The sequence below is a fragment of the Panthera onca genome, chromosome C2 (genome assembly GCF_046562875.1).
Source record: "Panthera onca isolate mPanOnc1 chromosome C2, mPanOnc1 haplotype 2, whole genome shotgun sequence".
NCBI classification, from domain to species: Eukaryota; Metazoa; Chordata; class Mammalia; order Carnivora; family Felidae; genus Panthera; species Panthera onca.
The window spans coordinates 59,339,818-59,411,906 of NC_138347.1; the positions used below are offsets into that span (position 1 = coordinate 59,339,818).

At 38.8% G+C, this 72,089-nt stretch overlaps 2 protein-coding genes across 7 annotated transcripts; one reads left to right on the forward strand and one right to left on the reverse strand.

Annotated features, from left to right (window-relative positions):
- The first annotated feature begins 15,144 nt into the window (after nt 1–15,144).
- On the forward strand, nt 15,145–33,161 carry GTPBP8 (GTP binding protein 8). Of its 2 annotated transcripts, XM_078453006.1 has the most exons (6): nt 15,145–15,584; nt 17,423–17,521; nt 20,582–20,712; nt 21,690–21,789; nt 23,959–24,077; nt 28,889–33,161. In XM_078453006.1, exons 1-6 carry the CDS (start codon nt 15,147–15,149, stop codon nt 28,968–28,970), a joined length of 969 nt encoding a protein of 322 aa, XP_078309132.1. In that variant the 5' UTR covers nt 15,145–15,146; the 3' UTR covers nt 28,971–33,161. The 2 variants fall into 2 exon arrangements, with proteins under 2 accessions (XP_078309132.1, XP_078309133.1); XM_078453007.1 differs by lacking the exon at nt 17,423–17,521.
- RMP64 (ribonuclease MRP subunit p64) lies at nt 32,817–48,396 on the reverse strand. 5 transcript variants are annotated; one of them, XM_078453002.2, is made up of 10 exons: nt 47,939–48,171; nt 47,411–47,495; nt 45,718–45,872; nt 42,103–42,182; nt 41,587–41,718; nt 40,848–40,925; nt 39,818–40,179; nt 39,612–39,673; nt 37,068–37,321; nt 32,817–34,548 (listed from the first exon to the last, which is right to left on the reverse strand). In XM_078453002.2, the coding sequence occupies exons 3-10, from the start codon at nt 45,751–45,753 to the stop codon at nt 34,086–34,088; spliced, it is 1,467 nt and encodes a 488-aa protein (XP_078309128.1). In that variant the 5' UTR covers nt 45,754–45,872; nt 47,411–47,495; nt 47,939–48,171; the 3' UTR covers nt 32,817–34,085. The 5 variants fall into 5 exon arrangements, with proteins under 5 accessions (XP_078309128.1, XP_078309126.1, XP_078309131.1 ...); XM_078453000.2 differs by lacking the exons at nt 47,411–47,495; nt 47,939–48,171 and adding an exon at nt 48,182–48,396; XM_078453005.2 differs by lacking the exon at nt 47,411–47,495.
- Between the last annotated feature and the right edge of the window lie 23,693 nt (nt 48,397–72,089).

A 72,089-nucleotide genomic window follows, 5' to 3' on the forward strand; every position in this document is an offset into this window, starting at 1 on the left:
TTCTCTCTCTCTTTGCCCCTCATGGAAATCCCTCTCTCTCTGTCCCTCACTCACTTGTGCTTTCTCTCTCTCTCAAAACAAATCATCATTTTTTAATACAAATTCACAGATTATATAAAAAGCAAAATTTGGAAATGTTCAAAAATAAAATGTATGCAACATCAGCAAATAAAACCAGACCAGAGAAATCAGTAACCGCATTTTATATTTTTCTAAATATTAACTCTAGACTTCACTTATTATATCCATAGTAAACAACATATGTGCAACCTCTGGCTTAGCATCTAAGCCCTAGTTCTAAACACTTCATAAATATGTCCTCACTTAATCCTCTTACAACCTTGTGAAGTACATATTATTATCCCCTTATTATCCCCATTTTACAGTTGAGGAAACTGAACCCAGAGGGGTTAAGTAAATTGTCCAGTCACACAGCTAATGAGTGATTGAGACAGGATTCAGCCCAGGAAATTTCGCTCCGAAGTCTACCCCTTAGGTATGTAACTAATTTATTTACTACCTTTTTTTTTTTTCTTTTAACTCTCTGCCTTGTCTCCAATACATCTCCTACACTTCTCACCTCTCCTAAATCTATTCATCTATTCACTCATTCCTTTTCCCAGTTGGACACTCTTATAACTTCATAGTTGTCTATTTTGAAGAGAGAGAGAGAGGGAGAGAGAGAGAGAGAAAGAGAAGAGTGGGGAAAAATGGGGAGAGAGAAGGAGGAAAAGAAGCAGCAAGGAAGGGAGCAAGAAAAGAGAAAAAAGAAACTGCTCAATCTATAATCTTTTATTTGCATATAGATTACTCTGCTGCCCCCTGGAGATAATTTGGTGCTGATGTTTTCATAAACTTCATAAATTGAGTAACAGCAGCACTTTGAGATTTTGGTAATGTTTTGATGTGATTTTGATTGCATACCTCACACTGCATATTTATTTACATATTTTGGAAGCTAGTTAAACATAACAAATGACTATTTGATGAGTAGTAGAGATATTATGACCTAAAGAAATATTATTGAAAAGAATAATAATCTTCTGAGATGTCAGGATGGCTTAATAAAAACAGTAGTGTAAAGAAATGGATGGATTAGTGAATAGATGGATGGTTAGGTGGATGGATGCATGGATGGATGGGTGGATGGAATATAGATTCCATGCCTCATTCTACGAAAATTTGAAGTAAAATTGTCATAGGTTGAGTATCCTGGAAAACAAGCTCTAAAACAGAGTTTAGTGTGAAAGATGTTTATTAAGGAATAACCTTAAACTCATCACTTGTGAAATTGAAGGAACAGAAATTGGGGTGGGCAGAGCCAGAAATAAAACTATAAGGTAGGCCCACAACAAGTTCAGCTAACCCCATGGGGAGCTTTGGAGCTTGAACTGCCCTTTAGAGTTGCCCTCTGTTATGCTAAAATGGACCTATTTTTATACTACCACATTTATCAGTCACTAGATATAGCTCTAAGAAAGAGCATGGCCTTGGCTGAGGCAATCCATGAAGGGGCTGACTTTAACTGACAATACTACCGACACTGGAGCAAAAAATCCTTCACTGAAGGAATTGGGTGGTACCTCACAACATCTGCCATGTGGATAAATGTTGGAAAATAATGTAATCTAACTCTGGTCTCAAGTACAGTAGTATGCCACTCAACAAATTGTCTTTCACTCCCAAGAAGCCAAATTACTAAATAGAAATCTTCTTGAAAATGTAAGCTTGGAGAACTCTGCATTAAGATGCAGAGGAAAAAGTGATCCCACCCTGATCCCAGGACCCTCCCCTTCCCAGGGGCTACTCACACTACACCTTCTTCCCATGTCCCCACATTCCACCTCCCCAAAGAGAAACTAGACATGTGGGATGGGGAGGGGAGTTGGCCAGAGGAGGACTTGCCCATGGCATTAGAAGGAAGGATAGCTGGGAGTCCCTCCACCATTACCCCTTTCTAAACATTCCCAGCCAGCCCCTCAATCAAGTGTTTGAGACTCTTCATTCCCTTTGGGCACCCTTGGGTGAATCTTCAGTGATGATTTTGGCAACTTCAGGAACAGATGGCAATTCTCACAGTGGGGGATGAAGGTGGACTTTAGAGGCAGTTATGCTATTTTCATCTATGAGTGACAACTGGGAAGGGGAAGTCCAGAAGAATACAAAAATGAACTGAAAAGAATGAAAAGCTAAGTCATATACCTTAGCTAAAAACTGACATTCAGGCAAATTATTCTAAAAAAAGAGAGGTATCATCTGATCTCTAAAATGCCCCAATTACTAGAGTCAAGAAGGGACAGTAAATTTGAAAAAGAAATACTCCAGAATGAGTCAAATGGGATCACCTTAAATATCTCAGACAGTATTAAGTTAATAATAAATGATTTTTGTCTTTCTAGTAAAATAATGTGAAACATGAAAAGCTGATACCTGTCTGTGATTTCACTTAATTTATAATGGACCTTTTTCAGGAGAATAACAAATGTTTTGTTGAACTGTCATGTTTTTACTATATCAGCAACCTAAAATTTTTGTTTCCAAATTACATTTTTACCATGCTGCCTATCTTTTATAAGATGATGTCATGTTTTCAATGAATAACTAGAAAGCAGTCTAAGTCGGTTGAACTTTAAGGAGTTAAATTTGGAAGTTTAAAAAATGTTAGAAATTTTTTCCTAGTTTTGAAAGTAGCTGTTAAGATATGGCCCCTGAAGTTGAACTCCAATTCACACTTCAGTTTTGCCACTTAGTTTTTGGTTACTATTATTCTTTTTTTCCTGTTCTATCTATGTTTATTTGATTCCTTTTTTTTTTTTTTTTTTCAAATCTGCTGTCATTGTTATAATTTCTAGTTCTCCACCAAAACTTTTAATTTTACTTTTTGTCTCTTTGAACACTAAAAGGATATTTTAAAGTTGCTGATAATTCCAATATTGAGAGTGGCTGTGGATAAATATTATCCATTGTTTCTTCTGGTTCCTTCTGTGAAGTTGGTCTCCTCATGTGCCGGTTAACGAGTTTTGTTTTTCAAACCGTGGAAATAATTTGAGGCCCCATAATGATTTTATCTTCCTCCAGAGACAAATGTCATTTATTTCTGCCAGTTATCTGTGAATTTAGCAACCTGGGATCATTTTAATCCAATTTTTTTTATTTAAAAATTTTTTGGGGGGGCGCCTGGGTGGCTCAGTCAGTTAGGCATCCAGCTTCGGCTCAGGTCATGATCTCGAGGTCCTTGAGTTCGAGCCCCGCATCGGGCTCTGTGCTGACAGCTCAGAGCCTGGAGCCTGTTTCAGATTCTGTGTCTCCCTCTCTCTGTGACCCTCCCCCGTTCATGCTCTGTCTCTCCCTGTCTCAAAAATAAATAAATGTTAAAAAAAAAATTTAAAAAATTTTTTTAATGTTTATTTATTTTTGACAGAGACAGAGCACGAGCAGGAGAGGGGCAGAGAGAGAGGGAGACACAGAATCTGAAGCAGGCTCCAGGCTCTGAACTGTCAGCACAGAGCCCAAGGCAGGGCTCAAACTCACGGACTGCGAGATCATGACCTGAGCCGAAGTTGGACTCTCAACTGACTGAGCCACCCAGGCATCCCTGTCTTAAACCAATTTTAACGACAGATTTTATAAACCACCAGATGTCTCAAAGCTAGATTGCAGTCTATGTGAGGAATGGTTTTATTTTCTCCCCCTTCTTCCCTCCTCTCTCTTGCCCCAAGAAGCTGTCAAAACACTCCTTAATCTTTTAGTCAGTTTGTCTATATCAAGAAATATCCCAAAGTAAAAGCAGTTCCAAATGCCATCTGCCCCAATCCATATTTTTTTTCTCGATCTTGGCCAGGTAATTCTTTGTTAGCTTGCAGGTTCCCAGATAAATTCCAGCGGAATTATACTCATAATAGTTATTATTATTTTCTACCTTTCTTCACTGGGAAAGTTGGTCTAAATTTCTGTCTGCCATTTCCAGATATAGAAGTCTCATCCCTTGCTTCTTTACTATTCCTCATCTCTCAAAGCCCCTCAACAACTCTTTTTGATTATGCATCTAAATATTTCCTGAACTTGAACACTTTACCAGTCTTCACTATATTGGATTAGAAAGAAAAGAAAGAAAGAAAGAAAGAAAGAAAGAAAGAAAGAAAGAAAGAAAGAGAGAAAGAAGAAAGGAAAAGAGGATAAAATTATGAATTCAAAAGCATGGCTTTTAAAAATCAGTCACTATGTCACTTAACTTTTGGACAGCAGCGAAAAGATAGACAACAGGAACTGAAGAACCCTGTGTTTGGCATCAGCTGCATTTCATACAACTTCCCTCAGTCTGCTCTATTCAAATCTTTGTTTATTTTGGTCACCTGTTGCATTGATTATGTCAATGAAATGTAAAAGCTCAGCTATTCCGTTCAACAAATGTAAAAAAAATTTAAAGTCAGAAGTCCTACATTAAGATATTTTTCCTTGAGTAGCTTTTGCTGCATTAACATCTCTCTAAATTATTTTTCATTGACTGCTTTCCTACTAGCGATCTTTCTTGTATGCTTCATTTCTTCTTCTTAAATTATTTTTATTTAATATGCTGCCAATAGTTTTGGAGTGGTTTAACATGATTTGAAAGTGTGTCTAGGGGAATTTTCTAAAGAATACTCTTAAGATTATCTTACCTTTGGAGGGAAAGAAACAGGTTATGAGACTTAAAAAGGTTTAGATGTTGGGGTGCCTGGGTGGTTAAGCGTCCAGCTTCAGCTCAGGTCATGATCTCAAGGTTTGTGAGTTCGAGCCCCGCGTCAGGCTCTGTGCTGACAGCTCACAGCCTGGAGCCTGCTTCAGATTCTGTGTCTCCCTCTCTCTTTCTGCCCCTCCCCCACTTGTGCTCTGTCTCTCTCTGTCTTTCAAAAATAAATAAATGTAAAAAAAAATTTTTTTTTTAATGTTCACATGTTGAATTTGCCGTGCTGAGAAAAGGTAGATAAGATCTTTTTTATTATTATTATTTAGTGTTTCTATATTTTAGTTGGCTGACAGTGATAAAGCAATCAGACCAATGAGAAGCAGGCCCTGCTTCTAACATATTTGTCCAAAAAGTGAGTCAACCAGTTGTGACTGAGCCCCTACTGGTTTCAGCAACCCTGGTGAGAATGAACCAAAGATGAGCTTACACCACAAGCTGATCTATAAATTCTAATTCTTCAAAATGAGAACCCCAGAAACAATAGCACCGGAAACACAAGCCGTCATCCCTCTATCTTCAAAGGCCAATCACTATCACGATATCTATCTCAAGACACTTCCATCCAGACGGAGGACCCCCTGACTTTGGGGAGCTACCTTTGCAAGAAAGGAAGTAGGTAATGACCTGAAGATCTGGCTGCTTTGCTTATCTTTGTTCATTGTACATGTTTTAAAATTTTTCTGTTTCAAGATAATGTGTTTTATGACTGTTTAAATCTGGCTGATGATAAGAAAAGATCAGGAAAAGAGGAAAATACACTATAATGACGGCTAAGAGCAGATCACAGTGTTATGCCTGGAGGGTATACTTAAGGTTGTGGCTGAACAAAAGGAAAGAATGTGGGAGTGGAAGTCCTGTACCCAAGAAGGCTTCAGGTCACAGAGCAGTCATCAAGGCAGAATTGTCCAAGATGGCATTAGGAATATGTCATTGAGTACAAAACTTAATACTTGTTTTAGGCCTATTTGGAAGCAAATAACAACTCCTTGTCTCCTGAGATATCAGTATTAATGAATAAGACTCAATACACACATTGGAACTAGTTTGGGGAAAGCGACATGCTCAAATATTTCCTAAACATCTTTTTCATTTTTTAATGTCTTACTATTTTTCTTCTTCCAAAAGATATTCCCTGGAAGTACAAATATTAAGTAATTCAATTATGCTCTATATACACCAATTTGGGTGTCTCTTAAGTGGGATTATTCCAGCCCGATGACTTCAAGAGTCCATAGAAATAATGTTTCTACAAAGCAAAGAGATGCATGATATAAAAATTACTTTCTATAAAAAGAAACAAAAATGACTAAGGGAGCAAATATTTTTAAATAGCTATTATTATAAAAGTAACATCTTCTTGGCAAAAACAATTTAAACTGTAGTATAAAATGATATAAAGTAAAACGTGAAGGGGCGCCTGGGTGGCTCAGTCAGTTAAGTGGCCGACTTCGGCTCAGGTCATGATCTCGGGGCTGTGAGTTCGAGCCCCGCGTCGGGCTCTGTGCTGACAGCTCAGAGCCTGGAGCCTCTTTCAGATTCTGTGTCTCCCTCTCTCTGACCCTACCCCATTCATGCTCTGTCTCTCTCTGTCTCAAAAAATAAATAAACGTTAAAAAAAAATTTTTTTTTTTAAAGTAAAAAGTGAAAATATTCCTCTAAGGTCTCCAATTTCCACTTGCCTTCCCATTCCATGCTCCATTTGTGGCGAACATAGTAATGTCTTCATGAAAGACATACAGGTCCTATTCCCTAGACACAAACACATGCATGTGTTACCTGACATGGCAAAAGGGATTTTGCAAATGTGATTAAATTAAGGAGTTTGAAAGGGAGAGATTATTTTGTCTTATCTGGGTGGGGCCGATATAACCATAAAGGTCCTCATAAGGGAAAGGGGGAGGGCAGAAAGGCAGCGTCAAAAAGAGAGATGGAAGATGCTGTAGGCATCATGGAGGAAGATGGAAGAAGGAATCATGAGCCAAGGACTTCAGGCTTCTCTAGAAGCCGGTAAAGGCAAGGAAGCCGATTCTCCTCTGGAGCTTCCAGAAGGAACACAGCCTTGCTGGCACCTTGATTGTAACCCAGTTAAAGCCGTTTCAGACTTCTGACTTCCAGAACTATAAGACAATAAATCTGTGTTGTTATAAGTCGCTAAGTTTGTGGTACTTTGTTGCAGCAGCAATAGGAAATTAATACATCATTTAACACTGTGGTAATTGTATAGCCTCCACAATGTCTATAAAAGCCTGCTATGATTTTCTTTTATAATTCTACTTCTTTATCAGCCCCACCCCTAATATTTGTGGAGTCAGGTGAGAGTGCAGGTATAGGCCCACATATGTATATCCGAGTATTTTAAAGTTATAAGTCAAGGTTAAAAATTGTTAAATAAAATATGTTCTATCCTCCTACCTTAATAAATATACCTTTGAAACAAAAATTTTTCTAATGTAAACCTGTGGTTTGTATAAGAACATATGCTGGCAAGAAATCAAAGATAGACAAATTTAATTACTATTATGTAAGGCTGGGTGTTCTCTTAATGGTCTATCTATGTTTGGAAGTCATAAAACATATATAACTCATAAGCCATTATATAATTATGTCATAAATCCTTTTCTTATTTCTACACAATTTAGTTTCTCCCTTAGTGAACTGACCATTCATATGCTTTGCCTAGCTTTTTCTCTATTTGGCTTAACTATATATATATATATATTCTCTATTTGGGTTATATATATATATATATATATATATATATATATTCTCTATTTGGGTTAACTATATATATATATATATGTATATATATACATGTATATGTATATGTATATGTATGTATATATATATACATATATACGTGTATATATATACATATATACATATACATATATATATATACATATATATAAAATAGTAAATTTCCTTTTATTCTAGATATTAATCACCTCAGCTGCCTCCTATTTCTGTTTATTAAATAGTTTAAAAGAAGATAAAAGTCTACATATTTTTATTTTAAACTTTGACTCCAAGACAACATATGGATATGTCTGGTAGATTTGAAACTGGTATTTTGCTGTCGTATTTTTTTATCAATATAAAAATCATCATTTTATTGGTTTAGACTATATTTATTATATTGCTGTGATATTAGGTCTTATTTCAGCCATGATATTTCTAATTATCTATTTCTCATACTTTTTAAGTTTATTTACTTATCTTTTCCTAATACTTCCTGTTTATAGTCTTGTGGTGGGTAGTCCAACTTAATAAGTTCATATTTATTATTTTTTTTCCCTATGAAGTTTTAAAGTTTATCAGTATCTAAATCTCTCCACCAAAAAACAAAGACAAATCTCTAAGCTCACTCTATTGTCCTTATGGTTTTGTATACAACCATCCACACTCATCCTATGCTAATATCATCCAGAGCAGTGCTACTGAAAATGTGGTCCATGAACCAGCACTGGTCCACAAACTGATACCAGTTTGTGAATAAAAAAAAAAAAAAAAAAAAAAAAAAAAAAAAAAAAAAAAGCTTTGAGTGATGTAAATCAACTGTATTACCAAGCATACAATTTAGTCTTGCTGACTTTTGTTTTTTTCTTAGCAAGATTTTCTCAATAAAAGAAACAGCATATTGATTTACATTCCTGCCTAAGCCCCTTATCTCATCCAGATGGATAACAAACTATTCTTGGATTGACCCTTTAAGTAGCGTTGGTCTAGACTAGAGTTTTAGTTCTGGATTTTAGAATATGTTTTTGGATGTCACTGCTTAGTCAATGAAATTTACTAAGTTTGATTTTCATTTTCTTCAACACTTTAAAAATGCTACTTAGTCTTTTCTTGCATCCAGTGTTGCTACTCAGAAAGTTCAGGCTGACTTTTGTTGCTTAGTAGTTGACCTGTATTTATCCTCTAGAAACTTTTAAGTTGCTTTTTGACTTTGGTGCTCTGAAGTGTCAATTTTAATATATCTAGGTATAAAGTTTTCTCATCTATTCTGTTGTATGAGCTCTTATTTCTTAAGTTTATTTATTTATTTTGAGAGAGGCACAGAGACAGTGTGAGTGGGAGAGGGGCAGAGAGAGAGAGGGAGACAGAGAATCCAAGCAGGCTCCGCACTGTCAGCATGGAGCCCAATGAGGGACTCAAACTTACAAAACCATGAGATCATGGCCTGAGCCGAAACCGAGTCAGATGCTTAACCGGTTGAGCCAGTCATCCAGGGGCCCCTGTACAGAGCCAGCCACCTAGGGGCCCCTGTATGAACCATTTCAAACCAAGGTTCTTACATCTTCCATTCCAGAAATTTTCAATAATTATTTTTCAAATACTAACATCCTTCCATTTATTTTACAGTGACTCCAATCATACCAATATTAACATTGCCTCTCCTATCCCCAGCAGTTCTTAGCTTTTTTATTTTTTATCTTATTACTGCTTCCTAATTTTATCTCTTCCTTAAAAGATTCTCCAGTGTGATTGTCCACCTATTTTGCTCTTTAGCTGTATTCATTCTGCTATCCAGTAATTAAACCCATCCACTGATATCTTTACTTCAACAATAATATATTGATATCCAGTATCTCTAATTTGTTCTTCTTTGAAGTTTTCTGTTTCATATTTCCTATATTCTCCCATATCTCTCAGAGGATATTTACTGCTTTTATTTTAAATTCTTTGTGCGCCAGGTCTGTGCACTCTACTACTTCTAGAATGATTTTTTTTTTTCCTTCTGTGTTCATAAAGTGAGTCTGTGAGTTCATATGATAGTGGTAAAATCAGTTAGCTACCCTAGCAAATAACAAATATCTGGGGAGAAGAGTAAAAGTCTGGGCCCTGGTTTGTACTGGTTTAGGCAATAGAAGGGTACATCACAGTATGAAGACTATCTAGCATTACATTCTATGCTTAACCACTCCTTCTTTGCCCTCCACCCATGAGACCCTGCCTATCAGGTAACTAACTGCGCGGTATCTCTATCCTGGGTGTTACTGTTTTCTAAAAGTAATCATAAAAAATCTTTTATAATGTATTATCCAACCCATGAAGGGGGTGAGTAAGCAGATTGGAGGGAATGTTCAAGGACCTAGGTGCACTCAACTCCAGCTAAATACACCAGGAAATACCTAGTCAACCTAGGATCTGCTGTTCGTACCAAGTCAACCACCGATGTTTAGTGTAAACTGCTGTTTAGAGGTCCCATACTTCATTACAGGGAGCTGATGCAACTACCTCCCACAAAGCTCTAGTTTTTCCATGTTCCACTAAAAAGACTAGAGCAGGTTTGTCTCACTTTTCTCGAAAATTTCCAGAGAAATCATTTGTATTTAGAGCAGAACCCAGAATATAACTTACCCTGCGAGTAAACAGTCTCATCGTAAGTATAGATGAGAAACTTCTCGTTTTTAAATTGTTTACCTTTTAATCTACGTACGGAAAAGAATTAACATAGCAGGCTTGTGACTGTAGTCCCCAGAAAGGCTTGTTTACAGATTGGTGCTTGGCTGGTGTCTGGGAACGTGATTAGAAAACTTTCCCTAAGTGATAACAGTGGCTCACTGTACTTCTGCTGTTTGTACAAACAATAAGGTTTATGCCATGCACCGGCTTTCCTTCTGAGAATCTGGAATTTCAGTGAGTACAGTCAGTTTCACAGGCACTGTGTGCCTACATGACCAGCCTGTGATACAAATGCTGGAGTCTAGGCTCAAGCAAGCATTCCTGGTAGACATTTCACACAATACTGGAAGAACCAGGTGGATCCTATGCAACTAACTGGGAGAGGACTCATAGAAGTTTGTGGCTCATTTCTTCCAGACTTTACCTTGAATACCTTTCCCTTTAACAGTTTTGCTTTGTATACTTTCACTATGACGAGTCATAGCCACAAGTACAATCACATGCTGAGTCCTGGGAGTCCTCCTAGTGAATCACCAAATCTGGGGAGTAGTAGTCTTGAGGACCCCTAACAAAATCTATCCGTAAGTGGATTAAACAGTCTGAATGCATGTCAACATCTCTGCCTCTGGAAAGCCATCTCATCTACCCAGGGTGCCAGAGGACAAACCATTCATTCACAATAAAGCAATGAAGATATAGATTAGAGATATACTATAAGGTAAATTTACCCATTAAAATAACCTTGTCTCTTAGGCAATAAAAATTTAAATGTTAAGGAAGTTATCCGTGAGAACAGGAAAATCCATGTTTTTTTTTTTTCTGGCAAAAAAAAAAAAAAAAAAAAAAAACCCTGAATAATATAAAAACACAAGTTGAAGAGTGTTCAAAAATATTTTAATAGCAGTAATATGGCAGGAAGATCAAACACACAATTACCAATGAGAAAAATTGACTACCTAAAACAATTTTTTTCTATTGAGAAAAACAACCCTGAAGGAAGTGAAGCTCTACACTACCCTTCCTCCAAACCCAAATCATTCTAAGAACTCACCTCCTACACATGAGCACTGTCTGCTATTTAATCTCCACATCGCTTTAAAGAAATCTGGTGGTACAGCAGGCACAACCTTAAAAGAAAGCTCAAAAGGCTTCTCTGAAGGAAATACCCTTTCTGAAGTTAGAGATATTCTCTAAAGATACATTAATGAAATATAAAGTGAAACTAAATTATTTGTTGAGTTCCCAAAGAAGAGGATCACAGGAAATACATCTCTGCTGTTTTTTGAGTAATGGCAAAATAATAAATTTCAAGAATAATAATTTATAATCCAATCAGAAAATTAGAGAAATAAGTCATACATCATGTTGCATGTGTGCACCATAAATTTGGGTCAACATGTTAAGGGATATCTAATGTACATTTTTTTTAAATGAAATGAGCTGTTGCACAGAAAACTTGAGAAAAGCATAATTAAATGCATTTTAAATTTATGGCATTCAGGGTGCCTGGGTGGCTCAGCTGGTCGAGTGTTCAACTTCAGCTCGGGTCATGATCTTGTGGTTCATGGGTTCGAGCCCTGCATTGGGCTCTGTGTTGACAACTCGAAGCCTGGAACCTGCTTTGTCTTCCTCTTTCCTCTGTGTCTTCCTCTTTCTCTGCCCCTTTCCTGCTCATGCTTTGTCTCTTTGTCCCTCAAAAATAAAAAAAATGTTAAAAAAAAATTTTTTTTAATTTATAGCATTCATTCAGATGGTAGTTATTACAATTTAAGCAACTTAAGTTACAGGTGGTAAGTTCTCTCATGTTACTCTCATTCATTTAATGCCTCTTCTTTCTTCCTTCCCCCCAGTATTTTCCTCCTAATACAAGAGTTTGAGTCCCAATTAGGTTGTGCCCATGATGTTCTTATATTTTATTCCTGGCACCTAGATCAATTCTGGGTATTCTGGGTAAATGCATAGCAGGCACTTAATACATGTTAATTACTGTTGTTAAAGCAAGGGGAGAGTATGGTAGGAAAATGTATTGTGTAAACTGGACACTGAGACCTAATCTATTACCTAGATTAACTGTATCTATTACCTAGAATATTGCATCTAGAAGTCAGTTTTCCTAGAATCCCTGCCTTGGCTTCTGTCAGAGCATGCAAATCATTTTTAGTCCAAGATAAGAGTTAATCTATGTGTATGACTTGCTGACTCCCTGATGTCATTGATTCTATTTAGGCATACAATGTTTGCCTTCTTGGCATCTTAGATGAATTCCCTAAACTTGGCACCTATAGAATTTGAACATAAATTGAGATCACTCTGGGACTAATGGCCAATCATTATAGAGACAGATGTCACTGATGGAACACTTGAGATAACCCTGTCCTAATGATAAGATCTTGCCACTGTTCTACTTCTGTTCGTCTCATCCTCATTAGATGAACATGGCAGAGTAACAGTATGGCATTTAGGCCGGATAGACTGTAGCAATAAAAGCTGATGCTAAGGAATGTATGCAAAGTATGTAATACCTCTTCAAGTCATACTAAATAGTAAAATCTTGTTAACTTTGCGGTAACTATCTCCTAAGCTGTCAAACAGAAGGTAGTTTTTCTCAGGAGGATAACTCAGTTAATTTTTACAGTGTACTTGATTACTGATGTTTACCAAAGATCATAAATACCCACTGAATGAGGAAATATCCTAAGTGGAAGGGAGACTTGAACTCCCTGAAGTCCAGCCATTACATTAGGGAGAGTAACATTTGTTTTTAAGTTTATTTGTTTATTTTGAGAAAGAGGAGGGGGGGAGCAGAGAAAGAATCCCAAGCAGACTCTGCACTGTTAGCACAGCACCTGACTCAGGGCCCCATCCCAAGAACCATGAGATCATGACCCCAGAGGAGATCGAGAGTCGGATGCTTAACCAACTGAGACACCCAGAAACCCCAGGAAAATAACACTTTGGCCTGCCAAACCAGCAGCCCTAAAGCTTTACCATGTCTCCTCTTTAATAGGGTTGAAATTTACATAGGACCGTCCAACTATCCCACATTGTAGTCTGATGGCTGTGGATTTACATGAAGAACCACACAGCATTTTATAATACTGTATTCATCAGGAGTCTTGGTTGCAGTCAAATCCATGTCAAATCAGGTCCAGTAAAAGCAAGGAGAGGAACATATTGACTTGTGTGATTGAAGAGCTGAGGGACAGAACATGATATTCAACATAGTTCATCAGGAGTCACGCTGCCTCTCAATATTGTTTTTCTTTGTATGTTTGTGTCATTGTCTCTTAAAGCACTGTGGGTGTCCTCCACATAGCTAGGGAGAATGGCCATCATGAGTGCTGGACTCACATTTCAGCTCTGACTCAATGGCAGAGCCAGCTGCCCATCCAACTTCAACATAATGACTGGTTCGGTTGGGGTCACTTGCACATTACTCACATAGTCATTATTCTCATAATACATACAATATATGGCCAAACCCGATCTCCTGTAATCAGGAGGAGTTCTATTATCGATAGTCCCAACAGAACTACATAGAGTGGGAGCAGATGGTTCCTCTATGTGCAAGGGATGCCGAACAGTGAAAAACAACATAATTCACTTCACATGTTTATATACAGACTAATTTGATAGGAATAGCTAGAGTCACTGCCAACATCCATCCTCGTTTACTCCATTCTGGCCGCATTGGCCTCCTTGCTGTTCTTCAAATAAGCCATACACACTCTTGCCTCTGAGCCTTTGCATTTACATCTGGAATGCTTCTCTCATCTCCATCAGTCTGCATTCAAATATTACCTGTTCAGTGAGGATCACACTAAAATGCAACACCCTGACAGCTCTACACACACACACACACACACACACACACACACACCCATGTGACTCAGCTTTAGCTATTTCCTAAGTATTTGTTATCTAATATAGTCTTTTATTTATTGTAAATTAATTAGTATTTATCATATTATTATCAAGACAATAACATGAGGACAGAAACTCTTTTTATTTACTCACTGATAATATCTCCAGCACCTAGTGCAGTGCCTGGCATATAATAGGTGCTCATTACATATTTGATGAATTAACAAATGATGGAATCTAGCAGGGATGCCTTATCATCTATTGGATAACATACACTACAGTATTATACAGGAGGGTAGATAATAGTACAGTATATGAATACGGTCCTCATTTATCGGCCTCCCCTGGCTTCTACAGTTTAGCAAAATACATCCTAACCTCCTTGCTGTGCAACTAGACCAAGGGTGGGATTTCCACAGTTTTCTGGGAGGAGCGATGCCCTTGGATCAATACAAGTCCTGTCTCACTTCCATGTTCTGTTTGCGCAATCTGCAAGACTAGGTGGCTGCTTGGTTCCCCAATCCACATTCCTTTTCCCCACTGGGATTTAAATCCTATTCTGAATCTAAACCCTGACACCCTGCCTAGGCAGGAAGCTAGATCCTTTGGAGAGGATGCTACTTCACCCAGATCACCTGGAAACATGATGTCAGTCAGAATATTACAAGAACACAGAAAGTGTTATTGCAACATCCCATCCACCGGACTGAATCCCCTTTAGTACTGATTTGGCAGATTTTCCTGGACTTTGACAGTTCCCTCTTGGACTCTATATATAATTTCCATTGCAGCTCTACAAGGGAATTTGTTTTGCCTAGTGATGTGTACATCAACATCAACGCCAATGATCCGTGAGACTACCAGTTACTGCGAGGAATAAATGGCCCCGGAATCCACCAGAGCTTCACACGTTTGCTCCTTCGTTTGACACTCAAGGGCCACACAGCCCAGGTATCTTTTCACCTCTGTAAACCGTTAAACGGCCTCCCCACAGTGATGCACAAGTCAAAGGCACAGTAGTCAGCGGGCCTGCGTGTGAAAGTCAACCACCAGCCTCCAATCCCCCGCCCCCACCTGCCTGCCCTGCGCCAGGAAACCCCAGCCCCCGTCTCCCTGGAATCAAAGCTCAGAAGGAAACGGGTGAGTCCAGATGAGACTACAATTCCCATCAGGCGTAGCGGGAGCGGGATCACGCACGCGCAGACCAGACCCTGGCCCTGTTGCCCAGCCGCGGGGCTTCTTGGAGAAGAAAATGGCAATACCGAGGCTGCGACACGCCGTGAGGACGCTATTTGAGGTGCCAGCGGCGCTGCGGCCCTTGAGCCGAGCTTGCAGCATGTTCCACGCCTTCACCGACGTGCTCAGGCTGCCTAAGAGACAAATGACGAAGCTCGTGTTCCCACTGCGGGAACTCGAGCGGCAGCTCACACCAGACTCGAGGTTGGACCTTCACGTGAAGATCTTCGACCCGAGCCTGGAGGACATCTCCAAGGCGGAGGCCGTCTTCACGGCCACGTCCCGGAACCGCATCAGCTACCTCAGCTCCGCCGTGCGTCTCGACCACGCCCCAGACCTCCCCAGCCCTGAGGTGAGAGCCACCGCCGCCCTCTGGTCGTGAAGACTTGGACAGGCATATTGCCCTCACCTGTTCTTGTCACCGAACGGGAGAGAAATGTCTAGCTTCGTGTGGACACATATAGTTATTTTAGCCAAAAAAGCACATAGAGTTAATAGTTATTTTGGTAATGAATATAGAAGATTTTAAAATATTGTAAAAACCCAAACCAAGCGTACAAAAAAAAAAAAAATTAACTGGCCTTTTATTATCGTTTTCCTTTTTAATTAAAGTGGGGAAAGCATGCCGAGAAAAATGAGACAAAGTGAGGAATATGAAAAGTATAATAGTTTCATAAATGTGGTGGTCCTTACCAATATGTAATTTTCACTCAAGCCAAAGTTCCGGCCGTGCAAAAATAAGAATTATATATACATGGCAATGATGTAGATTTTTTTAAAAACAACTTTAGTGAAGTTGCACGAGTGTGCATTTTAGGCGTGTCTTGCAGACCTCATTATCTATTTGCAGTAACTGCACCACTTCAGTGGAAACTTTCCTTCTAATCAGAACGGTTATGGTAATTTATGTAGTCAGAACTAAGGACGTAGGTAAATCATTTAATAATTACAAGACAGCATCGTGTTTCCACTTAGGCTCTTAATTACTGGACTTTTTGTGTAATTTGTTTTTTAAAATTCAGTTTTACTTAGACATTATCATTGGATTTAATCTGGCAAAGCTTTTGAAATATATGCAGGACTCAGATCAATTCATGTTGAAGGACTGACCCCAGTCTTGTGAAATATATAGTGCCCCTGTCTCTCTGCACTAAGTACCACCCACTCATATTGACAAGCAGAAATGCCCTTACAGATTTCCAAAACACCCCCCCGGGGGGGGGGGGGGGTCATACTGCCTTCACTTAGAACCCTGATTGGTATTGTACCCCCTTCATACCATGTTAAGAAGCAGAGTCATGCATATTAATGGTTAGTATCAGGAACATTTTGTTTCTTTCTACACTATAGAGATCTAAAGGAGAAAAGCTTATTTGGAGCAAGAGAGGTCAAGAGGAAGGAATAACCTCGTAATTACAATGGTATTGCAGTCTACTCTGGGAATTGCAGCGGGGAAATGCAGTTTCAGGCATGTAGTTGTACTGTAGAGTAAGTTTTGTTGAAATGCATCTAGTTTTTAACTTAAAAATTTGTAAATATGGAATGCTTAATGATTGTCACAGACATTCTTGAGTAGTATACTGTCATTAAAGGCACAGGTTCTGGAGATAGATGTCCTGAGTTCAGTTCCAGCTTCTTCACTTTCTAGCTGTATAATTTTGAGCCAATTATTTAGCTTCTCTCTGCCTCAAGTTTTAATCATTTGTAAAATGGGGATAATACTCTTACCTCCCTTATAGGGATGTTGTAAAAAGTAAATCAGAAAATTCACGTTATGTGCTTTGAACAGTACCTGGCATTGGAAATCATTCAATACGTGGTAGCTGTATGTTAGAATTTGAGGTTTGACTAAATGTAAGCCACCTCGTTTCGTTTTGTTTTGTTTTGAATGTGTATTTATTTTTGAGAGAGAGAGCACAAGCAGAGGAGGGGCAGAGAGAGACAGGGACGGTGGATCTGAAGTGACAGCAGTGAGCCCAATGCGGGGCTCAAACTCACGAACTGCAAGATCATGACCTGAGTCAAAGTCAGACGCTCAAGCAACTGAGCCACACAGGTGCCCCATAGGCCACCTTTTTACATGGCTAGGCAAGACAGTAGTTTGACAGATTTTTGCAGCTAATACAACATATAATAAAAATGTATATATAAACCTAGTATTCAGTTAGCTTCTTTTTTTCCTTGTATAAGGTGTGTTTTATAGGCAGAAGCAATGTTGGAAAATCCTCTCTAATAAAAGCCCTTTTTTCACTGGCGCCAGAGGTTGAAGTCAGAGTCTCCAAAAAACCGGTATGTTGAAGGAAAGGGATGGGGAGGTGGAATTTAAAAGAAACAGTATATTGAAATGTAAAATTGTCTGAACTATCTCTGAAATTGACTAAAATAACTAATAAATGTTGAGAGGTACAAGAAACCATACTTGCTAAGTTCCTAGAACAGGTCTTCTTCTTTTTTTTATTTTGTTTTTTTATTTTATTTTATTTATTTATTTATTTATTTTAACGTTTATTTATTTTTGAGACAGAGAGAGACAGAGCATGAACGGGGAAGGGCAGAGAGAGAGGGAGACACAGAATCGGAAACAGGCTCCAGGCTCTGAGCCATCAGCCCAGAGCCTGATGCGGGGCTGGAACTCACGGACCGCGAGATCGTGACCTGAGCCGAAGTCGGACGCTTAACCGACTGAGCCACCCAGGCGCCCTTCTTTTTTTTTTTTTTAATGCTCATTTATTTATTTTGAGAGAGCACAAGCTGGGGAGGGGCAGAGATCAAGGGAGAGAGAGAATCCCAAGCAGGCTCCACACTGTCAGCACAGAGCCCAGCGCAGAGCTCACACTCACGAACTATGAGATCATGACCTGAGCTGAAATCAAGAGTCAGACGCTTAACTAACTGAGCCACCAGGGTGCCCCTAGAAAGGTGATTTCTTTCAAATAAGTAGTAAAGTAAGACATTTCATTAATGCCTGTATATTTCCCTGAAGAAAAAGAAAGTATGTCTGTATTTATTTTAGTAGTCTTGCAAGTTTCTTGAGGAAATCCTTTTGTCCAGATCTTTTCCATGAGTTGCCATATAAAGTGTTCTTTTGCCATTCTATATTTACTTCTTTAAGAGTGATTGTTTAGTTTTATGCTGATTTTAGAGGAAACTGTTTTGAATTATTTTTTTCCTCCTATAAGCTTTTATATCTTGCAAACTCCTTTTTCCCTTTCTTCCCCTATTCCCTCTCTCTTTATACATAGATATAAATATATATACATACATACACATATACAATTAGACAGACCCAGGTTTACCCAGGACCGAATTATGTGATTATGTCAGCTAGTCTGCTGTAGTAACTTTCTGTCAGTTTTTAATTTTCTCTACTTCTTTCTCAGTGATGCAGACTGTACCAATATCTAAGATACCCTCTCCTTATTTTTTTTTTAATTTTTTTTTTAACGTTTATTTATTTTTGAGACAGAGAGAGACAGAGCATGAATGGGGGAGGGTCAGAGAGAGACGGAGACACAGAATCTGAAACAGTCTCCAGGCTCTGAGCGGTCAGCACGAGCCCGACACGGGGCCTGACGCGGGGCTCGAACTCACAGACCGTGAGATCATGACCTGAGCCGAAGTCGGACGCTTAATCGACTGAACTACCCAGGCGCCCCAGATACCCTCTCCTTAAAACTCACCCCCAGTTCCCTTCACCTTGTTATATATTCCCACCAACCTTGTGCTCACTGCCTCCCTTTCCTTGCATTGGAACCCTTCCATGAAGCTTCACTAGTCTTCTCTTGCTCCCCATTTCTTCATATAGTTGATTCCCTGGCTCCATCGCTGATGCCGATGATTGTTGTCATTCATGAAACCTCCTATGCTTACGCCTACTCTGTCTTACCAGATAACCCAGCTAAATTCTCATTTCTAGGTAGCGTGGTTCCCTACTCTCTATTAGAGAACAATGGAAGAAATGTATTCTTTTTTTAAAATTTTTGTTAATGTTTATTTATTTTTGACAGAGAGAGAGAGACAGAGCATGAGCGGGGGAGGGGCAGAGAGAGAGGCAGACACAGAATCAGAAGCAGGCTCCAGGCTCTGAGCTGTCAGCACAGAGCCCAATGTGGGGCCTGAACTCACAGACCGCGAGATTTCGACCTGAGCCGAAGTCGGACGCTCAACTGACTGAGCCACCCAGGTGCCCCTGGAAGAAATGTATTCTTGACATTCCTGATTTGTCATTTTCCTATGGATAGACACATCAGCTGATGGGAACCTAAGCACTGTTTTTTAAAATCTTTCCTCTGGAAGTATTTGTTCCAAGTTCCAAACAATTGACTTTTTAAATTTTATATCTTAACTGTTTGTTTTCTGATTAATAGTGTCATTGGACACAAGACCATGACTTTTTATCATCTTTACATCATTTTAGTTTAACACATATTTTATAGTGTTGTATATGCTTTTAAAAAATGGTTTAATGAAAGCACAAAAACCATCTAATGAAACGTGCGAAAGATCTGATCCTAGGGAAGGAGTAGTCTCGGCGTAATAAACTATCAGGCTTTGCATCTAGGTTTTATGAAAAACTGTATGACTGACAGTAAGTATTTTTAGTTTAGCCAGTCTATGCCATAAGACAGAGAATCCCAAGCAGGCTGTGCCACTGACAGCAGAGAGCCCAATGTAGAACTTGAACTCATGAACCATGAGATCATGACCTGAGCCCAAGTCAGACATCTAACTGACTGAGCCAGCCAGGTGCCCCAATTTATTTCTCTTTAAAGTGGAGATCTGTTATTCATCAGAGAATATTAACTAATACAGTCACACCATTACAGGGTAACTTTTTATTGAGACAGAGCTAATGAAAAGATTCCAACATAATTTGGCTACATATTCTTAATCCAGAGTTCTTAAATCATATAGATTCTCTTAAAAATGAATTGGAGGGAAGAAGTAGTATCATCGAAGCTTATCTCCAGCCACTTCTCTTTTATCTTCTTTGTCTGTATCATCATCAACCCAGCTAGGATTATATTCATAATACTTAGGCTTTTAATAAATTGAATAAAAATATTTTGAGTCATTAAATATATAAAGGACACATATACCTGTATATATTTGTATATTTTAGTTAAAATATAGTGCAGTATTGGTTTCAGGAGTAGAATTCAGTGGTTCTTCACTTATATATAACACCCAGTGCTCATCACTACAAGTGCCCTCATTAATACTCCTTAACCATCTAGCCCATCTCCCACCCACCTCCCTCCATCAACTGTCAGTTCTCTCTTGTTAAGACTCTCTGGTGGTTAAGGACATATTTTAACAAAGATTTTATTTTTCCATTTATTTTATCAGGGGCACACAAAGAAGATGAATTTTTTCAAAGTTGGAAAATATTTTACATTGGTGGACATGCCAGGTTATGGCTATAGAGCTCCTGAAGATTTTGTTGACATGGTAGAGACCTATCTAAAAGAACGAAGGAAGTAAGGAAAAAATTTTCTTGTAAGTTTAATCCAAAAGCACGTTTTCATTAATGGAATATTCTGCACCGTATGACTCTGCATTATCAAGTGACTTCTTTTAGACGGTCCATTTTATTCTCATAATATTCTACAGTACAGCATGTAGGGCCAAGGTGTATACTGCTTGCTTAATTTTTTCTTGTAGATTAGCTTAATTTTAAATTTAAGTGTTTTCCTAAATTGAGACTATAACTAGTTTTTCAGCAGAGTGCACTAATGTTTTTATATCAAACTCTTAGCTGACTAATTTTGAAAATAAAGATTATTGGTTATTGTGGTATTTACCACATTTAGATAAACTTCAGTGCATTTTAAAAATACTTCTGACACCACATCCTCAGTAAATGTAACTTTCTTTGGTCTCCATAGGTAGTCAAATGGCAGTTTTATGTTTCAAGCATTGTACAACATATAGAGAAATTAATGTTAAACTTTTGAATTATAAAAAAGTATAAGTATCTTGCTTGTAGCTTTACAAAGAAACTAAGATGAAATATTTACACACAAAAAAATACAAAACATAATGTGTCTGGTTTCCGTTATTTGTTAGTCTTAAAATAATATTTGAAAATTTAGACGTTTTTGTGACAACATCGTTAATTGGCTTCATGTCTCTCCCACTAGAGTTCAAGCTTTTAAGGGAAAGGACTCATTCATCTTTGTATCTAGTCTTAGGCAGAGGATCTTAGGTTCAATACATGGTATTAAAATAAATTAATATTTAGTAAATTTAGTTAATGAAAGTAACAGCATTGAGAGTTATTGGATTATAGAATGGACTTCCTAGTGAACTGAGAATTCCTTTTGCCTAAAGAAATTTTTAAATTTTGGAATGCAAAATTATTCAAAGGAAAATTTCTTAGGATAGTAAAGGCCAGGGGAGAAATGAATGAGTGTATTTTATATTGTCATTAATTTTTATTTCTGCATTCTTACAGTTTGATGAGAACATTTTTGTTAGTGGATAGTGTTGTTGGAATTCAAAAAACCGACAGTATTGCCATAGAAATGTGTGAAGAATTTGCATTACCTTATGTGGTAAGTGTTTCTTTCAAATCATAGTTGCAGTTAGAAATACCAGTTTGTGTGCATGTGCAAATGTGTGTGTGTGTGTGTTTGGTGAAAGAGCAGGTCTTGTCTCCGCAAGAGTCCCTTTTGACTAATCTTTTTGATTATCAGCCATTAAGACAAGTTCTGTGGTACTTTTATTCTCTTTTCTCTCCCTCAGCTTTAAGGTTTCGAAATTATAGTCAAAGTAAAGTATTTTCAAGTTGTGCTCTTCCCTTTCATTTTTTTGTGGCAATATAAATATTTGTCTAAAACATGTTAGTAGTTCTTTAACAGCAGTTTGGCAAGTAGTACTTACCAAAAATGTAAATGAAATTGCAACTGAAAATTCGCTAAAGTGATTTGCAATTTAAGAACCATTGCAACAAAATAGGCTCCAGCACACACAAGTAGGATTTTTACATTCTTAAAGAAAACAAAATTTCTTTCAGGAATATCTTACCAAGGCTTTTTCTGTTGTTTGTCCTAGAATAGAATACAGGTTAGTAGGTTGGTATCCACATTATTTTGCTTTGTGAGTTTTGCAGATAAGATAGCACTCTCAAGTTTCTTTCTAAGGAAGAGTGAAGAGTCCATTGACTATAATTTGGTTTCAAAAAAAGTTAGGAAACCACTAAAATGTAACAGTGGAGTTGAATGCAAATCAAACCATGTTACTAATCGGCAGCATTTTTGTATTCTTGGGGTTATGGAATTGGGGTTTGCAAAAGCTCTGTGAAGCATTAGTGATAACTAGTTAGTTATGAGAAGTCAAAGGTCTGATATAGTCCACATAGTAGAAAATACCCAAATAGTGCCAAACTGGTTTTATTAAGTGATACGGTATTCCTGATTTGGTATCATAGGTACCAGTTAGTGAAATGTATATTTTTCTCAGTTCAACTTTAAGGAAATAACTATTTTCTTCTTTGGAAAAGAGCTTGTGATAGAGGAATTATGTTTCTTTTTAAATATCAGCATATTTAAAGATAATAATAACAAAATATATAAATAAATATCAGCTTTTTTGCTTTTATGAGGAAAGATTGCCATTTGGAGGGATTCACAAGTAGTTAGAAACCACACACTTTCTGCTTCTCACTTCTTCTACCATTAACATTTTTAATAACTGAAAAGCATAAATGATGAGTCAGGAAATATAATTTTATAGAAATTCCCCAGGAAAATATGATAGATCAAAGTCGTTTTAATTCATTTTATAATCATTCCTACAACTGTATCAGATACAAGATACAAAGAGCCTGATTTCTTTTTTTTTTTTTTTTAATGTTTATTTATGTTTGAGAGAGAGAGACAGAGTGTGAGTGGGGGAGTGGCAGAGAGAAAGGGAGACACAGAATCTGAAGCAGGCTCCAGGCTCCAGGCTGTCAGCACAGAGCCCAAAGCGGGGCTCGAACTCACAAACTGTGAGATGATGACCTGAGCGAAGTTGGACACTTAACCAACTGAGCCACCCAGGCGCCCCAAATAGCCTGATTTCTAGGGGTTTTTCTTAACATTATTACATGTAAGACAGAACCATTTTTTAGGTCAAAAATGATGATGTTGGCATTTTTATATAGATCAGCCTGATAATGCTCACTGTATCTTAGTTAACATGAGATATATAGTGATCATATGCAACATTTGTCATACATCAATTGCAAATATGACTCAAGGGTCCTTTTCACTGGTCTTGAATCCATGATATTATGGCCCTGTGTAGTTAAAGCACTATTAAATAGAAATACATAGTATATGCTTTATCCATTGTATACATGCCTTTTTTTTTTTTTTTTTTTTAATGTTCATTTACTTATTTTGAGAGAGAATCCCAAGCAGGCTCCGTGCTATCAACACAGAGCCTGATGCAGGACTCGATCTGACAAACCGTGAGATCATGACTGGAGCTGAAATCAAGAGTTTGACACTTAACTGACTGAGCCACCCAGGCACCCCAGTATATTGCATATATTCTTATTTAATATTCATGGTAACTCCTTTAGGGGGTGTTGCTTTTATTTTATAGATGAAGAAACAAGAGAGATTAAGAAACTGATAAGGATCTACTAGTTACTAAAAATTTGTAGTGAAAAATGTGCAAAACTGTGTATTAAAAGATACTTTATTTCTAATGCTTAAATATTTGTTTTCTTACAGATGGTATTAACAAAAATTGACAAATCTTCCAAGGGACATCTTTTAAAACAAGTGCTTCAGATCCAGAAATTTGTTGACAGAGAGACACAAGGATGTTTTCCTCAGTTGTTTCCTGTAAGGTAAGAGTTGAATTGTTTTTCTTACCTTTATGTACTCACAACCTTTAGTATTAAACAGTGTTTCTTAGATTGAGGTATTACTTAACATAAGAGGAGTTTGGAAAGCTATGCATTTAGCCATGATTTATTGGCACAACCCATCAGCACTTTTGTTTTTTCCTTCCCTCTAGTTTGTCTTCTTCTACAGGCTCTTGCTAGATTTTCCCTAGGTATCTTCATTTTCTTTCTGCCTCAGCCTAGCTCAACCCTAGACTACAGAAGTGAAAACTTTTTACTTCTTAAAATCAGCTAAATAGCAACCACAATATACTACCATGCTTTTCTCGGTTTCAGAGAAAAACAAATTATCTTTATGGTACAAAGCTCATTCGGGCTGTGAGGGATAAACATTTTTCTTTAAAAGGACCATATGTAAAGAAGAAATGCTTCATATAAGTTAGAATTAAGCACTGGTAGCAGACAAAATGATGATTTCTTTAGCTGGCAATTTTGAGCTAGTTGATGTCGTTTAGTGATGAAACATGAGTCTATACTTTGAGCATATACCTGGGATGTAGTAGGTAACTTGTACTAGAGCACAGACAAAGTGCCATTCCCGTATGATTTTCTCTCTCTTAACTTCTTTGTGGAAGGCACTATGGTATTTGCTATGAGAAATAATAAGACCAACTAATACTTGGTTGTATATAAAACTGTCCCGTAATCATTCATTCAAAGTCCTGCCAATCCAGATCACATTTAAATTGTTTGTAGTTGTGAACATTCCTGTCAAAATCCTTCATTCATTCATTCCTACAAAATGGTCTTCTCTCTTGACTTTCACTCAAGGGTTTAACCCGTTTATTTGTCTATATCCTATCTATATAATAGAGACTCCTAGGGGCAGGAATGAAATCCTACTTCTTACAGCCTTGAGCACTGTCATAGCAGGACAGCTGTTTATTCTGTTTAATAAGAAGGAAGTGAGACCTCAGCTAAAAAAGCAGCAAAAACATAAGATGGGCAGATTATGGCTTAATAGCAGCATTTATTGGGAAAAAAATTAAGTTTTAGTTGACTGTAAGCTGAATTTGAATTAACAGTATAATGGGGCTGGGGGAAAACTGACAATGTTTTCTTGACCTATATTAATAGAATTATAGTGTCCCAAACAAGGGAATGATCAAGCAGTAGTCCCACACTGCTGTGAGCTATATGCCATCAGATGAGTCAGGTTAGGTTGTGACTTGACATTAAGAGCAACTAGAACTATCTGAAAACAGATGGTCTTGGGGAAGGTTACATCACTACATCACTCATAAGACTTACCTGATCCTCACAATAAACATCTCTATTTCTAGTTAAGGTTGCAAGTCAAAGAAGTGAAGTGAATTGCAGAGAGTTATCTGTTTAAATAGAACATGGGCTTTGGGGTCAGAGAGCCTTTATTTTGCATGATTCTTCTTATTTCTTGACCACAGATTTTAAAGTAACTTATTTCATTTTCTGAGCCTGTTTTCTCACTAGTGAAAATATGATTATTAGAAGGATTAAATACAATGTATTGTGACAGATATACACACAGCCACATAATAAGTGTTAGTTTCTTTTCTTGCCAAAAGTCAGTCAGTAAGTGGCAGGGTTAGGCTAACAACCCAGGTTATCAGATTCCCAGTACTTTTTAGAAACATTCTCTTCTTGAGACATGTCAGCATTCTCTGCTGCATGACCTTGGAATCACTGCTGCCACAGTACTCACCATAAGTGACCAAGGCTCTGCAGAAGCCATACAACACTCAAAGGCTAAGACTTGAGATGCGGGATCTGGTGACTTTCAAGAACTTCACCATTCACTATACCATAGTGACCACATACAGGAATTTGTCAGACTGTATTCTGTACCTCTCAAAACCCAATTCAGAAAGTAGAGTTGTATACATTTGTTGGTCTTATGTGCATGACCAAGTCCTAGTCCATCCCTCTAGAAAGAAGTTTGGCCTGTTCACAAAATAATTATTATGAGAAAGTCCGGTTTTGTTTCCTTCTTTTCTTATATCATCCTTATAAAGAAAGGTGGGAGTATAGTCCAGCAGGCTTTGGCCTTTAAGGCTGTAGGCAAAAGCTAAATGCTAAACTTCATGACAGAACTCTGCCCCAGTTGAGTACAAATGTATAAATGGTGAAAGGCCCCTAAAGATTAATGCTGGGATCAGTCCGTTTTAATAACTGGCATGGAAGAAATATGTAAGTAAGTAGAGTGCAATTGCTCTCTATGTAGTGGGATTCCAAGCAAAGAGAATGTACTCCAAGAACAGAATTACAGTAGTTGACAGAAATGTTGCAGATGAGTTCAAGATGCCATAATTAGTGTGTGGACTACCCAGCTTGTATCTCTCCTTTAAACCATATAGCTTCATTTATGACCCAGGAATCATTATGGGCTGTTTTCAAGCAGGCAGTTTTGGTTAAAAACTCTAAAATGCTGTACTTTATCAAGAACGGAATTAGCAGTGCAGTAGAAAATATTCTCCCTGTTTTATATATAGGTGTATACCAATCCTGTACCCATAAAAGTCATAGTGTATCCATAAAGTCCATGTATCCTGAGAAACCATGTGCTCACTTCTATGCTGGCAAATGGATGGATGCATATGGATGGATATAGCAAGACAGGTAGATAATAACAGACATAGTAATGGTGATGATGATTTTTAAAAATAATGAAAAAAAGGTCCAAGTTATCAAGGTTATTGAATCTTTGTCACAAAAAGAACAAACTAAAGAGATCAAAACTTTTAATCTGGGAAATAAAAACCAAAATAGAAGATGTTCCAGTGGCATTTTTCACAGAAATAGAACAAACAATCTTAAAATTTGTATGGCATCTCAAATAGCCAAATCAGTCTTACAAAAGAAGAACAAAGCTGAAGGTATCATAGTCCCTGATTTCAAACGATGCAATAAATCTATAGTAATCAAAACAGTATGGTACCGGCATAAAAAAAGGCGCATAGATCAGTGGAACAGAATAGGGAGCCCAGAAATAAACCCACACACATATGGCCACTATGACAAAGGAGCCAAGAATATACAGTGATAACTGGGCATTGTCTTCAATAAATGGTGTTGGCAAAACAAGACAGACATATGCAAAATAATGAATGCAGTAATGAATACAATTCAGCCATAAAAAAGAATGAAATCTTACATCATACACAAAAATTAATTCAACATGGATTAAAGACTTGAATGTAAGGTGTGAAACGATAAAACTCCTAGAAGAAAACATAGGCCCTTAACATCAGACTTGGCAATGATATTTTGGATGTGACACCAAAGGCAAAGGCAACAAAAGCAAAAATACACAAGTGGGACTACACTGAACTATAAAAAGCTTTTGCACAGCGAAGGAAACCATCTTCAAAATGAAAAGGCAACCTACTGAATGAAAGAAAGTATTTGCAAATCATATATCTGATAAGGGGTTAACATCTAAAATACAAAACTCCTACAACTCAATAGCAGAGACAAAAAAAATCTGATAAAATTGGGCAGAGGATCTTAATAGACATTTTTTCCAAAAAAGACACACACATGGCCAAAAGAAAAAGGTGAAAACATGAAAAGATGTTTAGGATCAGTAGTCATCAGGGAAATGCAAATCAAAACCACAATGAGATACCACCTGATACCTGTTAGAATGGCTATTATCAAAAAGCCCCCCTGCCCCCCAAAAAAGGCAAGAAATAACAGCCTTTGGTGAGAATGTGGAGAAAAGGGAACCCTTTGCACTGTTGATGAAATTGGTACAGTCACTATGGAAAACAGTATGAGGTTCCTCAAAAAATTAAAAATAGAACTGCCATATAATCCAACAATACCACTTACAGGTTATTTACTTGAAGGATACAAAAACACTAATTTGAAAAGATATCTGCACCCCCATGTTCACTGCAACATTATTTACAATAGTTAAAAAATGGAAAAAACCTAACTGTCCACCTATAGATGAGTGGACAAAGAATGGGAAAACACACACACACACACACACACACACACACACACACACACACACAATGGATACAATTCAACCATAAAAAGAATGAAATCTTGCCATTTGTGACAACATGGGTGGATATTTGGGGCATTATGCTATATGAAATACATCAGGCAGAGAAAGACAAGTTACCATAAGATCTCACTAATATGTAGAATTTGAGAAATAACAAAACAAGATCATAGATACAGAGATTAGTGGTTGTTAGAGTAAAGGATGGGGGATGGGAGATATGGGTGAAGGGGATCAAAAGGTTCAAATTTCCAGTTATAAAATAAGTCATCAAGATGTAATGTGCAGCATGGTGACCATAGTTATTAATACTGAATTGCATATTTGCAAGTTGATAAGACAGCAGATCTTAAAAGTCCTCATCGCAAGAAAAATTATAATGATGTGACAGGTGGTGACAGATATTAACTAGACTTACTGTGATTACTTCACGATATATACAAGTATTTAATCATTATGTTATACACCTGAAGCCAATGTTACGTGTCAGTTATACCTCGATTTAAAAAAAAAGCACTTTGTGAAGTAAAAGGCAAAGTAGTAATACATTGAAATTTTTAGAATCCTGAAGGAAATCGATCTGATACTGTGAATCATCAGAATACAACAGGCTGGTGGGAGAGAGGAAATGCAGGACAAATTAAGACATTCTGTTTCATACATGGAACTCAAGAGGTTTTAAACAGTTCTTAAGTTGGATGAAGTCAAATCTGTTACTATATCTGAAGTAAAGAAGAAAATGATTTTTCTTTTTTTTTCACAGTTCTGTGACCTATTCTGGAATCCATCTGTTGAGATGCTTTATAGCAAATATAACAGGAAATCTTAAGACTGATGGCCTGTAGTTTAGCTGAAGATTCAAAATTCTCTATGCCAACTGGAGTTTTGAACATCAATAATTTCAACATTTTTTTATATTAAATATAATTTATTGTCAAATTGGTTTCCATACAACACCCAGTGCTCATGCCAACAGGTGCCCTCCTCAGTGCCCATCACCCACTTTCCCCCCCTCCCCCACCCCCCATCAGCCCTCAGTTTTGTTCTCAGTATTTAAGAGTCTCTTATGGTTTGCCTCCTTCCCTCTCTGTAACTTTTTTTCCCCCCTTCCCTTCCCCCATGGTCTTCTGTTAAGTTTCTCAGGATCCACATATGAGTGAAAACATATATCTGTCTTTCTCTGCCTGACTTATTTCACTTAGCATAATACTCTCCAATTCCATCCACGTTGCTGGCCAGATTTCATTCTTTCTCATTGCCAAGTAGTATTCCATTGTATATATAAACCACATCTTCTTTATCCATTTGTCCGTTGATGGACATTTAGGCTCTTTCCATAATTTGGCTATTGTTTAAAGTGCTGCTATAAACATTGGGGTACAAGTGCCCCTGTGCATCAGCACTCCTGTATCCCTCGGGTAAATTCCTAGCAGTGCTATTGTTGGGTCATAGGGTAGATCTATTTTTAATTTTTCAACATTTTTTTTTAATGTTTTGTTTTTGAGAGAGAGACAGAGAGACAGAGTGTGAGCAGGGAAAGGGCAGAGAGAGAGGGAGACACAGAATTTGAAGCAGGCTCCAGGCTCTGAGCTGTCAGCACAGAGCCTGATGTGGGGCTCAAACTCTTGAACCTCATGATCATGACCTGAGCTGAAGTTGGAAGCTTAAACAACTGAGCCACCCACGTGCCCTTCAACATTATTTTAAATGTTGTGTGTTCTGTAATTTGCAGAAGGATCATTTCAGCTATAAAACTTGCATCTTCCCAAAGCAAGTATGAATTTGTGCTTGGGGGAAAATGTTTATAAATAATTTAATTATGCTGTTCATTAGAACAAATAGTGTTCTATTTTAACAGTTCCTATTTTAACAGGGCTCCTGTTTTAACAGACTGACAAACAAGAGCACATAGAAGTCCATAATATGGAAACCTATTTACTACTGTGTAGAGAATGGTTTGCCGTGTTTTTATTGGGCTTTTGTCTTTTAAAGACAATGTCTATTACCTACATTTAAATAATAAAATGGACTAGGTTAAAGGGGGCTACTTTTCTATTAAGCACTATTGGTAGATGGAAGACCATTCCTCTCTCTATGCTTATAAGTTATCTTTTTTCTTAGACTTTGTATATATTCTTGATAAAATCTCAGTCCATGCTCAAACACCAGTCATTTCAGGCTGGGATCATTCACCTTCAGGTGAACACAGTATTCAGAATCAGAAGACCAGAATTCAAGTTTCAGTTCTAATATTTATTACATTGGGCTATAGGCATGTTACTTGCTTTCTCTGCACTTAATTTATAATTCACAAAGCTATAAAGATTACAATGGTATTATATGTGTAAAGGATATTTTTATGTTTTGTGTATTTGTAAAGTAAACCAACCCAAGAATACAGCAAAATTCAGATTTATCACAGAAAACCTGTTGTCATTGAGGAGATAACATTTTCTCTAGTAAAAGGCAAAAAACAAAACCAGTTTTAAGTGAGAAAACTGATATTTACAAAAGGCAAGAGAAAAAAGTTAATGAGACAGTTTAGAATTGGTACAGTAAGATTCAGAATGGAAAGATAAAGCGTGAACAGAAAAGGTTTTTATGAAGATGCTATGGACCTATTCATGTAAATGGCTTAGCTTTTCAAAGTGAGGCTGAGTATTAAAAAGACTACAGCAATAGCACTGGATAAAAACTTAAGGCTGTAAACAACTTTGTGACTTTTTTAGGAAATTTAGTATTTTCAGTTTTACAGTTGATAGCACTGGTTTATTCTAAAAGCGGTGTTTTAAGCTAAAAACAAAAACAAAAATAATTGTATGCAAGCATTCACAAAGTAAAACATATGGTGACAATAGAATGATCTTAGAAGTCGACATTTTGCTTGCCAGTGTCACTGTACTGCTTGTCTTAGCCTTTGTTCTCCTAAAAGGAGAGCCCAAGACAAAAGTTTGCATGCAGTCATTTATTTGGGAAGTGATCCCAGGGAACGGGAGCAATAGAGAGAGCAAACAGAAGACAGGAAAATCAATCAAGGATGCAGGAGTTGGACATCACATAAGTACTAGTGCTTGATCTTGATGGACCTTCTTTGGAGCCTTATGAAATGTGCCTCTGAGTTGTCTTTGAAGTGGGAGAAGGTGGGTCCATGCCTCTTCCAACTTGTGGGTGCCCAGTGCCAAGAAGTTCCTTCAGCTTGTCAGAAGGAGCAGAGAGGAGGTGAAGTGTGGTTATCCACTCCTACTGTAAACTGTTGCCACAGCAGTGGCCAAAGGAAGAAGGCCAAGAGGATTTGGCATGGGAGATCTCAGCACAGTGCTATCAGGAACGACCTATTATAAATGCTACCAGAACAGTAAAATTGATATTCACTCTGATGACACTAACAGTAGTTTCTAACCTAGTTTACTAGAAAGTTGTAGTTTGTATATTTTAGATTTAATTATATTATTATATATATTAGATTTCATTTTCATTAGAATTTTAAATTGTTTGGAAAGATTAACATCTAGAATACTGCATTTCTTACAAATATGTATAAATTATCACATTGTAGACACATGTGAGGCTTTTTTACTATTTCCCCCAGAATTCTAAGGATCAAGAGAGGGGGAAAGGGAGGAGATGAAGAATCTTACTCCAAAGAAACATTAATGAAGTACAGAAAAGTGTTAGGCCTGTAGTCCAATCCAGGCTTTATAGTGTTATCTCCTTAACTCACTGAACACTGGTTTTTCCAATAAGGGATAATCTCCAAAGTCTCTTTCAACTGTAAAAGTTTATGCTTCTTGAACAATAATGCCACTTCAGATGAAGCAATTCAAGCCCAGGGAAACTAACTCATTGGAGTCATAAACGAATAAAAGCAGAAGCAAGACTGGCCCTTAAATCTTAGAATCATAGAAGCTGATGGCTATTTTTAGACTTGTCCTGAATGAGTATTATCCATGTTTTAAGGTACTAAGTAGCTACTACCACTCTGTAGGAATCCAAGAAAAATATATACAATGAAAAGGGACTAGAAATTTATTAAGAACTTTGAATTAAATCAGGATATTTAGCAAGGCTCCAGGAAAGAAGCTAAAGCAGTGTTTAACTGCTTTGCAGGCTGTGTGCATCAAAATCACCTGAGCTCCTTGCTAAAAATGCAGGCTTCTGTCCCCAGCCCCTGGCTGTGTTTATCAGTCTTTCAGAAGGGAATCCACATTTTTAAACCACCCACCAAGTGATTCTCAAAACAGCCTCAAGTAGGAGAACCACTAGTGTAGACAAGTGGGAAAATGTGCAAAAAAACAATAGGGCTAGATAAGGAGTGGAAAGGAAATAAAATGAAGATGGCCGAGGAAAAGAAGGATGCGGTATATACGAGGGCACTGTTTTATTTTTCTCTACATCCATATATAACATAAAACTTAAGGCTACAACCTACTTAACAAATAGAATAGTACTGACCTAATTTTAGTAAACTAGAACACTTGAAAAATACATCAAACCTTGTATCATTGAAAACACGTAAGATTTATCCTCTCTGAGCAATGGTACAAACAGTATACAACTATCAGATGACAGCATCAGCACCAAATTATAAATTTATGTGTGGCCTCACCACTGGGTCTATTTTGTGTAAACTAAGCTTTCTTTTTCTTCTTCTTCTTTTTTTTTTTTTTTTTTTTTTAACTTATTTATTTTGAGAGAGAGAGAGAGAGAGAGAGAGAACAGGGGAGGGCAGAGAGAGAGGGAGACAGAATCCCAAGCAGGCTTTGCACCATCAGCATGGAGACCCACAAAGAGCTCAAACCCACAAACTGTGAGATCATGACCTGAGCCAAAATCAAGAATTCGGTGCTTAACCGACTGAGCCACCCAGGCACCCAATAAGCTTTGTTTTTCATTTGACTTCCTCATCTACTTCTATTTTGTTATCTTGTACTTCATGTATAACTATATGCCACCGTACGTCCTTTTTGGAGAAAAGTCTATTTGGAATTAATCACTGGCACCCAAATAAATAAACCAAAAAAAAAAAAAAAAAAAAACCCAGAAACTTTTGGAGATCTTCAAAATCATTTTAATATGCCTTCCTGTGAGGTATGGTGAAAAGATGAAGTGAAATAATGGTTGTGACCAGTCCCTGATAATACACTTAGTGGCAAATTTTTTTAGTCCTTTTTGATGATTAATTCTAGCATATAATCAAGAATTATATGCACAACCATTAGAAGCTACAAACCTTGGTGTTCAGAGGGGGACTTACCTAAAATGGAGCCATAAGACCAAAGTGACCTTTTAAGTACTCCTTGATACTTTGCTTTCCATCCCAGCCCATCCCCATATATCTAAGGCACAGAGTAGGTTTTTATCAACCTAATTACTCAGTTCTTAATTCCCTGGTAAATCATAAAATTATTCAGTTTTTAAGGGACCCACCAGCTTTTTTTTTTTTCTTTTTTAATGTTTATTTTTGAGAGACAGAGCACGAGTGGGGTAGGGGCAGACAGAAAGGGAGACACAGAATCCAAAGCAGGCTCCAGGCTCTGAGCTGTCAGCACAGAGCGTGACGTGGGCTTCAAACTCATGAACCTGTAAGATTATGACCTGAGCTGATGCTGGGATGCTTAACTTAACCGACTAAGCCACCCAGGTGCCCCAGGGACCCACCAGCTTTAATTAAGGAATTACATCTGCTTCTCAAGGACAGGATATGGTAAATTTTTTCATCTTAACCCCTGGTACAAAGTGAAAATTTGACTATTTAGTAGTCAAGTACTTGTCAATTAAATGACACAGAGCTACTATAAATATTTATTGAACTGACATTACTGCTGTACAGCGTTACACTAAATAAGCTCCTCTCTGAGTCCAAGTAGTATTTCCAAATCTTTCCAGAACTCAGCAAGTTCCACGTAAAACAGAACACTGGACCAGTTTGTTAAGCGCTTAAATGTCTCATATATGAGCATTTAAACACCCATTAAGGCAAAAATATCATCAATGTCATCTGTCTCCTTAATGGTTCCTGATGTATTATGTTTGTTCATTTGCATCACTGTCCATGAGTTAGTTTCATTTTCATTGTTTCCTGTAAGGTTTTCATGAATTTGTTTCTCTTTAGTTTGTATGACAGGATTTGAAACTCTGCTCCTCAAGAGTTGCTTATTGTTGGGGTAGAGATCAGTTCTATGAACTGAATAGTGTGAACGTTTCCATTTTCTGCTATCTGTAGCATTCTGCATCCCTTGAGGGGACTGTTGAATTTCCTTTGAAAGAGTCAACTGCAACTTTCTCTGCAGTCTCTTATGTCCCAGTAAAAATCTACTCTGAGATCTTCTTTGTCTCAAATGATGCTTTGAAGTCTTGATTCCTGAGCCACGAAGAAGGCAGTTGCAAATAGATGCTTTTATGCACTTTAGTTTCTTTGGTAAACTTTAAAGGATAAGAGAAAGGAAAAATCTGGGATTAAGACACAGAAAACATTTTCAAAGACTTTTGTCTTCCTTTTACCAACACCTAACAGAAAAGTACACAATTTATCTCTAAGTCTTGTGCCCGTGTACAACCCCAGAATCATCGGAAAAAATAAATAGAAGCTTGAACCCAAATCTGTGTTTTCAGAGCAAAGGTTTCCTCTGACTCAGGTTGTAGACGAATATGTGCCCATTATGTTCCCAAAGTAAAGTAGCTCCTACAACTGCCTAGCAAGGTAGCTGAATGGTGAGATACCTCCACACTTTAGTGTCAGAGCTTTTCCCTGATAACTACTGTTCATAATGTAATAGGGGTGGAGCTGAGGAAAGGATATATCACAATTAGGAAAATTTGGATTTTTCATATCTGGATAAACAACTTCATGTTGTAGAAGGAAATAAGGGAAAAGGAGTAAATGTGAAGAGAGAGTTTAAGAATGAAAAGATAGAGCTTCTGGCATAGACCAATTGGGCTACCCTAATTGTGATTCATGTACCATCTTCAAGCTTGGGAATTCAGAACTCAAATAGCTGATAATTTTAGGTGTTTTGCTTCTGAATAAGGTATACTGCCACAAGGTGTATCAGTACCTTGCTAACTCCCTCACCACTTGTGATAGATTTCAAAAGATTAGCATGGGTCTGTAATTTCTACCCCATCACCCTTCCCTTTTCTTTTTTCTTTTTTTTAATTTTATTTATTTATTTATTTTGAGAGAGAGAAAGCGTGAGTAGGGGAGGGGCAGGAAGAGGAGAGAGCAAGAATCCCAAGCAGGCTCCGCACTGGCAGCATGAAGCCCGACACGGGGTTTGAACCCACAAACTGTGAGATCATGACCTGACCTGAGCCGAAGTCAGACGCTTAACCAACTGAGCCACGTAGGTGCCCCCTCTTTTGCTTTTTAAATAAATACATAACTTTGAGAAAGCCCATTATAATGTAGTGAATCATGGTCAGTTTCCAAACCCTTTTACTTGTCTTACTGTAAGTGGTAATTTTTAAGTGTACCTCCTAATTAAAATGGGAATAGAAAAAATGAAAAAAGAAGAATCAGAGGATCTGAATGGAGTTCTAGATCTCCCAACTGTAACAACCTAATCAAAATCCCCTATTTCCTCATCTACAAAATGAGAGTAATACTGCCTGTCTCAGAGAGTTATCGTGTACATTAAATAAATTATAAATTGGACTATAAATATATTATTGAAACAGCAAAACATGGCAGTTTGAAAGAGCGCTATCTTTGTGGGGTATGGAATAATGGTTGAACCAAATAAACACTAGTTTGTTACCATTCTCATTAACTTTTATTTATTATCATCTCTGTCTCAGGCTGAGTTTTCCACTCTAGAATAGATCCTTTTTAGATGGCTACAGGTCTTTAAGGGACGCTAATGTAGATATCTTTCCAACAATTTCATCCCTTAGGAATACTTAACAACTTCTCTCATAGCTCTTAATCAAAACTTGTTTTTGTTGATCTTTGCAGCCAGTGTTCTGAAATTGTTACCGTGGGCATCTATTATTTTTCAATAAAAATATAAAACCCTAGAGGTGCCTGGGTGGCTCAGTCAGTTGAGCATCTGACTTCGGCTCAGGTCATGATCTCGCTGTTCGTGAGTTCAAGCTCCACATTGGGCTCTGTGCTGACAGCATGGAGCCTGGAGCCTGGAGCCTGCTTCGGATTCCGTGTCTCCCTCTCTCTCTGCCCCTCCCCTGCTTGCACTCTGTTTTTCTCTAAATAAACTATATATATATAGTTTATATATATACACACACACACACACACATAATATATATAAAATGTATAAAATATGTATATATATATACATAATATATAAAATATATATATATAAAATATATATAAAATCCTAAAGTGTCTAACTTCATTGTAGTGCTTCAAGTAATACTGGTCACAATAAAAGATAATCATCCTTAAGTGGTTCTGTGACCCTAAGGACCACAAGAGGAGGAAATCAATACCCAGAGAATCTGGCACCCATGAACGAACATGACCTGACCCTAACCCCAGAGTCTGGTGTGTGCCCTTGTAAGAGGCAGACTGCTTCTGCTCTCACATCCTCATCCTGCTATGCTGAAGCTGCGGGCAGACTGGCTGTCTCTCCTACGAGAGCAAGGGCTAGAGCTAGTGCTCCATGAGAATTAAGTCTGTCTTACACAGGAGCATCCCCAGGCTTAACATACCACAGACAATCCTAAGCCTCTCTGAATTAACAGATGGAATGGGGAAGAGTATAAGTGAATAAATCCAATTAACCAAGTTAACTTTCTTCCTCTCAATAATAAAGCTGTGCCCAACAAAAGCAAACAAAACTGCATTTGGAATAGATCCCTCTTTTAGCCCCCCTAGAGCTACTGGACGTACCATTTTTTTAAAAAAGCTGACTTGAATATATATAGGTTTGCCTAAATGACAACAGCAAAAGTTAAGGATATAATTTTTATTATATACCTACCTATGGCCTTGAGCTTCCACATGTTTAAGCCGGTTACTTTTAAGAAGTTTGTTACCCAGAAAGGAGGCCTGAGCCTTGAGTTTTTTGCTCCTGCACCACAAAATTGCCATTTGGATTTCTTCAGAAAGTTGAGTGAAAGTCTTAGCCCCTCGAAATCTTTGCACAAAACTTTTGGCATAGGGAGTTCCTGATGCTCTCTGAGAAGAATGTTTGGTTGCCTTTAGTTTGGACTGAGAACATTTAACGCTGGTCTCCTGAAATATGGAAAGGTGAAAAAAATATATTGGATTTGTTACTGACTTACAAATATATAACAACAAAGAAAAGTTAACTCACCATGAGAATTAGAAAACGTCTTAAGAAGGAAAACTTTTTTTTTTTTTTTTTTTTTTTTAACCTTTTATTTAATTTTGAGACAGGGAGAGACAAAGCATGAACAGGGGAGGGTCAGAGAGAGGGAGACACAGAATCTGAAACAGGCTCCAGGCTCTGAGTGGTCAGCACAGAGCCCGATGCGGGGCTCGAACTCACGGACCGCGAGATCATGACCCGAGCCGAAGTCGGCCGCTCAACCGACTGAGCCACCCAGGCGCCCCAGGAAAACTTTTTTTAAGCTCACTGTGCTTTTCTTTGTCTCAAAAAACTTAATTTTTTATCAACTGCTCCTAACACAAGATGTTTTTCCCCTCTGTGCAACAATAGATCTCATCTCTAACTGAATTCAGGTGGGAAACATAGATGGGAAGTATACTATAAATATTCTGACAGATAACCTACTTAACCTATACATAAAAATGAATAAATATTGGTCAAAGTCTATCTAGGAAAAAAAAATCACTGAAGAGACTTTTTCCTAGATACTACTGGATTACCACAGATTTGTTTTCCACTTATTTCTATACCCTAAGTTACCCTCAACACTGGGTCACAGACGTCACTGGAAATGCATGGAGATACGGATGGCTGCTGAAAATATGTTAAAAATGCTTAAACCGAGCATCGTTTCCAATTCAACCATGTTTTGATGTGGCACCTTTGTCTCTTCAACCCCATCTTTCTATATCAAGTGGAGTTTGAATTATACCAACTTTTATTGTTTATGAAAATATGCCACTCACTAGATTTGCTTTCATCCTTCATTCAAAACTTACCTTCTTCCAAATTTCTCACTCAAGAAAAACATTAAAAAAGTAATAGAAAATGTAAAAGTAGAGACATAGCAATACTTTGTGTTGGTGATCGATAAAAGAAATTTGACCTTGAAAACAAGCTGAGCATGTTAGTGCTAATTGCTAGAAATGTGGTAGTGATGAGTCATGACTAAGCTGACCAACCAGCCAGCTTCAAAACCAGCTCACCTAGGAACAGCAGGATGGACTGCAGAGAGCTACAGTTCCTGAGACAGCTGACAAAACTATTTGGGGGACTGATGTAATGGTAAAGAACAAAGACTGTGAAACCAAAGTGCCTGTGTTCAAATCCCAGCTCTGCCCCGTATCTGCTGTGTGGCCTGAGCAATTTCTTATCCCTTCTATACTTCAATTTTCTCAGCTGAAATATGGAAACAGTAATAATATCACCAGCCTCACAGGGCTTTTGCAAGGTTTATAGGAGTTAATACATGTAAAGCATTTTGAACACTGCCTGGCATAGAGTAAGTGCAGTATATGTGTTAGCTGTTATTACGATGATGATGATGACACTGATGAAGATGATGATTCCTCCCTCTGGAACTCATAAATTGGACAGAATATAGATCCAAGCTAGAATCCTTATAAACATTCAAGAAAGTACTCTGACTTACTAGAAATGATTAAGAATTCTTAAATAGAACAAAGAAATAATCCATGCGAGAAACCAGGAGAAAACAATTTGAGAAGAACAGATGGTAACAGAAGTCAAGTAGTTACCACATGAAAGAGGGTGACACTGACGTCCTTATCTGTTGCTAGGTCCAGAACAGAATTTACAGGTACTAAGAGGAATCATGTTAAAACTTGAACCCTGACAGGGAAAGAAAGAGAAGCCTCATGACAAAAGACAAGGATGACAGTAACAATGAAAAAAATAGCTAATGACATCTAACAACAGTTAAGTGCTTTGCATACTTTACATGAATTAAAACTGCATAATCCCATGAGGTGCATACTGTTATTAGAAAACAGAGGTTTGGACAGGTCAAGAAACTTATATAAGGTCATACAGCTAGTACCAACTGAAGCCAGGACTCAAACCATTTCTGTCTGACTACAAAGTGCATACTCTTAATATAAACCACACCTGCAGTGGATCCTAAGGGCAATTTAAAATTCTAGTGAAATGCTTAGTAAAATGTTTCTGGAGGCATTCTATAAACTGAATTTCCTGGATACACTCAGTCCCTTGGGAGTGCCTGTATTCATTCAGAAACAGGCTGAGAACTAAGATGGCCCTAAGCCGAGAGCTGGTGACAAAAACAGAGGATTCAATCTCTGCCCTTGGTAAGTGGTATCTACTTTATAAAGTAGCAGAATCATAAGCCATAGGAATAGAAGCCAGACAAACCTGAATAGCCTTGTGCTTCAGCTGTTTGCAGAAAGCTCTCAAATCAAATTCTGATGACTTCTCTGTAGAGGTGGAGAGACCACAGATACAAAAACTTAAGCAAACAATTTTCAAATCAATGAATTCTCAAGTATATAATATTTCTTGCCAAATTACTACAAAAGAAATAAAGGGAATTAGATGAGTATGTGCTCAGAAAAAATTACCTTTGAAGATTTTCTTACTCTTTACTGGCTGTCCAAGATCCACATTATTCTGTATATTGATCTTCATTTGCTTAGCTTTTTTGGAAATTCTGTGTACAGTTTCTTTGCTAGACCTTGGTGATTGATTTTTTGTTAAAAACAGTTTATTTAACAATTTAGTTACTCCTTTAGCTGCAAAAGCTGTGGGCATTTTTTTCTTAAAGACCTCAAAATAGGGCTGTCCTAAAAATTCGGCAATATCAGAAGGAAAGGTAAAATCTTTGAAGTAAGGCAGTGGTTGAATCCTAGAGACTTCATGAAGCAATCCAAACAATGGCTCATATAAAGAAGTCAGCCTTTTTAAAACACCTTTATAGAGAACCCTAGAGGAAGAGGAGGTCATGAATTAGCCAGTAATTATAATTTGCAGATTATTTAATAACCACAACAGATTCAAAGCTGAAAATAAATGTCGATCAATCTGCCACTACAGATAAAAAACGCTCTGGGACATATTTGCATAGAGCCAGATTAGTCCAGCCCAAACAGAAAAATCCAAGTACAAAATTTACTTTAAGTACTACATGGAACGATGTCTCAAAGGATACGCAACAAAATGTTAAGTGTGGTGAGATTTTAGGTAAATTTCAGGTTCTTCACTCTTTTTTTTTTTTGGAATGTCTTAAAATAAGCATGTATTATTATTATAATCAGCAAAAATTAAAGCTATTTTCATTATAGAAAAGAATGGAAGGTTTGACATTTTAAAATAATGTTAGTTATTAGTAGTTCTAATGTTGTTACCCCTAAGAATAAGCAGAATAAACAAGATGAAATAGTACTTGAGCTACCCAGGTTAAGACATCGAGGACATAACCATCAACACTCTAGTTCCTAATCCATCCCAAATAAACTCTGACCAAGTGAAGAAATGGAACCCCTGCACCATCAGCATCCCACAGGAAAACAAATATGAAAACCACTAATGAGAAACCTAGGTGGAGTTAGATGAAAAACAAATGAAGGATTTCAGAGGTAGGTGCATACATACCATAACCTGCTCACCAGCCCAACCATCACAAGGTTTAAAATAATGAATTCTTGTAAACCTAGATGTTTCACAGTCAAGCTGAAGAATCAAGTTAAAGTTTGAAAACAAAACCAAAGTAACTGGGTTTTGTAAGTTACATTTATGAAAGAAACAGATTGGAAATAGAATTTTCTTGAAGAAATTAAAGCTTTAAAACATGTTCTGGGGGCGCCTACGTGGCTCAGTCAGTGAAGCCTCCGACTTTGGCTCAGATCAGGATCTCAGGATTTGCAGGTTCAAGTCCTATGTCGGGCAGGCTCTGTGCTGTCAGCTCAGAGCCTGGAGTCTACTTCAGATTCTGTGTCTCCCTCCCTCTCTCTGCCCCTCCCCAACTCACACCCTGTCTCTCTCTCTCTCTCAAAAAATAAATGAACATTAAAAACAAATTAAAAAACAAACAAACATGTTCTGTTTCAGGCATGGAAACTTAAAGTAACATGTACTCTGCAAGAACACTCATTATTTTACTTCTAAGATTAAGAATTTCTATCAGTGCCCTTATGATAAGACATGTTAGAAAGAGACTGGCAGTCTCTGGCAATGGCTGTATCAAGCAACTACTAGAAAAAGGAGGCCAAGAAGCAAAATTTTAAGAATAGGTTATAACTTCTACAAACCTCCTAGTTTTCAAACAAATACTATTAAATATATCCAAACAATTCCAATTCAGGGGAAGGCATTTCAGTTGATTCAAGGATACAGAAATGTCTTGCAGCAACAGTCCAAGAGGCGAAGTAACAACTTGCAGGCTCCCAAAATCTTCATGAGCACCAATTCAACCACTGGTTGGCTAGGGATGACATATGCTTCGGTAGTTACACGATGATTTTCACTTCACAAAAAATGGAAAAGTATGTTCTTTTTATTCTTAAAGTTCATTAATTATAAAGCTCTTACATAGCAGTTTTCAAGTGCAGGTGAGCTTGAAGCTCAATTTGAAGTAGTTCTGCTCAACAGTGACTTACTCAAGTTGATGGACACTGATATTTCAATGTAATCTATTGTGACCCAGATGTCAGTATCCTGCCATCCCTCCACAAGCCAACAGAGGAGAGATTCTCACAAATACCAGGTGCCTGTTACTAAGACAAAATCTGCACAACTGAAGTACAATTGATTATATCCCAACACCAAGCAAAGTCCAAAGAGAGACCACACTAAAGACAGAGTTCCCAGCCCACCACAAAGCCCATCACAAAGCAGCTGGACCACTTACTTGGAAGAAAACAACTCAGACAGATGTTGAATTGAACCCTCCAAATCCATGTTTTTCAAACGTTTTAAACATTGTTCAACCTAGAAGGGGAAGAGTAGCTCAAATTCATAGAATACGGACATGGCCACTGATGTGACGAGGAAAACAAAGATACGCAAAAGTTCAAATTAGGGAAGGGGCGCCTGGGTGACTCAGTCAGTTAAGTGGCGGACTCTAGCTCAGGTCATGACCTCACAGCTTGTGAGTTTGAGCCCTGCGTTGGGCTCTGTGCTGACAGTTCGGAGCCTGGAGCCTGCTTCAGATTCTGTGTCTCCCTCTCTCTCTACCCCTCCCCCACTTGTGCTCTCTCTCTGTCTCTCAAAAATGAATAAATGTAAAAAATTTTTTAAAAAATTCAAAGTATGGAAATACACTGAACACCACAGAATACCTTCATTTTAGGTAAAATAATCTGTAGCCCAAAGCAATTGCTCCTGCTCAAAAATTGGAAATTAACCCACCTGAACACATTTCTCAAACCCAGTTATAACTAAGAATTTACTATATGCCAGGATGTGATTGATGCTATAAAGGGCACTCAAGTAAGTATGAGATTATTCTCAAGATTATCATTTTTCTGAACCAACATGATTTCTCACAGTGAGATCATTAAAACAAGATAGTAGATTAATTAACTACTTGATTTCAACAACTTGTAAATGGCCTCAGAGATGAGCAAAGTGATTTACTCACTTTACAAGTATATACGGGATACTTTATGTAAGGCATGCTGGGAAAAAAAAATAGTATGTGACACTCCCCATCTCTAGCTGCTAAAAACCTAGTAGTAAAAATAAGAAGTCATACAAAATATTTAAATGCTGAAATAAAAGATGTGCCTTATTTAAAATTGCAGTCCCCTCAGCACTCTACCCTTTCCTGCTTTATTTTTCTCCATGACACTTTCGATGGACGCATTGACTGATGGCCTTTCTCCTCTCAACTACAGTGTAAACTCCATGAGGGCAGTATATTTCATCTATCTTATCCACCACTGTAACTCAGTACTTAGCACAGTGTTAAGAAGGCACTCAGTAGCATTTTTACTTAATAACAAAAACAACAAAAAGCTATCCATTTTACAAAATGTGTTAAGAATTCTATGATCTCCAGGAAATACCACACAAAAGGCATACATGGGATGGCATCCAGACTTTGAAGAGTGTAAAAATCTGGATGGGCACTGACACTGGCAAAGATAATATCTTGCTAACGCTATATATATGCTAAAAATTTAAGTATTGATTCTGTTATAACAGCATAGCTTTCAGAATAGTGAAGGCAACGATCCTCAAATTCTCTGGGGTTAGCTCCTATCTTTTCAGTTTTTAATTCTGGATCCTATACTTTGAGAGAAGTACTGACAAACCAAGATGGGAGAGCACTTGGGAAATATAGTAAGTGAACTACGGTTCAAAAATAAAAACAAGGGAAAATCATTTTGAGAATTTAAGCAAGGCAGAACAAGGAGGAACATAACAGTCTTCATATACTCTCTTGTCACACAGAAAGAGGAACTGACTATTTCTTGTGCTTCATTTATGGGAATATTAGAGATAGGGTAATTCTACTACTCTGCTTTCTCCGAAGGGAGAAAAAATAACGTAGATGACAGTACTGAGTAAATAAGGAAATGTTAAGCAGGTCTAAGGCAGCAGTAGTAATGGAGATGGTAGTTGCAGGAGCATGAAACATGTTCCCTACTCTAAGGGACGGCAGGAAAAATAAACCATACACAAATAACTGCCACATGCAGACTGAACTCAATACCATAAGAGAACCACAAAGGGGAAGCCCAAATAGCCCACAGTCATAAAAAGAAGAGGTCAACCACACTAATAATCAAAAAATGCAACTTAAAATGAGATTACTACAATATGCCCTCATGTTACTCTTTGGGAAGAAGTTTATCACTGCTGGACAGCTTGAAATGGGACTTACAGGATGGCAAGGCTTTTACCAGGCAGAGATGGAGGGTCTGGGCATGCTAAATATACAGAGACAGATAAGCAAATGTTCAGGTGAGAGAACAAATGTGGTGAGCACGAGACTTGTGAAGAGTTCAGGTTGTCTGGAATATAAAATATATGAAGGTGAGAGAGAAGCCTGAGCTACAGAAAACTGAAAAGGCCAGATCACGGAGGATCTTACAAGCTAAGCTAAGAGGTTTCATCTTTACTCAGGAGCCGATAGAGAACCATTAATAAAAATCAAAGCTGTGCTTTATGATGATTAACTCGGCTTTGGCATATAGAATATGTCAGAGTATAGGAAAGACTGGAGTTGAGGAAAGATCAATTAGGATAGCAAGACAATTAAAAGTTGACATGGTCTAAAAAAAAAGAAGATGCAGCCAGAACTAAAATCAGGGTGTAGAAGCATAGAAAATTTTTGACTTAACCAATTGACTTAATGGGAGAGCTACATAAGAGGAAGAAGCAGAGAAAATGGAACACCAGATTTTTCTGACTGGATAATTATTCACAGCTTGGAAAGCCAGAAGGAAAAGCAGGTTCAATCTGACACTTTCAAGTTGAAATATATTCAAGTTTGGTTTTGGAGTAAAAGACTCATGAGATAAAAAGCTGCCCCAGAGAAGAAAACTTAGGAAAAGACCATGCTCCCAGATCTTTCTTTGAAGAAGAAATCTCCCATCTTTTTTTGCCTTAAGTAATGGGAGCAGAAAATTAACCAGAAAGCATGAATCTGTAAGGTTAGAGAACACGTCTGTGTTCTTCACCCTGTATACTGAGCACCAAGCACAGTACCTGGCACATAGAAAGTTACAAAAAAGGGCGCCTGGGTGGCTCAGTCAGTTAAGTGTCAGACTCTTGATTTCAGCTCAGGTCATGATGTCAGGGTGGTGAGATGGAGCCCCGTGTCAGGCTCTGTGCTAAGTATGGAGCCTGTTTAAGATCTCTCTCTCCCTCTCTCTCTCTGGCCCTCCTCACCCTCTCTAAAAAAAAGGAGGGGGGGGGGGGCTACACAAAATACCTGCAGAATTAATAAAATGAAAGAATGAATGAGATTATAAAGAACCCAGCTTAGGAGACTCAGCCCTGTAGTGTAGAGGGCCCAATCTAAAAATTATAGGAAACCACTTTCCATAACTTGTTATATAGCCATTTACTCTAATATATTACTGATTAGATTATATGTCCCACAATATATAAACCGTGACTTTGTTCTTTTTATGATATTAGGATTTTGATTATGCTCAGGAAGTTGTTCTTTAATCCGGCACTTTGTCTTGCTTAAATCACTGTATCTGTGAACTAGGCAAAAGCATTCTCAATATAGATTATATATAATGAAGAAAACTTTTCATAAAAATTACCCACTAGAAACAAGACTGGGGAAGAATTAAACATAGTTCCTTTCTAAAGAAGTTGCGTTTTGAAATGCTTTCGGGGTGGGGGGCGGGGATGAAAGCCCACATGCAGCTTTGGACTGAAGATCTATTAAGTCACAAGTAATTTACTAAGTTTCCATACATAACAAAATATTAAGTGGCAGTATGATCTCATTTTCACCAAGTAAACACATTGAGTCATAAACACAGGGCTTCCTCCTTACCTGTTTGAGGGCTAAATGGGGCTTGTGGTGGCCCATTCTGTAGTGATTGCTGTAAAGGACTGCACATAGCACATCTGTTTCTGCATCCAGGGTTTGGCTCTTCAGTGACAGTGTAACAAGACCACATTCTCTAATTACAGCTGCAACACAAAGGTCTAAACCAGAGACATTTAATAAAACTTAATTTGGGGGTGCCTGGGTGACTCAGTCAGTTAACCATCAACCTCGGCTCAGGACATGATCTCACAGTTGGTGAATTCGAGCCCCGTATCAGGCTCTGTGCTGGCAGCTCAGAGCCTGGAGCTTCTGTGTCTCCCTCTCTCTCTGCCCCTCTCCCGCTCATGCTCTGTCTCTCAAGAAGTAAATAAAAGTTAAAAAATTTTGAAAAAAAACTTAATATGTATTTCTACATTAAGTATATTATATAAAAACACTGTGAAGGAACATCTTTCCTTATTAAGGGGATTAAGAACAAATTAATATAACCAGCTTTAGCTATAAGAACATATTTAAGGATTCTAAGTATGTGAGAAGATGGAAATGGTGACAGATACAAAGTCCAAAATCATTAAGAGAACAACTGCTAAACAAGAAAGTATATTTTTGTAACACATTTTTTTATGATTTTTAATAATCTTTCATATGAAGACTTTGCCATCATGTGGTGTACACCTACTTACCTTGATGGCGGGTACCTGTTATACACTTCTCTAAATCCCCAGTTATGTACATAAGCAAGGCAGAATGAATAAACTCATACTCCTAAAAGCAGTGGTACTTTAAGGTAAGAATATATTCAGAAAAGAGAAACCACTATGGCAACTGGAAGTTACATTATTTGATGCATGCCCGACTGGACACAGGATGCTCAGCAGAACAAAATAACAGCTTCCTAGTCCGAAAAGCTGTGAAGTAGAAGATGGAGTTCATGTGTTTCTCTGTGGCTCTAAGGGTAGCACTATCATCCTAGATGGAAATAACACAAAGGCAGATTCCTACACAACAGGGAGAACCTAATTTTGTTTTGTCCGAACTATATGAAGCCAGAATGGACTACCATGAGGATGGGGAATGAGTTACTGAATTTCCATGCCTGATAGGAATCCTGTTAAGGAATTTTTTTTTTTTTTTTTTTTTTTAATTTTTGGGACAGAGAGAGACAGAGCATGAACGGGGGAGGGGCAGAGAGAGAGGGAGACACAGAATCGGAAACAGGCTCCAGGCTCCGAGCCATCAGCCCAGAGCCTGACGCGGGGCTCGAACTCACGGACCGCGAGATCGTGACCTGGGTGAAGTCGGACGCTTAACCGACTGCGCCACCCAGGCGCCCCAAGGAATTTTTGAATAGGGGTGCCTGGATGGCTCAGTGCGTTAAGTGTCAGACTTCAGCTCAGGTCATGGTCTCTGATCTCACCGTTAGTGGGTTCCAGCCCGCATCCACCTCTGTGCTGACAGCTCAGAGCCTGCGGCCTGCTTCAGATTCTGTGTCTCTCCCTCTCTGCCCCTACCCCACGCATGCTCGCGCGCTCTCTCTCTCTCTCAAAAATAAATAAACATTGAAAAAATTAAGGAACTTTTGAATAGAATAAGAGGGAAGATTGATCTGTAAACTGCCTGGGGATGGATGGGGAAGAGGATGTCATGATTAGATAGGTTGTATTTAATATTAACTATCATTTGAGTGTTTATTTACCGCATTAGGCACTGTTCCAAATGCTTTATAACAGTAACGCTTCTTCAAAACAGCCCTTTGAGGCAGGTGCTATTCTTTATCCACACTTAAAAATGAGCGGAGGCACAGAAAGATTAAATAACGACACTTCCCAACCTGCCCAGCTCCAGCAAAGCGAAGTGCCTGGATTTTCAAACCCAATCTGGCTCCTAACTATTGGGCCCTACTGCCTAAAAACGGCAGTACTATTGGTAAAACACCTTCGTTTAAGAGCACTCTCCCCTAATTATATCATTAGATGCTCCCAAAGCCGGTGGAAGGTAGGGAGGACTAACCCCGTTTTACAGATAAGGAACTAGAGGCGCAGAAGGACTGCAGTCTAAATCCAGCGTGCCCCAGCGCCCTCTTAGAAGATCAGGCAACAGACTTCAGGGTGAACGGGGCCGGTGGTGGCCTGTGGGGAGCCCAGGGTTTCCAGACAATACTTCTCCCTAACGCTAGCCACGTCCACCTCTCTCCGCCCAGTGGCCGCAGGGCTGGGCCTCGGACCTTCATCGCTCCAGCCAGGCCGTGAGGTAGGTACAGTGAATTAAATGGGGGACGCCAAAGTCAGAAGCACCACAGGCTTCTCCGGGTAACTCGGTAGCCCACACACCCCAAGTCAGATCCTGCCCCGCGCCCCTTCCCAGTGTCCCGCGGGTTCAGGAAGTCCCGCCCCCTGCGCACGTGCGCTGGGCCCGGTCAGACACCGCCTCCGGAAACGTCTGTGGCTCGCCGGGCCCCCTCACTCACCCAGCGCCGCATCGGGGTCCTGTACCGTCACTGTGCTGTGGCTCCCCGCCTTCGGGATCTTTACGCGGTTCCACGGCTCCGGGCCCGGCGGCACCGTAGCCATTTTGGGACGCGGGGGAAGTACTGGGAAAGGCGGAGCTGGGCGAGGCCTAACGGAGCCACCGAGGGAGGGGAGGTGAGAGGAGATCTGGGGGAGGAAGAGGGCAAGGGGTGGTGCTGGGGCGGGGCCCAGAGGTGGGGGCGGGGCCTTCACGAATTGTGCACCAAATACAGGGGACTGGGAGAGTCCCTAATCACCAAAACCTGGCGGTGTTTCAGAGTCTCTCACTTGGAAGAGTTTGGGGGTGGGTGGAAGCCCCATCCCAGTATTACTAAATAAGAATCTCCGAATGAGGAGAGGAATCTGCATTGTGTTTGGGCTTCCCACGGGATTCTGCGGCACAACCAAGTTTGGAATTACTTCAAGGCGTTTTACAGTTGTAGTAACTGAGGCCACCCATAGACCCCCATCTGCACATCAGACATTGGGGGGAGGAGGAAATGAAATAAAAGAAATGCAAAGTGTGACGTTTGAAACACAGAAGACGGGATTTACCTTGTCTGGAAGGTCCTTCTGTCTTCACCAACAGGAAAACTGCCATCACATCAAAGAAACTTAGAGCCCCTCTGACTCTATTAACCCCGTCCTCTATCGTTGTTTAAGACAAGATGGTATCGCAAGCTCTGCTGATCCTCTCCTTATTAATAACTTTCTAATAGATTATTTATCCTCAGCCACAATGACGTCACCTTACTTGAATAAGCCCTTCACTGTAGTGAAGAGGCAATTCTACAGAGGCAATTCGTAGATTTTGGAGACAGACCACCAAGGTTCTAATTCTAGCTCTAGTTCTCAGGAGAGTTACGTAACTTCTCCAAACCTTAGTGTCCTTATGGGTAAAATGAAAATAATAGTCTCTACCTCAGTGTTGTAAGGTGCTTTAGAACAGTGTCTGGCATACAGGTACTTACTCCTATCACAATTAATATTGTTATTATTTCTACTGTTTAATGCAAGTAACCTTGCCCTATTGAAACACTTGCCATGCTCTTCCTGTGTGCCTTGGCAAATACTAATTGCTCCACTTGGGTCATCCCCTGAAACACAGTCTCCCTTCCTCAGCTCTGGTGTCATCACCTCTGGGTAGTTCTTCCTGAACATCCCATCCCCACTCCATAACTTGACATAGACTACCATAGTGCCTTGAATTGGCCTCTGTATTAGCTTTCTTTTGCTACTGTATTAAATTACTACAAACTTTGTTGCTTAGAAGACATTATATTTCTGAAGGTCAGAAGGGCAAAATGGATCCCACTGGACTAAAGTTGGCAGGGCTGGATCCTTCTGGAGGTTCTAAGTGAAGAATTCATTTACTTCTTTCAGTTTCTAAAGGCCACTTGCATTCCTCAGCTCATGTCTCCATCCTCCATTTTCCAAGTCAGTAACATAGCATCTTCCAATCTCCCACCACCCTCTCCTACTCTCTCTCATCTTCCTGCCTTCTTAGAAAGACCCTGGTGATCACTTTGGGCCTGCCAAAATAGCCCCATATAATCTTCCCATTTCAGAATCTCTAACTTAATCACATCTACAAAATTTGTTTTGCAGTGTAAGGTAACATAGTCACAGATTCTGAGGATTAACATGTGGACATCTTTGGGGAGCTATTACAGCTATCACAGACTCTCATGAATTTACTTCCCAGTGTCTATTAGTGTATTCGTATGTCTTCAGTGGTCTATGAGCTTACTGAAGGCAGCACTACCAGTAAAGTTCACTGATCTTTCTTTATATCTTAATTCTTAGCTCAGTGCATGGCATATAGTAGGATCTCAATAAATTTTAATATTTTTATTGAAGTATAATTGCTATCCAAAGAACCACATATATGTAATGTATACAATTTCACAGTTTTTCAATATTTGCCCATTGAATAAGAGACTAGAAAATGCTTGAATAGAGTTTTGAAAAGATGATTAGGAATTTCTCAAGCAGATTAAGGGAAGAAAGACATCCCTAACAGAAAGGTGTTAAACAACATGGGTTGGAAGAATCAGTGGTCTTGGGTCAGTATTGCTGGAGTTGGTGTGTGCTGAGGGATGAAGCTTGGAGTGGTGGTGTCAGATTCTGGGCAGAACTTGGATTTTACACTGAAGGCTGGTGGTTCCCCACCCTGGATGATCATAATTACCTGAGCAGCTTTTAGAAAATAGAAATTATCTGGTCCCACTTTGGAAATTCTTATTAGGTCTGAGTAGGACTCTAATTTTTGTTTTTTAAAAGTTCCTTGTGATGGTAGTTAGGATTGGGGAGCCCTTACTGTAGGTGATAAGGAGTCTCTGAGTCTTAGGCAGGACAATTTTGGTTACTTTGCATCAAAGAGCACCCTAAAAGCAGATTTAAAGGAGACGAGGCTGGTCATGAGGAGGTAAAGGAATCTATTGCAAACACTGAGGCAAGACATGATGGTGGCCGGAATTCAAACTTTAACACTGAATATGGATAGTAGAACTTATTTAAATGTCTGGTATTTAGATATTTAGATGTCTAGCATGACTTCCAGATTGTTGTTTTGAGTTTGCAAATAGCATTAAAAGGTAGAATAGAGTTAGGTGGGTGGCAAGGATAATGAGATAACTTTTGATACACTAAGTTTGAGGTCACCCATGGCCACAAGAATATGACCAATTCACCAATGGAATAAATGAGACTATAGCTCAAAGGGTGACTGCAAAGGAAGGAAGTAGAATTGGTGAATCTAGGATAATATTTTTAGAAGCTTAGAGAAAGGGGGACAGTTTAATTTATAATAGATATGCAGGATCCATCAGAGTATTGTTTTGTTTCTTATTTTAAGGTAGTGTGTCAGTCAGGGTTCCACCATTCACATAGAATCAATAGGATGTATATATATCACACATATATATGTATTACATATATATTTTTAAGGGATTTATTGAAAGAAATTGGCCTGCACAATTGTGGGGTTGGATAATCAAGTTTGAAGTCCATAAGGCCAGCCAATAAGAACAGGCTGGGGGTGCTTGGGTGACTCAGTCAGTTAAGCGCCCGGCTTTGGCTCAGGTCATGGTCTCACAGTTCATAAGTTTGAGCCCTGTGTCAGGCTCTGTAGGCTCTGGTGATAGCTCAGAGCCTGGAACCTGCTTCAGATTCTATGTCTCCCTCTCTTTCTGCTCCTTCCCCACTCATGCTCTCTCTGTCTCTCAAAAATTAATAAATGTTAAAAAAAATAAAAAAGAACAGTCTGGAAACTCAAGCAGAGCTGAAGCTGCAGCCTACAGAGGGGATTTTTTCCTCCTTCCTATTTTCAGGGAAACCTACTAAATTTTCAAGGCCTCTTAAACTGATTGGATTGGGTTTACCCAGATTACCCAGGACAATCCTTTACATAAAGTCAGCTGATTTGTAGCTGACAATCTCATCTACAGAATACCTTGATAGAAAGACCTAGACTAGTGTTTGACTGAGTAACTGGATACTAGAGCCTAGCCCAATTGATACACAAAACTGACCATCATGGACAGGAAATGACTTGCTCACATACATGCTAAAGGAAAGAGGCCAAAAGAGTTAGAGAAGCTGGCCATACTATGGATAAAGAGGGGAGAGAATGAACAGAACAAGACCCATTATTCATTCAATAAAAGTTTTGAGCATCACTTCTTTGCCAGGCACCATACTAAGTCCCAGAGGAGACAAACAAGGATGGGATCAAGTATTCAGGTAGAGAATTTGCCTTAAAGATCAAAAAAGCCTTTATTTTCTGAGCCTGGAAGAAAAATAAAAATAGCTTTAGATATGAAGATGTTTAGGATGGGGTAATAGGAACATGAGGGACCCCAGAACAAGAGCATCCATGTTGTCTGTAGATTTCCGATCATTACCAAGAATAGAGGGCAGCAGGGAAATGGAGTTGCAGGTAAGCAGTGGATATTTGAAATCAGAACTTCCTTGAACTGGAGGGTGTGGAAGAGGCCTGGGTTCTGTATATTAGGAAGTAAGGTTTTAGTGTCGTGCTTAGAAAATTTACAGTCTGTAAGGAAAGACTAATTTGAACACCAAAATGGAGAGACATGACTTCTTACTCAGTTTATAGACTCAGGCAAATTCAACAACAGATTCCCTTGGTAGACAAGGAAGCCAGTAAAAAGATGCTCATTGCTGTTACTTACAGTCACAAAATTTTGGAAAACATTTAAATATCCATGTGTCAGTTACCTATTACTGGTTAACAATCAACAACTTAGTGGCTTCAGTTGTTGGACTGGATCTAGAAGACCCAAGATGGTCTCACTCACAATTTTCGCACTCTCCCTAGGATAGCTCAAATAGCTGAAGGTGAATTGGGATGGCTGGGTCTCTCTGCTTTCATGGTATTAGCTGGGCTCACACATATTGTCTGGGACCTTGGTTCTCTTCCATATGGCTTTTCTCTCCATGTGACATTTCATCCTCTAGAACCTATCTCTCCAAATAGACTCTCTCCAGTAAGATAACCTGGACTTCTTTATATGGCAGCTGGATCCACCATGAGCAAAAGCAAATGCCACAAAACTTTGTTTTTTCTGGGCCCAGAAGTCCCTGAATGCCACTTTTATCACATTCTATTGGCCAAAACAAGTCGTAAGGGCAGCCAGATTCAAGGAATGGGAAAACACACTCCAGCTCTTACTGGAAGAAGCAATAAAGACACATTGCAAAGAGGCATGGACACAGGGAGAAGTGATTCATCCTATGGGGGCCATTTTTAACAACGTACTACAGTCTAATAAACATTTCTGTTTATTAGACAACATTTTGAAAATTGTGGTAAAGTTCTCCTCCAAGATGGCAATGTAGGAAGACCCTGAACTCCCCTTCTCTCCAGAATTACTAAATTACACCTATCTATAGAGCAATTCCTCCTGAAGAAGAACAGCTTTTGCACAACAAAAGATAGAGATAATAGCAAAACAGAACAGCAAGAGAGACAGACATCGGTAACAAAGGGAACCCCTACCCCAAATACTGCAAACCACAGTGGAGAGGGAAAGTACTGAGGTACTAGGAACAGATTCCTCTGGCCTTGGGCACAGATCAATAAATAAATAAAATCTTGGTTTAAAAGAGCAACTAGCATATAAAAGTGAGCCCTAGAGTTCCACCAAATGGTGGAGGAAGCTGCAGGAATTGAGTCAGAGACTGGAGAATGACAAGGTTTATGTCCCTCCACCTTGAAAGCACAGACTGGAGCAGGGTCAAGTCACTATGCCAACTTTCAGCTTCAGCAAACCCCAGGTCCTTTAATGCACACCAGCCCCAGTCATGCTGGGCATGGAAAGAACTTGTGGTTTAAAAGAGCAACTAGCATAAAAAAGACCCAAGCTCAGAACTCTACCTAATGGTGGTGGCAGTGGGAGGGGAGCTATTGGAACACTTTTTGGATGGGAGGGACTGGTGGGCACAGTCTGCACTCCTCTCCATCTTAATAATGTAAATGGGAGCAGAGCCTGGGAGCCCTTGCAGGTCTGCCACCTCAGTGAGCATAGGTCCCTACCCTATACCAGTTCTAGGCACCCTAAGTCACAGAAAGAGAAGTTGAGGTTTAATAGAACAGTTAACATATAAAAGAACCAGCCCTAGAATTCCACCAAAAGTCAAGGGAGTTGCTGAACTCTCTCCAGGTAGGAGGACCTGGTGGATGGGGTCTACACTCCACCTCCACCATGAAAGCATAGACCAGTGCGTAGTCTGGGTGCCGTAACCAGCTTACCCCAAGCCTCTAGCCCACAGCAGCCCCAGCAATCCCACCAAAGCAGCCACAGAGTGATGCACACCAGGACACGCCTGATTAGCATTCACTACAGCTCCAGTTTTCACACCAAGGTGATACAGCCACAAAGCACCCTGGAACACTCCAGGCCCACACCACTTCAGCTTCAGACACTTTGCTAGGGCACATCGGGCACACAGCACTTTGGAACCTCCTGGCTGTCATCTGTTTCCAATCCAGTTGCCCTGCCAGGGGAGTCCTCTGCGCAGAGCACCCCAGCAACACCAGGTCCATGTTTGCTTCGGTTTCAGCCACTCCAACAGGGCATCTTCTGCTTGGAGCACCCCAAAACACCCCCACCCACACCAGCCTCAGCTCCAGTCACCTAGCCAGGGCACTTCCTGCACTAAGCACCCTGAGACATCCCAGCTTGCATGGAGTTCAGCTTCAGCTGCTCTGGCAGGTCGACCTCAGTGTGGAGAGCTTGGGACAACCCAGCTTGCAGCTACTTCAACTTCAGCTGTCCTGCTGGGACACATTTTTCATGGAGAGCCCCAGAGATCACACTGGCCTATGCCCACTCTAGCTTTAGCTGTCCTGCCAGAGCCCCCCTCTCCCTGCATGGGACGCCTTCAAGACACCCTGACCTGTACTCTGCTAGGCTCCAGTTGTCTCTGCAAGGAGCACTGTGTGGAGAGTGCTGGAACACTCAGGCTAATACCCACTTTAACTTCAACTATCCTGCCAAGGTGCCTTCTGTGCTTAGAGCCCTAGGTCCCCCTAGCTTGCACCCACTTTAGTTTCAGCTCTCCTGCCAGGGCACTGTCTGCACTCCTCTCCATCTTAATAATGCACAGAGAGCCTAGGGACCTCCTGGTCCACATACCACCTCAGCTCCAGTTGCCCTGCCAGGGCACCCTGGCTTGCACCCATTTCAGGTTTGGCTATCCTGCGAAGGTGTCTTCTGCATGCTAGGGGCCTCAGGACACCCCAGTTTACACCCACTTTAGCCTTAGCTGCCTTGTCCAGGCACCTGCTTGGTGGAGACCTCAGAGACCACACCAATCTGCACCCACTTCGGCTTTAGCTGCCTTGACAGGGCACCCTCTTCATGGAGAGCGATGAGGCTCCCAGTCCACACCAGCCACAGCTCCAGCCAGTCAGCAGGTGTCACAAAGAGCCCATAATCTACATAGGATATGACTGAACACAAGTCCATTCCTTCAAACTTAAAAGTTGCTCTTCCACTTAATTCATAGAAACAAACACAGAAATTCAAGCAAAATGGGGAGATAGAGGAATATGTACCAAAGGAAAGAATAGGACAAAACCTCAGAACTAAATGAAACAGATAAGCAAAATGCCTGATAAAGAATTTAAAGTAATAATCATGAAGGTGCTCAGCAGGCTGGAGAGAAGAGTGGAAGAACTAAGTGAGGCCATCTATAAAGAAATAGAAAATATAAAAAAGAAGTAATCAGAGTTAAAGAATATAATCACTGAAATAAAAAAAAATACCCTAGAGGAAATGAATAGTAGATTAGTGGATGCAGAACTTATCAGCAATCTAGAAGAGAGGGTAATGGAACTCACCCAAACTGAACAACAAAAATAAAAAATATTTTTTTTAACGTTTATTTATTATTGAGAGGCAGAGAGACACAGAGCATGAGCAGGGAAGGGGTAGAGAGAGGGGGAGACACAGAATCTGAAGTAGGCTCCAGGCTTTGAGCTGTCAGCACAGAGCCCGACGCAGGGCTCGAACTCACAAACTGCGAGATCATGAACTGAGCCAAAGTCGGTCGCTTAACCAACTGAGCCACCCAGGCGCCCCCAAAAATAATTTTTTTAATTAAGGGATCTCTTGGACAATATCAAGTGAATAAACATTCACATTATAGGGGGTCCAAGAAGAAGAGAGAGAGAATAGGACAGAAGAAATTTGAAGAAATAAGAACTGAAAACATCTTTAGCCTAGGGAAGCAAATAGACATTGGTTCAACAAGCACAGAGAGTTCCAAACAAGATGAATCCAAGGAGGCCATGCCATGACACATAATAACTAAGATATCAAATATTGAAGAGAGAATTTTAATTTTTTAATTTTTTAATCTTTATTTTATTTTAGAGAGAGTGTGTGCACAAGAGAGAGGGAGAGGGGCGGAGAGAGAGAGAGAGAGAGAGAGAGAGAGGAAGAATCTTAAGCAGACCCCATGCTCAGCACGGAGCCCAGTGTGGGGCTAGCTCATGCACAGAGCCCAGTGTAGGGCTAGCTCATGTACGGGGCCCAGTATGGGGCTAGATCCTATGACCCTGGATTCATGACCTGAGCTGAAATTGAGAGTCAGATGCTCAACCAACTGAGCCAGCCAGGCTCCCCAAGAGAAAAAATTTAAAGCAGCAAAAGAGAAGCAAAAAATTTCCCATAAGAGAAACTCTATAAGCTGATTTTTTAAAAACTTTTTTGTTTTTATAAGCTGATTTTTTTGTTTATAAGCTGATTTTTTAAAAACTTTAATGTTTTTATTTATTTTGAGACACAGAGAGACAGAGCATGAGCAGGGGAGGGGCAGAGAGAGAGGGAGAAACTGAAGCAGGCTCCAGGCTCTGAGCTGTCAGCACAGAGCCTGACATGGGGCTCGAACTCACGAGCTGTGAGATCATGACCTGAGCTGAAATCGGGCTCCCAACCAACTGAGCCACCCAGGTGCCCCTATAAGCTGATTTTTTAGCAGAAACTTTACAGGCCAGAAGGGAGTGGCATGATATATTCAAAGTGCTGAAAGGGAAAAACCTATAGCCAAGAATACCAGTCAAGATTATCATCATATTTGAAGGAGAGATAGGGTTACCTGGACAAACAAAAGTTAAAGGAGTTCATCACCACTAAATAAGCCTTATAAGAAATGTTAAAGAGATTTCTTTAAGTGAAAAAGAAATGGCCATAATTAGATGAAATAAAATTATGAATAAAACGATATAAAATATGACAGCATATGCATAAAACATGGAAGAGGGAGTAAAAAAAGAATTTTTAAAAATGTGTTTGAACTTAAATGGTCATCAACTCAATATAGACTGCTGTATATTAGGATACTATATATGAACATCATGGTAACTGCAAACTCAAAACCTATCATTGATACACAAAAAATAAAGTGAAAGAAAGCCACACATAACACTATAGAAACTCATTAATCACAAATGAGAGCAAGAGAAGAAGAAAGGAACAGAGAAAAACTACAAAAACAATTAGAAAATGAACAACAAAATGGCAAAAAGTATATTTCTATCAATAATTACTTTATTTTTTTGAATATTGATTTTTGAGAGAGAGAGAGAAAGAGAGAGAGAGAGAGAGAGTGCTAGTGGGGGAAGGGCAGAGAGAGAGGGAGACACAGAATCCTAAGCAGGCTCCAGGCTCTGAGCTGTCAGCACAGAACCTGACATAGGGCTCAAACCCATGAACCATGAAATCATGACCTGTGCCAAAGTTAGACGCTTAACAGACTGAGCCACCCAGGTGCCACTCAATAATTACTTTAAACTGAAATAGCCTAGATGTTCCAATAGAAAGACACAGGGTGATGGAATGGATAGAAAAAGAAGACCATCCAAATGCTGCCTACAAGAGACTCACCTCAGACCTAAAGACACACACAGACTACACGTGAAGGGATGGAAAAATATTTACCATCTGATGGAAGCAAACAAACAAAAAAAAAAAACAAACAAAGCTGGAGTAGCAAATTTTTATCAGACAAAACAAACTTTAAAATAAGGACTGTAACAAGAAACAAAGAAGGGCATTACATAATGATAAAGGGATCGATCTACCAAGAGGATATAACAGTTGTAAATATCAACAAACCCAACACTGAAGCACCTAAATACATGAAGCACATATTAACAGACATAAAGAGATAAACTGATGGTAATACAATAATAGTAGGAGACTTTAACACCCCGCAAATATCAATGGATAGTTCATCCAGGCAGAAAATTAACAAGGAAACAGTATTTTTGCTTAATGCATTAGACCAGATGTGTATAACAGATATACAAAATATTCCACCCAAAACAGAAGACACGTTGTGTTCAAGTGCATATGGAACATTCTCCGGAACAGATCACATGTTAAACCACAAAACAAACCTCAATAAATTTAAGATTGAAATCATACCATGCATATTTTCCAACTACGATGGCAGGAAACTAGAAATCAATCACAAGAAGAAAAAAACTAGAAAGAACAGAAACATGTCGAGACTAAACAACCTATGAGTCAACAAAGTAATCAAAGAAGAAATTTAAAAATATCTGGAGATAAATGATAATTAAAATACAACAATCCAAAATCTTTGGGACACAGTGAAAGCAGTTGTAAGAGGGAAATATATAGCATTACAAGGCTACATCAAAAAATAAAAAGTTCAAATAAGCAACTTATTTTTGCTTATTTATTTCATTTTAGAGAGAGAGAGAAAAAAAAAACACAAGCAAAGGAGAGGGGCAGAGAAAGAGAAACTCAAGCAGGCTCCATGCTCAGTGCAGAGCTCAATGCAAGGCTCAATCCTATGACTCTGGGATCATGACCTGAGCCGAAATCAAGAGCCAACCAACTGAGCCACCCAGACAGTCCACAAATAAACAATTTAAACTTACACCTAAAGGAAGTGGAAAAAGAAAAACAAAGTCCAGGATGAGTGGGAAGAAAATAATAAAGATCAGAACAGAAATAAATGACATAGAGACTAAAAACAAACAAAACAACAACAACAACAACAACAAAAAACCAATAAGACCAAGAGATGGTTCTTTGAAAAGATCAACAAAATTGACAAACTTCTGCTCAGACTCATCAAGATAAAAAGAGAAAAGGAAAAAAATAATAAAATCAGAAATGAAAGACAAGTAACAACTGACACCACAGAAATACAAAGTATTATAAAAGAATAGTACAAAAACAAACATACCAATAAATTGGTCAACCTAGAACAAATGGATGAATTCCTAGAAACACAATCTTCTAAAACTGCACCAGGAAGAAACAGAAAATCTAAACAGACCAACTACTAGTAACAAAACTGAATAGGTTAAAAAACAAAAACAAAACAAAAACAAACAAAAAAAACTATCAAAAACAGAAGTCCAGAACCATATGTATTCACAGGTGATTGACAACAAACATTTACAGAAGAGTTAATACCTAGTCTACCTATTCTCAAATTATTCCAAAAAAAAAAAAAAAGTAGAAGAGAAAGGAAAACTTTCAAATACTTTCTGCAAGGTCCACATTACCCTGATTCTAAAACCAGGTAAAGACATCACACACACACACACACACACACACACACACACACACACACACACACAAAGAAACCTACAGGCCAGCGTCCCTGATGAACATAGATACAAAGATCCTCAACAAAATATTAACAAACTGCATTCAACAATACATTTAAAAGATCATTCACCATGATCGAGTGGGATTTAATCCAGGGATGCATAGTGGTTCAACATTCACAATCAACATGTTACACATCAACAGAACAAAGGATAAAAGTCATACAATCATTTCAATAGATGCAGAAAAAACTTTTGACAAAATTCAATACTCATTCATGATTTTAAAAAACTCTCAGCAAAGTGGGTTTAGAGGAACATATCTCAACATAATAAAGTCTGTATATAAAAAATGAATGGTTAACATCTGACTCAATGGTGTAAAACTGAGAGGTTTTCCTCTAAGATCAGGAACAATATAAGGATGTCCACTCCTACCACTTTTGTTCAACATAGTTCTAGAAGTCCTAGCGACAGCAATTAGATAAGGAAATGAAGCATCCATATTGGTAAAGAAAAAGTTAAACTGCCACTATTTGCAGATGACTTGATACTATACAAAGAAAACCTAAGGACTCCACCACAAAACTACTGTAAGTAATAAATGAATTCAATAAATTTGCAGGGTACAAAAATTAATACCCAGAAATTGGTAGTATTTTTAAGCACTAGTAACAAAGTACCAGAAAGAGAAATTAAGAAAGAAATCCCATTCACAATCACACCAACAGGAATAAAATACCTAGGAATAAACTTAACCAAGGAAGTAAAAGAACTGTACTCTGAAGACTATAAATCATTGATGGAAGTACTTGAAGACAACACAAACAAATGGAAAGATATTCCATGCTCATGGATTGGAAGAACTAATATTGTTAAAATGCCCATACCACCCAAAGCATTTCAAAGATTCAAAATACTAACAGCATTTTTCACAGAACTAGGACAAATAATACTAATATTTGTATGGAATCACAAAAGGCCCCAAAGAGCCTAAACAATCTTGAGAAAGGAAAACAAAGATGTAGGTATCACAATTCCAGATTTCAAGATGTATTGTAAAGTTGTGGTAATCAAAACAGTATGGTACTGACACAAAAATAGACACATAGATCAATAGAACAGAATAGGGAGCGCAGAAAGACCCATGGTTATATGGCCAATTAATCTATGACAGAGAAGGCAAGAATACACAGTGGGGAAAAGGCAGTCTCTTCAGTAAATGGTGCTGGGAAATTTGGACATCTACACGTCAAAGAATGAAATCTGGACCACTTTCTAGCACCATATACAAAAACAAAGTAGATTAAAGATCTGAATTTGAGACCTGAAACCATAAAAATGCTAGTAGAGAGCACAGGCCGTAATTTCTCTGACAGCAGCCATAGCAACATTTTTCTAGATATGTCTCCTAAGGTAAGAGAAACAAAAGCAAAAATAAACTATTGGGACTGCATCAAAATAAAATGCTTTTGCACAGCAAAAGGAATGATCAACAAAACAAAAAGGCAACCTACTGAATGGGAGAAGATATTTGCAAATGATGTATCTGATAAGGGGTTAATATTCCAAAAAATATAAAGAACTTACACAACTCAACACCAAACAAACAAACAAACAAAAAAACACAAAAAACAGTTGAACTAAAAAATTGGTGGAGGACCTGAATAGACGTTTTCAAAAGAAGACATACAGATGGCCAACAGACACATGAAAAGATGCTCAACATCACTTATCATCAGGGAAATGCAAATGAAAAACCACAATGAGATATTACTATACACTTGTCAGAATGACTTAAATTAAAAAAGACAAAACATAACATAACCAAAACATTGGTGAGGATGTGAAGAAAGGATGTACACTGTTGATGGGAATGTAAAATGGTGTAGCCATTATGGGAAACAGTATAGAGGTTCCTCAAAAAATTAAAAATAGAAATATCATATGTTCCAAAAATTCCACTATTGGGTATTTACCCAAAGAAAATAAATTTTCATAAACATTTTTTGAATTTTTTCATAAACATCTTTTGAATAAACATAATTCAAAAGATATGCACCCCTATGTTTATTGCAGGATTATTTACAATAGCCAATTTATGGAAGCAACCCAAGTGTCTTTTGATAGGTGAAAGGATAGGATAATGAAGATGTGGTAAAAAATACACATACATAGGGTCACGTGGGTGGCTCATTCAATGTGTCTGACTCTTAATTTTGGCTCAGGCCATGATCTCACAGTTCATGAGTTCCAGCTCTACGTTGGGCTTTGCACTGATGGCATGGAAACTGCTTGGGATTCTCTCTGTCTCTCTGCCCCACCCCCACATCCCCGTCTCTAAATAAATAAATAAACAAACAAACAAACAAATAAATAAATAAATAAATAAACTTTTAAAAATACACATACACAATGGAATATTACACAGCCTTTAAAAAGGATGAGACTGTGACATTTGCAACAATATGGATGGATCTAGAGGGAATTATGCTAAGTGAAATAAGGCAGACTGAGAAAGACAAATACTGTACGATTTCATTCACGTGTGGAATCTAAAAAAACAAATGAATAAATGAACAAAAAGCTGAATCAGACCAATCAATACAGAAAAAAAACTGATGGTCTCTTCAGCAAGTGGTGCTGGGAAAACTGGACAGCAACATGCAGAAAAATAAACCTGGACCACTTTCTTACACCATACACAAAAGTAAACTCAAAATGGATGAAAGACTTAAATGTAAGACTGGAAGCCATCAAAATCCTCAAGGAGAAAGCAGGCAAAAACCTCTTTGACCTTGGCCACAGCAACTTCTTACTCAACACGTCTCCTGAGGCAAGGGAAACAAAAGCAAAAATGAACTATTGGGACCTCATCAAAATAAAAAGCTTCTGCACAGCAAAGGAAACAATCAGCAAAACTAAAAGGCAACCAATGGAATGGGAGAAGATATTTGCAAATGACATATTTCCAAATGCAAGATATTTGCAAATGACATAGTATCCAAAATCTATAAAAAACTTATCAAACTCAACACCCAAAACACAAAGAACCCAGTGAAGAAATGGGCAAAGGCATGAATAGACACTTCTCCAAAGAAGACATCCAGATGGTCAGCTGACACATGAAAAAATGCTCAACATCACTCATCAGGGAAATACAAATCAAAACCACAATGAGATATCACCTACACCCATCAGAATGGCTAACATTAACAATTCAGGCAACAACAGATGTTGGCAAGGATGCAGAGAAAGAGGATCTCTTTTGCATTGCTGGTGGGAATGCAAGCTGGTGCAGCCACTCTGGAAAACAATATGGAGGTTCCTCAAAAAATTAAAAATAGAATTATTCTATGACCCAGCAATTGCACTACTACGTATTTATCCAAGGGATACAGGTATGCTGTTTCAAAGGGGCACAGGCACCCCAATGTTTATAGCAGGACTATCAACAATAGCCAAAGTATGGAAAGAGCCCAAATGTCCATCGATGGATGAATGGAAAAAATGGATAAAGTATAACTCGGCAATCAAAAAGAATGAAATCTTGCCATTTGCAACTATGTGGATGAAACTAGAGGGTATTATGCTAAGCAAAATTAGTCAGACAAAGACAAATATCATATGACTTCACTCATATGAGGACTTTAAGGCACAGAACAGATGAACACAAGGAAAGGGAAGCAAAAATAATATGAAAACAGGGAGGGGGACAAAACAGAAGAGACTCTTAAAAATGGAGAACCAACAGAGGGTTACTGGAGGGGTTGTGGGAGGAGGGATGGGCTAAATGGGTAAAGGGCATTAAGGAATCTACTCCTGAAATCATTGTTGCACTATATGCCAACTAATTTGGATGTAAATAATAAAAACAAAAGAATAATGATGAGTGAGTGGGGTGCCTGGGTGGCTCAGTGGGTTAAGTGTCCTGACTCTTGGTTTTGGCTCAAGTCATGATCTTACAGTTCATGAGATTGAGCCCTACATTGGGCTCTGTGCTGACAGCGCAGAGCCTGCTTGGGATTCTCTCTGCCCCTCCCCCATTCTTGCTCTCTCAACATAAATAAATAAACTTAAAAAAAAATAATGATTATCATCCAGAACCAGCTCTACAAAGGTACTTTACTTCAACATACATGATATCCCTGCCATTGTTTCTATAGAGGCCAACTATGGATCCCAGAATTGTTACAGAAAAGCTCTTTCCATGATAGAGATTAAAATAGCAGGAGCACATCTTTACTCAACTTGTGTCACCTCTCACCCCCTCCAAGTTCCAGCAGCCAGAGTTGGAGCTTGTACCCTGTGGTATCCCCAGAACCAGTTTATCCACCATATGGAAAGTAGGAGCCAGAACTCTCAGCAGTGAGCCCCTGATGTGGTGGGAGACAGGAGGTGGAGGGGAAAGCTGGGTCCTAGACCTGGGGCAGGGGTTACCATGTGGCATCATCATATGAGACCCAGGATTCTGAGGGAGAGACAGATTGGGATGATGAGGAAAATTCTAGGGACTCAGAGAATGGGGAAGAAATGCTTTTCCATTCACTTTATCTTCATTGAAGTAGTGATTTTGAATATCTTATGGGTATTCCTATGGGTCATTTCCTAAATCTTGTCATCCATAATTGTTCCATCTCTGAAGTCATAAATTCGGACATTTTCCTTTCTCATATCAGCTTCGTATCTTTTCAACTTTCTTACTCAGGTCACTCCTTATGAATCTGATCTTAGACCTAATTGAAGTGCCAGTCCTTAACTCTCTCCTTCCCCACAGGTACCCTTTCACCTGCACTCTGATTTGTACACAGCTTAGATTCTTCCAGCCCATCACTCATCAATGTTCTCAATTCCCTCACCTCATTATACTTCTATGATATCCACCTGGCAAATGCCTAACCCTACATTAAGTCTACTCTCTGAAGTTTCTGTGATTGCAGAAAAATAACAAGTCCTCAGACAAGAATTCTGTCAACTTCATACAAACCTACTTGTCCTTCCTACCCATCCTGTCTTCCATCCCTCCAGTTACAATGGATAAAGCAATCCTCCCCTCACTTAAGGCAAGTCCCCCATCTGTGTTTCATGTCCCAAATATTTCTGCCTTCTCAGACACTTTAGGCAATAGATGAACCCCCTACTCTTGAATATCAACAATATACCCTTCTCTATTGGCTCTTTCCCATCAGCATTTAAACATAAATGAGCCTCTTTCATCTTGGAAAGAACAAACTCCTCCCTCCATTTCAGGGTGTTAATACTGGTTATCCTCTCTCTCTCTCCTTCCCTTTCACAATGAAAGGAGAGAGAAATTAATTCTATGGTCAAACTCCTTGAAAGTCTAACTCCTTTTTTACCACCTACTCAACCTTCAACCCATGGCAATTTGGTTTCTGACTTCTTACAGAGATGTAGGCAGCAAACATGTGATGATGATGCACTTGGGGAGTAGGGACAGTGGTAAGCCATTATCATTCCTGGGGCTGAAGAAATGGGGAAAGGAACTGTAATAGTGAGAACTAGAACCAGGGAGAACAGGAAACCTGGTGGGAACTGAAGTTAACATGGGGTGTACCTACTTTCTGAGACCAGACACCAAAACAGGGAGGGAATGGGGGGAAATATCTTGTCCTCTTCTGCTTTCTGACCTGCCATTGGACAAACTCAACTGGAAGCCAGAGGGCAAAGGAGTTCAAGTGATAAAGTCTACAGGCTCAGCCTCTGAAGCACAGAGAAGGGGAGAGAAGGATGGGTAAACAGAATAGCCCACACATTCACACAGCCTCTTTTTCAAAATATCCAGTATCTTGCTTAGACACTGTAAACTACTGCCTACTTGAAATAATCTCTTCCTGTGGCATCCCTGACATCATATTCTGCCATTTTCCCTTCTTGCTTGGGATGCTGCCACTCAAGTATCCTTTGCTAGTCCCTCTCCCTCTGTCCATTCCTTATATATGGTGTTCTCCACATGGTCCCATTGCTACATTCACAAGTTGAAAACACAAATCCCCATCTGCAGCTCAGATTTCTTTCTTGACTTTTAGACTTCAAGCAGGTCACTAGAGCATGTATTTGTATTTTCTCCCTGATGATGCCAAAGCACTTCATATTCAATACATCCCAAACTGAACACACCTTCCCTGAAAACCTGCACCTCTTCTTGTGTTTCACTGAATAACATTTCTCTCCATTGGGTCATTGGGTCAATCAGCCATGCCATTCTCTTTGCTGGTGATAGAATGACTTTTATAAAATTAAAAATATGATCATGTTACTCCTTTGTTATCAATGGCGTATTAAGTCCATGATAAAGCCTGAATGTGTTAACATGACATACAAAGTGTGTGTCAAAGATTGCTAGCTGTTCGACAAGATCAATGTTCTCTTCTTATTCCTGGATGCACAGTTGGGCTACTCTTCCAAGCATCTCTCGAATTCAGGGTGACCATGTCACAGAGTTCTAGCCATTGGATGCCATCCGAGACCAGTGCTTTTAAGAAGTAACTATGTCTCTTCCACACTCTCTCTTTCCTGTTCACTAGGTACAGCGAAGCCCTAGAGGATGGCAGAGTCACAAAGTGGAATCATAGCCTGGTGGAAAGTCATTGTACACCAGGAACACCTGCTTGGACTTTTTAGGTGCTAGGGATATATTTCTATTAAAAATTGAAGTGAAAAAAAAAAAAGTTGAGTAAATAGCCCAAGGTCACATGATTGTGTATTTCAATCGAGCCCACGTTGGAATCCAGACTGCCTTATACCAGAAGACAGGTTATTGAATTCTGGTATGTACTGCTTTTCTTATTGTACATTAAGAGTTCTTATTCTATGGCTTATTTGGCTGTCTCCATCCAGCAAAAGCTTTTTCAGAAAAAGGATCATGTATGCTTGTTAATTTTTGCCTTCCAGTAGTTAGCAGAATATCTGACATGTAAGTGCACACCAAATATCAAATGAGTAGCATGGGTGACTTAAGGAAAAGATAGGTACAGAGAGAAGGAATAAAACGGTGATTCCTCCTCTCTTGTTTTACTGCTTTTAGTCAGGAGAAAGAGGAGTATTTTGAGGAGGAAAGCAGAAATCTCATATGTAGGGGATGGAAGTCTATCAAGAACTGACAGTATATGACTTCTTATTAATTCTGACATTTCAAAAGTCACCTGAATGGGTGAAAGTTTATTGCTATGGAACTCATTGCCAATAATTTATTTTCCTAAGGAAAATTATTCCTTTAGAAGAAATTTCCAAATTTCTGCCATGTAGAATAATTTTATTCCAAATCCTATTCATTCCTTAATTCCTAGTCCAGATGAACCTTGTTTCACCTACCCCACAGGCTGGCACTCATCTCTTCTGACTTGGTCTTCCATCACACTTCATCCCTACCTCTCTTATGGTACTGACCACAGTTGGCCTTGTTCTTGAGACACTTGTGCTCAGTTCTGTAAACACCTCCAGGTAGAGGGTGTCTATCCTCCAACCTCCTGGCATGTAGATGCTCAGTAAATGCTTGCTGAACCAACACTGAATTAATTCATACATAAATAAGCCTTCCCATAAGAACCAAGTGCTAGCCTGGCATGAAGCATTTTATTTATTTATTTATTTATTTATTTATTTATTTATTTACTTACTTACTTACTGTTTAGTTTTATTTAAGTCCAAGGTAGTTAACATATAGTGTAATAATAGTTTCAGGAGTAGAATTTAGTGCTAATATTCGTGATTCATCACTAGACATATGACACCCAGGCTCATCCCAACAAGTGCCCTCCTTAAAGCCCATCACCAATTTAGCCCATCTCCCACCCATCTTCCCTCCAGCAACCCTCAGTTTGTTCTCTATAGTTAAGAGTCTCTTATGGTTTGCCTCCCTCTCTGTTTTTATCTTAGTTTTCCTTCCCTTCCCCTATATTCATCAGTTTTGTTTCTTCAATTCCACATATGAGTGAAATCATATGATATTTGTCTTTCTCTGGCTGACATTTCACGTAGCATAATACACTGTAGTTCCAACCACGTTGTTGCAAATGGCAAGATTTCATTCTTTTTGATTGCCAAGTAATATTCCATTGTATTTATATACCGCATCTTCTTTATCCATTCATCAGTCGATGGACATTTGAGCTCTTTCCATAATTTGGCTATTGTTGATAATGCTGCTATAAACATTGGGGTTCATGTGCCACTTCAAATAAGCATTTTTTGTATCCTTTGGATAAATACCTAGTAGTGCAATTGCTGGCTTGTAGGGTACCTCTACTTTTAATTTTTTGAGGAACCTCCATACTGTTTTCCAGAGTGGCTGCACCAGTTTGCATTCCCCCAGTAGTGCAAAAGGGTTCCCCTTTTTCCACATCCTCACTAACATCTGTTGTTTCCTGAGTTGTTAATGTTAGTCATTCCAGCAGGTATGAGGTAGTATCTCATTGTGGCTTTGATTTGTATTTCCCTGATGATGGGTGATGTTAGCATTTTTCTTTTCTTTTCTTTTTTATTTTGTTGATGTTTTTATTTATTTTTAAGACAGAGAGAAAGCATGAGCTGTGGAGGGGTAGAGAGAGAGGGAGATAGGAACCTAAGCAGGCTCTGCACTGACAGCAGAGAGTCCAATGCAAGGCTTGAACTCACAAGCAATGAGATCATGACCTGAGATGAAGTCAGATGCCCAGCTGACTGAGCCACCCAGGCACCCCTGTTAGCATCTTTTCATGTGTCTGTTAGCCATCTGGATGTCTTCTTTGGAAAATTGTCTGTTCATATCTTTGTCCATTTCTTCACTGGATTATTTGCTTTTTGGGGGTGTTGAGTATTTTTTTTTAAGTTTACTTGAGAGAGAGAGAGAGAGGGAGGGAGACTGCATGTGTCCGAGTGTATGTGTGTGGGGGGGAGCAGAGAGAGGGAGAGCAAGAATCCCAAGCAAGCACCACACTCAGCACAGAGCCCAACATGGGGCTCAATCTCACAACCAACCATGAGATCATGATTTGAGCCGACATCAAGGATCCGATGCTAACTGACTGAGCCACCCAGGCACTCCATGAAGCATTTCTTAATTCAAAAAAACAAAAAACAAAAAACATAATAGCTCTAGAAGTCACTAGAACATATTTGAAGGGTCAGCCATACACTCACTATTATGCATAATGTGTTAATATCCCATACACTAGTCTCCAAAAATTTTCCTGATTCAAAATGTATTCTGTCATAGATTTCAATTTAAATTGCATGCTTCTACCTGTCTATAGTTTTTGAGAATTTTGGCATTTTTAGGGCTTAAAAAGAAAGTATGTTTTCCTTCAAAATGTAATTTGCTTGCAAAAGTCTTTAAAGAGATAGTCTGACACTTGCATTGAGGGATTCTCGGTAAAAGACTAACATGATTCACTTGAATTCTCAAGGTGAATTTTCATTTGGATTTTGATCTGAATATACAGGTATAAACCCCAGTTTAAGATTTGGAGTGTGTAAGAATTACAATTTTTCTCAATCAAATGCTGGTTTTCACTTTCTAAAAATGTTTAAAGGTAACTCCTTACAAGAGGAAGGACTTATTATAACTTATATTATATATATAAATATATATAATATATGTTATAATAAATTATATTATACATATATAGAACTTATAACTTATTATAACTATCTCAAGATAAATGAAATAATGGTTGAAGAAAAAAAAGAATTTAGAGAGAAAAATGAGAAACAAGTTCCTAGCAAACAGGAAAAGGGGATGGTATTAAAGCTCCCATTATTGAGAAATCAGACTCTTATAGAGAAGCCTTTAAAACTCCATTTGTTTAATATATCTTTCTATTGTGACATGTAGATTCACATTCTAGTGTTACTTAATAGCTTTAGGTATAATCCCTCCCTTTGGACCTTGGCATGGACAGCCTTAATAGCGTTTGCTCAGGCATTGAGGCTTTATGGCTAGTTCAATACCCATGTTTTCCATCAGAGGGCAGCAAAAGGCTGTACCCAGATTGCTGTCTCTAAATTGCTCATTCTGGCTTTGGTCAAAAGCCAAGCAGGGGAATTTAATCTACATTCCATTCCTCCAAGGGAATCCTAGCTCTGCAACCTCAGACAGAATGGAGACAAATCATCTTATCCCTCCCTGGCAGAGAGATTCAGATAATCAAGGAAACATCTCACAGGCAAAGTAGATGCACATGATTTCAAGGCTTAGCCCCTTGCTTTGGCCAGGGGTAGCATAACCTAGGTTTATTTCCAAAGACCAGAGTCATCTGATCCTGGGAATGGCTAGACTTAAAAAACAAGTTGATAATCAGATAATTGGATATTTTGGGTTTTTTTTCTACATTAAAGACTAAATGCCCAAGATCTGGCCTGGGAATCATTATTTCTACTTTTTGACAGCCTTGGGGCAAAATTTCCAAGGCAAATTTATAAGGTGTGTAGGGATTTGATTGCTTGTTTTGCTTTCTTCTCTCTTGCCAGTTACCTCCTGAGAGCTGGGCATGGATTAGTAGGATCCCTCCGTTGTGGCGGCTAGCAAGTCTGTGCCTGATTTGGCAGGTTTCTGAGAAGGTAGCAGGGCCTCTAGTGGAACATAACACCCTCCTACTATGCCAGGGGACAGAGCCAAGCCACATTTCAGTGTCTGCTACTCAACCAAGCTCTGAGCAGAAGCCATCTTTCCTGCCCAAGAAGTTGTTACTGGAATCTTCCAAGTGTTTGCTTTTGCAACTAAACTAGTCAAGAAAATATTTTTTAAAAACTAAGGTTCACTCAGAAAGGAGATAGTCTTTGTACACCCAGCATTTTCAAGAGACCTCCCCCCAATCTGTTCACCCAGATATACTCACAAACACACATACACACATATACATCTTCAAGAAACAAGAAGTTCTCAGGATAGTCATTCCCTAAAAGCTTTCTTTTTCACATCAGTATATATCACTGTTTATTCTCATAAAATCTACTGTGACAGATGTCACTTAGCAGGAATTTTGTCCCAGAAGTATATAAGAAAACATGAACAGGGCCATAAACAGATGTACTCAAATAGTGACAAGGAACCAAAGTGTGATAAAGCCAGTACATGGAGTCATGTCTAATTCAGGTCAACTGTAGGAAATAAATTAAGGATATTAAGATTAGTATTAAAACTCTTCCCCCATAAGCAGATAGGTATCACAAGAACATACTTTCTTAAGTATGCTCAATTAATATTTGTCAAATGAAGAAAATACTTAAGAAATGTACCACATCAGAGACCAATATCTCTGAGTAAGCCCTCTCCAGACAGCCTTTTCTCCACCTCGAGCATTAAAGCAGACTATGATTTCTTCAGTTGAACACTAGGTAGAAGTAGTTGTCTTGGGTCAAGGGCCCATGTGGTGTCTCTCATTAATATTCAGAGAGGCAAGCTGCTCACCCCAGAGAAGCATGTGGGCACACATGTGGACTGAGTAAATAGAAGATTCCCATCTCATTCTCTCTCTGGGGTAGGATTGCCAGATTTAGCAAATAAAAACACAGAGTGCTCAGCTAAATTTGAATTTCAGATAAATGAATTTATCATGAGACATATTTATACTATAATAATACTCATTATTTATCTGAAATTCAAAATTAACTGGGCATCCTATATTTTACCTGGCACTCCTACTCTGGAGCATATCCTTCTGGAGCAGAAGGGTGAGGGAATTGTCTGACTTTTAAAATTTGTGATCTTTCTTCCTTTCTGGGCACATAGATTGCATCGTTTTAACTTCAATGTATGAATGCTATCATCGTATGGTGCTAACAGTAGATTCCATTTAATCCCCTTAAGTGTGTCATCGAAAATTGCAGTGCTTAAAAATTTCCTCTGGCCTCAGAGTTTGGATAACCACTTGTACACAGCCTTAATCAGTCTTCTTTGATCTGAATGAAGGGTCTACCCTGTAACCTTCTTGATCTCCCATACTTTGGGAAATACTTTCTGGGTAGATACCTTATTTTAGAAGGTTGAAACTAGGCCTAGGAAGTTCTGTTTCCTAAGGAATTTCCAGCTAATTGTCAACTTCCTAATAATGGAGTGGATCTAACACCCAATTCTGGGGGTGGGGCAGGGATTCATAATGCAAGAATGTGGGGGAAAGTACTGAATTAAGTGAGGATAATATGAACTCAGCTTTTCTGATATAAATAAGGCTTGGAAAAAGTGACCCTCAGACTTCTGTTTGCAAACATCCAGTATTAGTCTTGGTTCAGAGCCCATCATTCTTGAAAACCCATACCTAACTGTAATTCTAAACAAGTGAGTAGTTCACTCACAGTCTCAAAGGGACCAGGTCCACCTTTACCCTGAGCTCAGCCCTTGTACTTAATGGGTCAGCTTAACAGGAAGGTTCAGAAGATAACCCTGGACACCTTAGGTGGGGGTGGGGAGATAGTGGCAGGAAGTGGCATGGGGCAAAGGAATCTAGCTAGTAGTGAGGGAGGGGACACAAATGAACACTTTTCCATAAGAAAATCTTTGTTCAAATGATCTCAAAGCTTTTAGAATTTTATACAGAAAATGCTCTTTTATCAGTTGTAAACATTACCACCTTTAATTGAACTCTACTATAAATTGAGTAAAATGAAACCAACCAAATGAATAAAAATAAAACTCTTGCTTTTCTAGAAACCTCCATTATATTATATTATATGGCATTTAAGAACTTTCACAAATTAACACTATTCTATCTTCCCAACCTCATCTCTTGCCACTTCTTTCTGTGACTGCCATA

Bases quoted from the DNA above. Each gene is read 5' to 3' on its own strand.
- GTPBP8 (XM_078453006.1), top strand. From the start codon at position 15,147: ATGAGACTACAATTCCCATCAGGCGTAGCGGGAGCGGGATCACGCACG. The intron at 15,585-17,422 runs GTGAGAGCCACC...TCCTTGTATAAG, and splicing joins CAGACCTCCCCAGCCCTGAG to GTGTGTTTTATAGGCAGAAG. The intron at 17,522-20,581 runs GTATGTTGAAGG...TTATTTTATCAG, and splicing joins TCAGAGTCTCCAAAAAACCG to GGGCACACAAAGAAGATGAA.
- RMP64 (XM_078453000.2), bottom strand. From the start codon at position 48,284: ATGGCTACGGTGCCGCCGGGCCCGGAGCCGTGGAACCGCGTAAAGATC. The intron at 41,719-42,102 runs GTAAGTGGTCCA...TTTTTTGTGAAG, and splicing joins TCTGAGTTGTTTTCTTCCAA to TGAAAATCATCGTGTAACTA. The intron at 37,322-39,611 runs GTTTGTCTGGCT...TCCATATTTCAG, and splicing joins TGAAGCACAAGGCTATTCAG to GAGACCAGCGTTAAATGTTC.